The 68,272-nt window shown below is 30.6% G+C and overlaps 2 protein-coding genes across 2 annotated transcripts; both read left to right on the top strand.

Moving 5' to 3' along the window:
- The first annotated feature begins 23,193 nt into the window (after positions 1-23,193).
- Positions 23,194-47,956, top strand: LOC148180083 (LIM/homeobox protein Lhx9-like). Its single transcript, XM_088029938.1, has 4 exons — positions 23,194-24,056; positions 34,327-34,614; positions 38,331-38,710; positions 47,264-47,956. The coding sequence occupies exons 2-4, from the start codon at positions 34,361-34,363 to the stop codon at positions 47,713-47,715; spliced, it is 1,086 nt and encodes a 361-aa protein (XP_087886064.1). The 5' UTR covers positions 23,194-24,056; positions 34,327-34,360; the 3' UTR covers positions 47,716-47,956.
- Positions 47,957-51,104: 3,148 nt separating this feature from the next.
- On the top strand, positions 51,105-68,009 carry LOC148180082 (uncharacterized). Its single transcript, XM_088030429.1, has 8 exons — positions 51,105-51,302; positions 53,872-54,024; positions 54,079-54,214; positions 57,542-57,669; positions 57,723-57,848; positions 57,897-58,061; positions 62,518-62,742; positions 67,760-68,009. The coding sequence occupies exons 1-8, from the start codon at positions 51,146-51,148 to the stop codon at positions 67,879-67,881; spliced, it is 1,212 nt and encodes a 403-aa protein (XP_087886555.1). The 5' UTR covers positions 51,105-51,145; the 3' UTR covers positions 67,882-68,009.
- The last annotated feature ends 263 nt before the right edge of the window (positions 68,010-68,272 follow it).

Below are 68,272 nucleotides of genomic sequence, written 5' to 3'. Positions count from 1 at the left end.
CTAACTTCCCCAAATTTCATAATTGTAGCACTAAAATTACCAAAATTACGATTTTTTTTGAAGAACGTAGAAACTTTTTGTTGGTCTCAAAAATAAAAATTTCTAAAATCTGTGCCCTTTGATTTAAAAATTTGCAATTTGGTACAGTTAATACGCGACTCACAAGTAGTAACTTCCCCTAATTTCATAGTTGTAGCTCTAAAATTACCAAAATTACGATTTTTTTTGAAGAATGTGGGAACTTTTCGAATTAAATTTATTGTTTTTAATAACTTTTTTCTATATTTCTGTGAATAACAAAACTCTGATTCTTTCTCCTTCAGTACACAAATTTTTAATAAAATTCGTAACTTTGAAAATTGTAATGCTATGACCATCAAATTTAGAGAGTTTACTAATTTTAAGCAGTTTAATAATTGTGCCAAATTGCAAAGTAATAAAACAAAAGACAAAAATTTTAGAAATTATCTTTTAAGGGGAAACTAAAATAAATCCGAAACTTAAAAAAAAATCGTAATTCTGACAATTTAAGTGCTATTAAAGTGAAATTTGGAGAGTTTACTACTTTTAAGCTGTTTATAAATTGTGCCAAATTGCAAAGATGCAGAACAAAAAACAAAAATTTTAGAAATTTATTTTCTCAAATCATAGCAAAAAAAAATTAAAATTGTTAATAAAATTGGTAACTTTGAAAGTTTTAATGCTATAACGATGAAATTTGGAGAATTTACTAATTTTACGCTGATTACACATTGTGCCAAATTGCAATGTTCCAGAGAAGACGATTCAAATTTTTTAAATAATTTATTTCTTAGTCGAACCAAAAAAAATCCAAAATATAAAAAAAAAATTGTAACTTTAAAATTTTTTATGCTAAAGCGATGAAATTTGAAGCGTTTACTACTTTTAAGCAGATTATTAATTGTGCCAAATGGCAAAGTTTTAGTGCAAGAGACAAAAATTTTAGAAATTTAAAACTCACCAAAATGACGAATTTTTTGAAAGACGTAGGAACTTTTTGCTTGGTCTCAAAAATAAAATTTTTTAAAATGTGTGTCTTTTGGTTTAAAAATTTGCAATTTGGTACAGTTAATACACGACTCACAAGTAGTAACTTCCCCTAATTTCATAATTGTAGCAGTAAAATTACCAAAATTACGAATTTTTTTGCGCGATGTGGAAACTTTTTGCTTGACCTCAAAAATAAAAATTTCCAAAATTTGTGTCTTTCACTTTAAAAATTTGCAATTTGGTAGAGATACTACACTACGTAAAAATAGTAATTTCCTCAAAATTCATAGTTGTAGCACTAAAATTACTAAAATTACGAATTTTTTTAAAAAATGTGGATACTTTTGGCTTGGTTTCAAAAATAAAAATTTCTAAAATCTGTGTTTTCTGCTCTAAATAATTGCAATTAAGTAGAGTTAATACACAACTCTACAATAATAATTTTCCAAAATTTTCTATCTATAGCATTAAAATTATCAAAATTACGAATTTTATTGAAAGATGTGAAAACTTTTTGCTCGGTCTCAGAATTTCAAATTTCCAAAATCTGTGTTTTAGCTCTAAAAATTTGCAATTTGGAAGAGTTAATACACGACTCAAGAATAGTAACTTCCTAAAATTTCATACCTGTAGTACTAAAATTACCAAAATAACGAATTTTAGTGAGGGATGTGGAACATTTTGCTTAGTCTCAAAACTTAAAATTCCTAAAATCAGTGTCCTTTGTTTTACAATTTTGCAATTTGGTTGAGTTAATACACGACTTGAAAGTAGTAGCTTTCCCAAATTTCATAGTTGTAGCACTAAAATTACCAAAATTGCAAATTTTTTTGAAGGATGTGGGAATTTTTTGCTTGGACTCAAAATTTAAAATTTCTAAAATCTGTTTCTTTTGCTCTACAATTTTGCAATTTGGTAGAATTAATAAACGGTTTAAAAATACCAACTTCCCTAAGTTTCATAGTTGTAGCACTAAAATTACCAAAATTACGAATTTTTTTGAGAGCATGGTAACTTTTGGCTTGGTCTAAAAACCAAATCTCGCCTCAAAAAAATTCACCTATTTCGCCCTTTGTCGCGGATTTCCGGTCGCTCCACCCGGAGTTCGACCACCTCACCGATCGGCGGGTCATCGGCGCTCGCTGCGCCGCCAAGGGGGCCGACGATGACATTTGAAATCTTTGATGTCGGGCGCTCGGCGTCGTGGGGCGCGGCAACCTGCAGGCAAGCTTCGTGCAGAGATCTCGCCAACTTCCGGAGTCATGGTAAACGTTTGGAGCAAGCATGGGCAGTAAAACTTTATGGACGTTTGGCAATAATCTAAATGCGGCTTTACGACGCGGTTTTAATCGTGTTTTGAAAACGAGGCACTTTACCACTGGGAAACAAGTCCTCTAATAGCTCGTACGTTTTTTACTTCCTAAATCTGCCTCTCACGCCTCGGAGAATTTGGAATTTCTCCGATTGACTCGTCATGCGGTATTGTGCAAGTGTTGGAAGGTGTTACCCAAGGGTCCTATTCTCTATCCGTCATCGGCTACCTTGCTGGCGCCTGATTGATACAACCTCCATGACAAGGCAATCTTTATTATGTCCATCCACGATTTCCATGCCCGCTCACACTTGCGCATTCCGCGATGTTTACACAGAATTAACCGACACCCATTAATCATCACAAGTCATCAGCTAATCATGATCGGCGGTTTTTTAATACGAAGGGTCACACAGACTGCCTCAACAGCGCTGGCAACTTTTCAGATTCTAGATACAATTGTGCGACGGAAAAGCCACTGAGATATTGAGCAAAAATGCTTGGGAACGGATTTACCATTTCCCCACCACCATGACTCCGCCGAATTCCCGAAGACAGTTAATTTGGGGGGTTGCGGTTCCAACAGTTGACGCGACTTAGACACAGGTAGAGCCCAGTTCTCACGAAATGTCGGTCGAGCTTTCCTCCCACAAGGTCGCCTAATCGCCCCCTTTTTTTACCTCCTTGCTCCGGCCCTGTGATTAAATCTGCACCGACTTTCGGAAGCCACGAACCTTTGATTACCTCAAGGACGCTCGTCATTTTATTTGTTCTAAAACGAAAATTACCAGGGCCGGATTGGGGAGTTTCGGGGTAATTAATTGCGGTCCCACCCCTGACATTAATAAGGGTGGATTTATGTAAGTTTCCTTGGTGTGATCCCACATCACCCATTAAAATTCCAAGGCGCCAAATGTAATGTTTTCGATAATATATTAATAGTGGAAGTGGGAGGATCGGACCCCCATAAATCCCATCACGTGACACCAACCATCACAGCCGACTAAATTATGAAAATAATTTACATTTAAAACAAACACACGCTTCACGTGTCCATGGTGGATGTTATTTATGGGAGGTTTTTTTATTAATATATTGAATTATTATTTAAATGTTTGGCCGAGTGTGGATGAGAATTCACATTTTTAATTAGAATTTGGGCCCGATTATGTTCGGATTACACTTGTCAAGAAATTTGGAAAAATTCTCCTGGAAAAGTGGAAAGTCCAGATTCGCAAATATTCTTGAAAAATTATTTTTTTTTACGTTCTGCTGTCCAAAAAATTATTTTCTTCAATTTTTCTTAGTATTTTTATAGAGCAAACGGAATTGTTTACTCATTTTTACAAATAGGCATTTATACTAAATTACAGAATGTAAAAATTGTTCATTCCTAGAAAAATGTAGCAACTTTTTGCTTGGTCTAAAAATATCAATTTCTTTAATATGTGTCTTTCACTCTACAATTTTTCAATTTGGTAGAGATATTATACGACTTAAAAGTAGTAATTTCCCGAAATTTGATATCTGTAGCACTAAAATTATCAAAATTACAAATTTTATTGAAGGGTGTGGGAACTTTTTAGTTGGTCTCAAAACTAAAAATTTCTAAAATCTGTGTCTTTTGCTCAACAATTTTGCAATTTGGTAGAATTAATAAACGGCTCAAAAATAGTAACTTCCCAAAATTTCATAGCTGTAGCACTAAAATTACAAAAATTATGAATTCTTTGAAGGATGTGAGAACTTTTTGTTTGGTCTCAAAAATAAAAATTTCCAAAATTTGTGTATTTTGCTTTACAATTTTGCAAATTGTTAAAGTTAATACACGACTTAAAAGTAGTAACTTCTCTATATTTCATATCTGTAGCACTAAAATTACCAAAATTACGAATATTTTTGAAGAACGTGTGAACTTTTTGGTTGGTCTCAAAAATAAAAATTTCTAAAACGTGTGTTTTTTACTGAAAAAATTTGCAATTTGGTAGAGTTAATACACGACTTAAAAATAGTAACTTCCCCAAATTTCATAATTGTAGCACTAAAATTATCAAAGTTACGAATTTTATTGAAGGACGTATTCATTTTTGGCTTGGTTTCAAAAACAAAAAATTTTTAAATTTGTTTTTTTTACTTTACAAATTTGCAATTTGGTAGAGTTAACACACGACATAAAAGTAGTAACTTCCCTAAAATTCATAGCTGTAGCACTAAAATTGCAAAAATTACGAATTTTAATGGAGAATCTGGGAACTTTTTGCTTGTCTGAAAATCAAAAATTTCTAAAATTTGTGTCTTTGAGTCTAAAAATTTGCAATTTGGTAGAGTTAACACACGACTTAAAAGTAGTAATTTCCCGAAACTTGATATCTGTAGCACTAAAATTATCAAAATTACAAATTTTATTGAAGGGTGTGGGAACTTTTTAGTTGGTCTCAAAACTAAAAATTTCTAAAATCTGTGTCTTTTGTTCAACAATTTTCCAATTTGGTAGAATTAATAAACGGCTCAAAAATAGTAACTTCCCAAAATTTCATAGCTGTAGCACTAAAATTACAAAAATTATGAATTCTTTGAAGGATGTGAGAACTTTTTGTTTGGTCTCAAAAATAAAAATTTCCAAAATTTGTGTATTTTGCTTTACAATTTTGCAAATTGTTAAAGTTAATACACGACTTAAAAGTAGTAACTTCTCTATATTTCATAGTTGTAGCACTAAAATTCCCAAAATTACGATTTTTTTTGCACAATGTGGGAACTTTTTGCTTGGTCTCAAAAATAAAAGTTTTTAAAATCTGTATCTTTTGGTCAAAAAAATTGCAATTTGGTAGAGTTAACACACGACTCAAAAATAATGATTTCCCCAAATTTCATGTCTGTAGCACTAAAATTACCAAAATTACGAATATTTTTTAAGAACGTGTGAACTTTTTGGTTGGTCTCAAAAATAAAAATTTCTAAAATCTGTGTCTTTTGCTTAACAATTTTGCAATTTGGTAGAATTAATAAACGGCTCAAAAATAGTAACTTCCCAAAATTTCATAGCTGTAGCACTAAAATTACAAAAATTATGAATTCTTTGAAGGATGTGAGATTTCAATGTGAAAATATAAGAAAATTGTAGCTTAATATCTCCGGAATTAGAATAGTCCTTTGCCAGGTGTTACTTATGCGAACTTCGATCAATATCTTGTTTATTTGTGAAGCAAATTCAAGTTATTTGTATCTATTTTACGCAGAATTTCACGCGGAATTTAAAACCGGGCGAATTTTTAACGTACGTCAACAAATAATTGAGTTATGACCAATCAAAGTTATAGATGATTTTCATTTTTATAATTTTTTACGTTACCTAAATATTTCCGATGTTAAGAAACCCTTTGCGCCAGTGTTTTTCTCAGCCCATTCTCCTCTAGAATTCGCTCAAAAATACCCAAAATTCGATAGTCAGTTTTTTTGCCAAAAAATCGATTAAAATTTTATAAAAAAATTGTATCTTTGGTTGTGTTGGTACCACCGCGATGAAATTTGGGGACGTTGCTACTCATAACTCATTTATTAACTGTACCAAATTGTAAAATTGTGGATCAACATAGTCGGATTTTAGAAATTTTTATTTTTAGAACGAACCCAGCAGTTTCAAAATACAAAATAAAAATTTGTATCTTTAGTTGTGTTAGAGCCACAGCGACAAAATGTGGAGGGATTGAAATTCTTAACTCATTTAATAACTCCACAAAATTTCAAAATTTTTAGACTACAGATTCAGATTTTAGAAATTTTTATTTTTCGTTTAATTCCAAAAAATTCAAAATTCTATATAAAAAATAGTATTTTTGGTTGTGTTCGTACCACCGCGATGAAATTTGGAGACGTTGCTACTCATAACTCATTTATTAACTGCACCAAATTGTAAAATTGTGGATCAACATAGTCGGATTTTAGAAATTTTTATTTTTAGAACGAACCCAGCAGTTTCAAAATACAAAATAAAAATTTGTATCTTTAGTTGTGTTAGAGCCACAGCGACAAAATGTGGAGGGATTGAAATTCTTAACTCATTTAATAACTCCACAAAATTTCAAAATTTTTAGACTACAGATTCAGATTTTAGAAATTTTTATTTTTCGTTTAATTCCAAAAAATTCAAAATTCTATATAAAAAATAGTATTTTTGGTTGTGTTCGTACCACCGCGATGAAATTTGGAGACGTTGCTACTCATAACTCATTTATTAACTGCACCAAATTGTAAAATTGTGGATCAACATAGTCGGATTTTAGAAATTTTTATTTTTAGAACGAACCCAGCAGTTTCAAAATACAAAATAAAAATTTGTATCTTTAGTTGTGTTAGAGCCACAGCGACAAAATGTGGAGGGATTGAAATTCTTAACTCATTTAATAACTCCACAAAATTTCAAAATTTTTAAACAGCAGATTCAGATTTTAGAAATTTTTATTTTTCGGTTAATTCAAAAAAAATCAAAATTCTATAAAAAAAAATAGTATTTTTGGTTGTGTTGGTACCACCGCGATGAAATTTGGGGACGTTGCTACTCATAACTCATTTATTAACTGCACCAAATTTTAAAATTGTAGATTAACAGAGTCGGATTTTAAAATTTTTTATTTTTAGAACAAACCAGCAGTTTCAAAATTCAAAATAAAAATTTGTATCTTCAGTTGTGTTAGAGCCACAGCGACAAAATTTGGAGAAATTGAAACTCTTAACTTATTTAATAACTCCACAAAATTTCAAAATTTTTAGACTACAGATTCAGATTTTAGAAATGTTTGCTCCGTCTCCAAAAAGAAAATTCCTAAAGTTTGTGTCTTTTACTCTACAACTTTACAATTTGGTAGAGATATTATACGACTTAAAAGTAGTAATTTTCCGAAATTTGATATCTGTAGCACTAAAATTATCAAAATTACAAATTTTATTGAAGGGTGTGGGAACTTTTTAGTTGGTCTCAAAAATAAAAGTTTCTAAAACGTGTGTTTTTTACTGTAAAAATTTGCAATTTAGTAGAGTTAATACACGACTTAAAAATAGTAACTTCCCCAAATTTCATAATTGTAGCACTAAAATTATCAAAGTTACGAATTTTATTGAAGGACGTATTCATTTTTGGCTTGGTTTCAAAAACAAAAAATTTTTAAATTTGTTTTTTTTACTTTACAAATTTGCAATTAGGTAGAGTTAACACACGACATAAAAGTAGTAACTTCCCTAAAATTCATAGCTGTAGCACTAAAATTACAAAAATTACGAATTTTAATGAAGAATCTGGGAACTTTTTGCTTGTCTCAAAATCAAAAATTTCTAAAATTTGTGTCTTTGAGTCTAAAAATTTGCAATTTGGTAGAGTTAACACATGACGTAAAAATAGTAATTTCCCCAAATTTCATAACAGTAGCACTAAAATTACCAAAATTACGAACTTCAATGAACTTGAATCAGGATGAAAACAAAAAAAAACTAATTTTACAAATATCTCCGAGTCCTGACCTGATGGAGGAAAACGAGCTTCGGACTTAATATCAGAAGGCAATTCTACTCTAGCTCCAATACAAATTTCGTCCAAAATTTGATGACCAATGTAAATGAATCGTACTGATCACATCGAAATTGCGTCGAAAAAATACAAATACAAAAATTAGTGAGTCCTGACCTGATGGAGCAAAACGGACTGTTATCATCCACATTCGGAAGAAGAAAAATAAAAGGCACATCTATACTAGTTCAAGATTAGAGGAAAATTGGGAAAATTCGCATAAAATTGGCTCCTGCTGCAGTAGTAGCCGTCCCCATTGTCCCCTAACAGGATAATCGTGTACGTGTGCATTAAATATCAATTCATTTTCCACGCTAAACGCTTGTCTATCAACCGGATCGCCGGAGATGATATCTATAATGGAAGCATAACAGAATATTGTTAATGGTATCAAAGAGGCCAGACGCTCCCCACTGGCACCGCTCCAGATCTAATTGCCCGATATTGGTATCGACCGGCGATGCTCCAATTGTTTCCAACTGTTGGAATTTTTCATGTCGTGAAATTGCCGGAGATCACGTGAACTTGGAGATGTCGTGCACTGATTTCAGGGGAAGCAATTTCCGAGTGGCTGTCATACGAGCAGAAGGTTCGGTGTCGCAGCGGCTTCTCAGGACACGCACAACAACTAATTGCACGTAATTGACAAGATAGATGCACGACGGTTTCGGTTTTTTGTCTGAGGTTTCTAGAGGCAATTACTACCGGACTTGTTGCCCAGGAAGACGGGAAAAGAGGGAACTAATGTCCGGCGATTTCTGCTAAAAAGCCCCTTTGTCGGAGGACCGCATTCCTGCGATTTCGCCCTCATTCGCATGCACAATCAAGGATCAATAAGGAATACTCAATCTGTGTCAACTCATTAGGTCCATCGTACACACGGGTGACTAATTGGCCGCTAATTCCCGACTAGTTGGATGCAAAGGACCTGACGAGGACACTCACTGACGATCTCTTTTTTGTCGGCGGCGGCAACACCGCAGATTACACAAAAACACGCCCGACCGCATAATTATCCGCTAATGTCGAAAACGAGCAATTAACGACAAAACACACTACTCCACTTTGATGTCATTAGAATAATATGGAAGATTGCAATTAAATTTGTGACGTATTGCAGGATAATGTCGTGTAACGAAAAAAAAACCACCGAGCTGAACTTCCAAGAATCTGCGTGCTTTGTGTGTGGCAGACGAAGTCTATTTATTCGATTTTTTCCTACTTATTCTCCAGAATGACGTGTAATTACAGGACGTTAAAAGTGTGGAAAAGATCACTCTTTACGTTAAAAAAGTCGGACAATTCCAGTCGCTTCTAGCACGACTCAAATTCATTCATAAAATTCCGATTATCACTTCCTTTGCTCGTCGACGGGGTGATGGGGCATAAACGCGGCAGATGGAAAAAATTTAGCGCAAGGGGTCCGGTGAAACATGTTCCTTCTATTGAACAAACGAGTGCATAAATTGTTACCTTCAGTTCTTAGAAGTGCTCATTGTAATTAATTGTTTCGTTGCGTGTAAAGAACAAAACATGCACTCCTTTTTCCTGGTGGTCATCTAATGCAGACTGTGTTTCTGGAAAATTTAATTTGTTTTTTCGCTTGCAATGTTTGTTGATTCCTGTTTAATTAGTTTAATTCAATTTGTGTGTTTTTTGTCGGTTTTCTTTAGTGTTAAATCGATGAGGTTTACATAGGACGCTCGCTCTTCTAAAGTTCTTCCTCTGGAAAATTTGGCGTAACATCAATCAAATTTAAAGGAGTTACACATTTGGAGTTGTTTATTAACTGTCCAAAATTGCAAAACTGTAGGCAAACGAGACAAATTTTACAAATTTTTAGTCTGAATACAGACAAAAAATTACCAATAAAAATCTTCTAACTCTGGTAATATTTACGCCACGTCAACGAAGTTTGGGGAGGTAACTAACTCAAACTTCTTTATTAATTGTGCAAAATTGCAAAATTATAGACTAAAAGATACAAATTTTGGAATTTTTTATTTTGGGGATAAACCAAAAACTTTTGAAAAAAATGTTAAAAGCTGTAACATCGGTTATTTTAGCATCACAGCATTCAAATTTACGAAGATTACTAATTTGGTATCAGTTACTAATTGTGACAAATCTCAATATTTAAAGCAAAGCGACTGATATTTAAAATTTTTATATTTTTGGTAAACTAAAAACAGCGACTAATTTTTATTAAGAGATGCAACTCGAGTAATTTTAACGCCACAAGAATCAAGTTTGGAGAATTTACTAAATAGATCTTAGTCTTTTTAATAATGCATTTCAATCAAAAATCGATGTAGAAATTCTTGACTTATATGCAAAATTTCATATAAAAATTACAAAAAAACTAGAATACCTCTGACTGCGGACCTGCTGGAGCCAAACAGCTTTCAAATCCAGACTACTGTGACTACCACCTCCCGCAATTATGCCCATTTACGGCCCTTAAATAATTACCCACTTAATTAAAACCACAATTTTCTATGAACCCGCAATTAACAATAATCACCGACAATCAGACCCAGCATGTTTAAAACAAATCCTCCATTTCCAAAACGTTATCTGACGGCCATCATTTCCCAACGCGTCTCCAATTTATCATAAAATAAAACCCAGAAATGTTAAAAGCTGTCCGGATATCAGATGGTAGCCCACAACCAAAATCTCACCGCACGCTCACACACAAAAAACTTTTTATGACCCAACTGTCAGTCAGTCATACTCAGTGTTACCAACACCCCGCTGCGACATAACCTCCAAGTGTAAATTATATTCCCCACATATTTTCTCCAAGTTTATGTTTCAATTTTTCGTTTATGATGTCCACGGACTTCTAAATTAATTTCGTATTAACGTGGAGATTTGTGACTAGGAAGCTCGCTCTCACGGACTTGACGGTTTTTAATTGACCCGAGGTTGGTACTGGATGGTGGGTGTTTTCTTTGAAGATTACAATAGTGAGTTTTATGGGTTTGTAACGAGATTTTCTTCGACTCACTCGTGTGATTTAAAGGAGATTTGCATATATTAGAGGTCCACCTGTTCCAGCTGGTTTTACTTTTCAATCATGTTTAACGGCTCTCATAACCACTCAAATCGTATTTACATTTTTAATTGGCTTATCCGGCTGATTTCCTTGATTTTCTCGTATTTTTGACCAACAGGTGTGTGACACTTGCATTATCTCGAGTCTTCAATTTCCGTTCGTTAAAACACCCATAAAACTCAACTCTTCTCAATGACTCCTCTGCCATTCTTATATTTTTATCAATTCGCAACATCTGCAATAAATTACGACCACCGTAAACAATCAGCCAAGCTCTTTAACAGCGTTTAAATTATCTTAATTGCTTGTTAATTTTATACCAACATTTGAGAACATTGACTCAGCTCCTACCATTGAAAAACGTGAAAAAAAACTTTTATCGATAGTTTCGAAGACATTAAGTTGAACTTTATCTAGCTGCCGGGCAATTTTCATAAATTTCGACGTTTTTTCCTGCCATCCACGAATCTCAAGATTTAGCCACGATGTCTGAGGAGAGAAAGGTGCAGTGAGTGGCTAGGTTGACAGCGTGAGCACGACTTTTGACCTCTTATCAGATCCAGAGGACACACGTAATGGCATTCCCTCTGTCAGAAGCTTCATCGAGGGCCATTCCTCTCTTTTGGGAAAGACTAAAAAAAGCATTGGAAAGGAAGACTAACCGACTTTCCTCAGTGTGTAATTTATCTCTCGTTAAAAGTCCGAGTTGGGAGCGAATTTCGGAGGAAAAGAACAGTTAATTGCACTTATTTAATAATAAACCGCGATGTTTACGAGGCGCGCAATAAAATAAACAAACATTGGATGGGCCAATAAAAGGTGCAGACGCAAGATAATATGTTACAAGCACGGCTATGGCAAGCTTTTTATGGCAGCGCCAACAAATGAGTTCACAAATTGAATCTACGTTAGTTAAATAACAATTTATGAGTTCGTTTGGGCCTTGCAGCTATTCCACTCGCGAGATGTATCGTCTGGAAAGAGCTGATTTTAATCTTTGTTTTCTTCAATTTTTACTCCGATGGGACAGTAGGGGATTTTATTGGTCGGGCGGCGATGGCGAATAAAATTAATGAGTTATCGACCAATTAATCGGCGAGGTTTTGCGGAATTTGGAAAGTTTGAGGGGTCCAGGACGACATTTGAGAGGTTCGACTTCTGGATGGACACCTGAGAGATGATATCGATCGATATCGGCGAGTTCAAGGAGCTGATTTGGCGAGGAGAAGAGACAGTTTCTGCAAATTGGCGAATTTATTTCTTGGCGGCTTAGTTTGATTACTTATTAAGAGAAAAAGTAAACAAAAGTAACCTTCTAAAATTTGATTGTTGTAGCATCAAAATTACCAGAGCTAGAAATTTTAATATATTTTTTGGTAATTTTCTGTCCATCTTTAGATTAAAAATTTACAAAATTTGTTTAGTTTGACCTACAATGTTGCAATTTAGGACAATTAATAAGCAACCCCAAATGAGTAAGTTCCCCAAATTTGATTGCAGTGGCGCTAAAATTAGTAGAGTTACAGCCCCTAATATTTTTTTTCAAAGTTTTTGGTTCATCCTCAAAATAAAAAATTTCAAAATTTGTGTATTTTGGTTTATAATTTTGCTATTAGGCACAAGTAAAAGTAGTAAAACACTAAAAGTTTCATCGCCATAGCATTAGTTTTCAAAGTTACAAATTTTATTAAAAAAATTGATTTTTTTTAGTTTGATTAAATAAATAAATCTCTAAAAATTCTGTCTTTTGCACTATAACTTTGCTATTTGGCACAATTAATAAACAGTTTAAAAATAGTAAACGCTTTAAATTTCATTGCCATAGCATAAAAATTTTCAAAGTTACGAATTTTGTTTTTTTTTTGGTCGACTTGAAAAGATAAATTTCTAAAGTTTTTGTCTTCTGCTTAATAACTTTGCAATTTAACACAATTAATAAGAAAGTATGAATTAGTAATTTCCCCAACTTAAGCTGACGTGGCATAAAAATTACCAGAGTTAGAAGTTTTAATATTTTTTTGGTAATTTTCTGTTCATCTTCAGATTAAAAATTTCCAAAATTTGTCTTGTTTGACCTACAATGTTGCAATTTAGGACATTTAATAAGCAACCCCAACTAAGTAACCTCCCCAAATTTGATTGCAGTGGCGCTAAAATTAGTAGAGTTACAGCCCCTAACATTTTTTTTCAAAGTTTTTGGTTCATCCTCAAAATAAAAAATTTCAAAATTTGTGTATTTCGGTTTATAATTTTGCAATTAGGCAAAATTAATAAACAGCTTAAAAGTAGTAAACACTCCAAATTTCATCGCCATAGCATTACAGTTTTCAAAGTTACAAATTTTATTAAAAAAATTGTATTTTTTTTTTGGTTTGATTAAATAAATAAATCTCTAAAAATTCTGTCTTTTGCACTATAACTTTGCCATTTGGCACAATTAATAAACAGTTCAAAAATAGTAAACGCTTCAAATTTCATTGCCATAGCATAAAAATTTTCAAAGTTACGAATTTTGTTTTTTTTTGGTTCGATTTGAAAAGATAAATTTCTAAAGTTTTTGTCTTCTGCTTTATAACTTTACAATTTAGCACAATTAATAAGAAAGTATGAATTAGTAATTTCCCAAAATTAAGTTGACGTGGCATAAAAATTACCAGAGTTAGAAGTTTTAATATTTTTTTGGTAATTTTCTGTTCATCTTCAGATTAAAAATTTCCAAAATTTGTCTTGTTTGACCTAAAATGTTGCAATTTAGGACAATTAATAAGCAACCCCAAATGAGTAACTTCCCCAAATTTGATTGCAGTGGCGCTAAAATTAGTAGAGTTACAGCCCCTAACATTTTTTTTCAATGTTTTTGGTTCATCCTCAAAATAAAAAATTTCAAAATTTGTGTATTTCGGTTTATAATTTTGCTATTAGGCACAATTAATAAACAGCTTAAAAGTAGTAAACACTCCAAATTTCATCGCCATAGCATTACAGTTTTCAAAATTACAAATTTTATTAAAAAATTTGATTTTTTTTTTGTTTGATTAAATAAATCTCTAAAAATTCTATCTTTTGCACTATAGCTTTGCCATTTGGTACAATTAATAAACAGTTTAAAAATAGTAAACGCTTTAAATTTCATTGCCATAGCATAAAAATTTTCAAAGTTACGAATTTTGTTTTTTTTTTGGTTCGATTTGAAAAGATAAATTTCTAAAGTTTTTGTCTTCTGCTTTATAACTTTGCAATTTATCACAATTAATAAGAAAGTATGAATTAGTAATTTCTCCAAATTAAGTTGACGTGGCGTAAAAATTACCAGAGTTAGAAGTTTTGATATTTTTTTGGTAATTTTCTGTTCATCTTCAGATTAAAAATTTCCAAAATTTGTCTTGTTTGACCTAAAATGTTGCAATTTAGGACAATTAATAAGCAACCCCAAATGAGTAACTTCCCCAAATTTGATTGCAGTGGCGCTAAAATTAGTAGAGTTACAGCCCCTAACATTTTTTTTCAAAGTTTTTGGTTCATCCTCAAAATAAAAAATTTCAAAATTTGTGTATTTCGGTTTATAATTTTGCAATTAGGCAAAATTAATAAACAGCTTAAAAGTAGTAAACACTCCAAATTTCATCGCCATAGCATTACAGTTTTCAAAATTACAAATTTTATTAAAAAATTTGATTTTTTTTTTGTTTGATTAAATAAATCTCTAAAAATACTATCTTTTGCACTATAGCTTTGCCATTTGGTACAATTAATAAACAGTTTAAAAATAGTAAACGCTTTAAATTTCATTGCCATAGCATAAAAATTTTCAAAGTTACGAATTTTGTTTTTTTTTTGGTTCGATTTGAAAAGATAAATTTCTAAAGTTTTTGTCTTCTGCTTTATAACTTTGCAATTTATCACAATTAATAAGAAAGTATGAATTAGTAATTTCCCAAAATTAAGTTGACGTGGCATAAAAATTACCAGAGTTAGAAGTTTTAATATTTTTTTGGTAATTTTCTGTTCATCTTCAGATTAAAAATTTCCAAAATTTGTCTTGTTTGACCTACAATGTTGCAATTTAGGACATTTAATAAGCAACCCCAACTAAGTAACCTCCCCAAATTTGATTGCAGTGGCGCTAAAATTAGTAGAGTTACAGCCCCTAACATTTTTTTTCAAAGTTTTTGGTTCATCCTCAAAATAAAAAATTTCAAAATTTGTGTATTTCGGTTTATAATTTTGCAATTAGGCAAAATTAATAAACAGCTTAAAAGTAGTAAACACTCCAAATTTCATCGCCATAGCATTACAGTTTTCAAAGTTACAAATTTTATTAAAAAAATTGTATTTTTTTTTTGGTTTGATTAAATAAATAAATCTCTAAAAATTCTGTCTTTTGCACTATAACTTTGCCATTTGGCACAATTAATAAACAGTTCAAAAATAGTAAACGCTTCAAATTTCATTGCCATAGCATAAAAATTTTCAAAGTTACGAATTTTGTTTTTTTTTGGTTCGATTTGAAAAGATAAATTTCTAAAGTTTTTGTCTTCTGCTTTATAACTTTACAATTTAGCACAATTAATAAGAAAGTATGAATTAGTAATTTCCCAAAATTAAGTTGACGTGGCATAAAAATTACCAGAGTTAGAAGTTTTAATATTTTTTTGGTAATTTTCTGTTCATCTTCAGATTAAAAATTTCCAAAATTTGTCTTGTTTGACCTATAATGTTGCAATTTAGGACAATTAATAAGCAACCCCAACTGAGTAACCTCCGCAAATTTGATTGCAGTGTCGATAAAATTAGTAGAGTTACAGCCCCTAACATTTTTTTTCAAAGTTTTTGGTTCATCCTCAAAATAAAAATTTTTTAAAATTTGTGTATTTCGGTTTATTATTTTGCTATTGGGCACAATTAATAAACAGCTTAAAAGTAGTAAACACTCCAAATTTTATGGTCATAGCATTACAGTTTTCAAAGTTACGAATTTTATAAAAAAAAATTGGATTTTTTTTGGTTTGATTTGAAAAAATAAATTTCTAAAAATGCTGTCTTTTGCACTATAACTTTGCCATTTGACATAATTAATAAACAGCTTAAAAGTAGTAAACGCTCCAAATTTCATCGCCATAAAATTAAAATTTTCAAAGTTACGAATTTTATTAAAAATTTATTTTTTTTGGTTTGATTTGAAAAAATAAATTTCTAAAATGTCTGTCATTTGCACTATAGCTTTGCCATTAGCCACAAATAATAAACAGTTCAAACGTAGTAAACGCTACGAATTTTATTGCCATAGCATTAAAATTTTCAAAGTTACGAATTTTGTTAAAAAATTTGAATTTTTTTGGTTCGATTTGAAAAGATAAATTTTTAAAATTTTTGTCTTCTGCTTTATAACTTTGCAATTTAGCACAATTAATAAGAAAGTATGAATTAGTAAATTAGTAATTTCCCCAAATTTAGTTGACGTGGCATAAAAATTACCAGAGTTAAAAGTTTTATATTTTTGTTTTTTTTTTCCGTTCATCTTCAAATTAAGAATTTCCAAAATGTGTTTCTTTTTTTTAATTTAAAAGGTCGTCTAGTGTAATAATAATATGAAAATTTTCGAACTTTATTTATAAATTTGGAGTAAAAGGAGATTTGTAAAGTGTGCCACCGCTCGGCGCGCAATTAAGCCGAGTTCAAGCCGCAACAATTACCAACAGGAAAAGGAGGTGTCAAAACGTCGAAATGATTAACGAGCGAAATGCCCAAAATCTGTTCCAAGATCCAACATGACCACTTCATCCTCACCAATCTGTAATTAGTAACTCTTTGAAAATTAACCCTCTAAACGCCTCACAAACTTCCTCTCGCTTGCTGTTTATAATCCCCGCCAAACCCGCAATTATATCACTTTCAAAACATGCTTATCGAAACAAAACAAACACAGCCACCGACACTTGATACCCAAAAGTTTCGTGTTATTCAAGACATGCGGAACTGGGATTTTTTGCGGTGTTGTTGCAGACGAGCAAAGAGATCCATTTCACAAAAAGGCCGAAAAGGCATTGGCGTTGTCACTACAGGAAACAAGGAGGGGTGGCGGCGGTTCTAATAAATCCCCTCGATCGGAATCGTTATTTAAGTGACAACTTTGCTGGCTCGTAAATAAGCGGCCAACATTAAACCTGTCATATTTCAATTTCATTTTGAGATATTGCCTGTCGAAATACACCCACCCACAATGGGACGAGGTTTGAGCGCTGTGAAACCATGAGAGGAAAATAAAAAGAGATTTTGTTTTCATAACGATTCCAATATCCTAAATTGCTGCGTAGATTTTTATTTTTACGAGTTTTCGACTAAATTTCGGTAGTGGTTTCAATGTGATCAATGCGATTCAATTGCTCTAGTCTACAAATTTTGCTGGAGACAAAGTACAATTGCCTTCTAATTCTAAATCCAAAGACAGTTTTGCTCCATCTATAAAGACTTTTGATTATCTAGCGTTCACTTTTTTCGAAAAAAATTAAAAAAAATTCTAACCCTTGTAATTTCTACGCCACGTCAACTAAATTAGGGGAGGTTACTAATTTAAACTTTCTTATTAATTCCGCCAAATTGCAAATTTATAGAGCAGACGATTTAAATTTTGGAAATTTATCTTTTCAAATGGAACGAAAAAAAATCTTAAATTTTTAATAAAATTCGTAGCTCTGAAAATTTTAATGCTATAGCGATAAAATTTGCCGTGTTTACTACTTTTCAGCTGTTTATTAATTGTGCCAAATGACAAAATTATAGACCAAAAGAGACAAATATTGAAATTTTTATTTTGAGAATAAACCAAAAACTTTTGAAAAATTCAGTTAAGGGCTGTAACTCTAGTAATTTTAGGGGCACAGCGATGAAAGTTGGAGAAGTTACTCATTTAGAGTTGATTATTAACTGTCTTAAATTGCAAAATTGTGGGTCAATCGAGACAAATTTTAGAAATTTTTAACCTGAAGATGGTCAGAAAATTATCAAAGAAAAAATAAAAATTTCTAACTCTAATAATTTTTACCCTACGTCAACTAAATTTGGGGAGGTTACTAATTTATACTTTCTTATTAATTGTGCCAAATTGCAAAATTATAGACTAAAAGAGACAAATTTTGAAAATTTTTATTTTGGGAATAAACCAAAAACTTTTGAAAAAATAAGTTAAGAGCTGTAACTCTAGTAATTTTAGGCACACAGCGATCAAAGTTTGGGAAGTTACTCATTTAGAGTTGCTTATTAACTGTCTTAAATTGCAAAATTATAGGTCAATCGAGACAAATTTTAGAAATTTTTAATATGAAGATGGTCAGAAAATTATCAAAAAAAAACAAAATTTCTAACTCTAGTAATTTTTAACCTACGTCAACTAAATTTGAAGAGGTTACTAATTTATACTTTCCTATTAATTGTGCCAAATTGCAAAATTATAGACTAAAAGAGACAAATTTTGAAAATTTTTATTTTAGGAATAAACCAAAAACTTTTGAAAAAATAACTTAAGAGCTGTAACTCTAGTAATTTTAGGGGCACAGCGATCAAAATTGAGGAAGTTACTCGTTTAGAGTTGTTTATTAACTGTCTCAAATTTCAAAACTGTAGGTCAATCGAGACAAATTTTAGAAATTTTTAATCTGAAGATGGATAAAAAATTGTCAAAAAAAAAATAAAAATTTCTAACTCTAGTAATTTTTACCCTACGTCAACAAAATTTGGGGAGGTTACTAATTTATACTTTCTTATTAATTGTGCCAAATTGCAAAATTATAAACTAGAAGAGACAAATTTTAAAATTTTGTATTTTGGAAATGAACCAAAAACTTTTGAAAAAATATGTTAAGGGCTGTAACTTTAATAATTTTAGTGCCACAGCAATGAAACTTGGGGAGATTAGTAATTTGGCGTTGCCTATTAACTCTGTAAAATTCCAAAATTGTAAGTAAAACATGACACATTTTGGGATTTTTATATTAAAACCGAAAAGTAAAAAAAATAATTGTTTGTATAGTACGACTTAAAAAATTTTTTTTATCAATATATCCAAATCCGGACCTGATTTTCACATTAAAAAAGACCTTCCACTTTCCCAAAAATTCATTAACTAGTGTTGAAAATGTCTAATTCAAAGTAGCAGAAACTGTTAATAAGTTAATATCGTTGTGCACCCAACTGCGGTCAGTAAAACCTAACAAGATTAAGCCCACTTCCCCTATAAATTACAAAACCAAATAAAAATAATTTTATGTCTTTATTAAATAAACCTAGTGAAAAATTTCCTGTGCTTCTAAATCCCCGCAACATCCGCAAGTTCGCCTTGAACCAAACTTTTACGAGTAATTAAATTAATGTATATTTCGGTCAATTCCGACATAAATTCTCCCTCATTCAAACTCCCGTCAGTTGAATTTTCAGACGTCTCTTCAGACAATACCAAGGGCATTATAAATCCACTTAATTAAGAGGAAACATCGATGAATATGCATGGAACCGAAAACTTCCTTGAAATAGACAAACAAACGCACTATCTATAGTACGTTGAAGCTCAGATAAGAACACTGAGCGGAAAAGTAGATTTCTTCGGACGATACCAGTGCTATTGTTATTGCATTTAAGGTGATTATACAATCGGTTTATCAACGTAAATCACCTGAAGACGGGTCCCTCTTCTGGAAGAAGATTTATGAATGGAAACTGGTGCACGGTTCGGAAGAAATGCGGAATTTTATTCACAACGATAGCGTTGTTTTAATTAATAAATAATGTGGACGGGTCTAGACGAAATCACAGAGCTGCTCATTTTCACATTTGCATTTGTAATTTTGTTTGTTGTAACGGAAATTAAGACACAGATTTTATGCTAAGCGCAAAATGCTGAGATTCCTGATAATTATTAATTTTAATTATAAGCGCAAGACGAATCTAATTTTCATAAGTTGGTAGACGAAACTCTTTATCTAAACGATCTGATTGGGCCAAAGTGCAAAGTAATAGAGCTGAAATCAAAAATTTTGGAAATTATTTTTTAAGGGTGAACCAAAAAAAATCAAAACTTTTTTTAAAAAATCGCAATTCTGACAATTTAAGTGCTATTAAAGTGAAATTTCGAGAGTTTACTATTTTTAAGCTGATTAATAATTGTGCCAAATTGCAAAGTTATAAAGCAGACGATTCAAATTTTGGAAATTTATCTTTTTGCATCGAACCAAAAAAAATCCAAAATTTGTAATAAAATTCGTAATTTTGAATGTTTTAATGCTATAGCAATAAAATTTGGAGCGTTTACTACTTTTAATCTGTTTATTAATGATGTCAAATAGCACAGTTATAGTGCAAAAGACCAAGATTTTAGAAATTTATCTTTTTAAATCAAACCAAAAAAAATCCAAATTTTTAATGAAATTCGTAACTTTGAAAATTGTTATGCTATGGCGATGAAATTTGAAGAGTTTACTATTTTTAAGCTGTTTAATAATTGTGCCAAATTGCAAAGTTATAAAGCAGACGATTCAAATTTTGGAAATTTATCTTTTTGCATCGAACCAAAAAAAATCCAAAATTTGTAATAAAATTCGTAATTTTGAATGTTTTAATGCTATAGCAATAAAATTTGGAGCGTTTACTACTTTTAATCTGTTTATTAATGATGTCAAATAGCACAGTTATAGTGCAAAAGACCAAGATTTTAGAAATTTATCTTTTTAAATCAAACCAAAAAAAATCCAAATTTTTAATGAAATTCGTAACTTTGAAAATTGTTATGCTATGGCGATGAAATTTGAAGAGTTTACTATTTTTAAGCTGTTTAATAATTGTGCCAAATTGCAAAGTTATAAAGCAAACGATTCAAATTTTGGAAATTTATCTTTTTGCATCGAACCAAAAAAAATCCAAAATTTGTAATAAAATTCGTAATTTTGAATGTTTTAATGCTATAGCAATAAAATTTGGAGCGTTTACTACTTTTAATCTGTTTATTAATGATGTCAAATAGCACAGTTATAGTGCAAAAGACCAAGATTTTAGAAATTTATCTTTTTAAATCAAACCAAAAAAAATCCAAATTTTTAATGAAATTCGTAACTTTGAAAATTGTTATGCTATGGCGATGAAATTTGAAGAGTTTACTATTTTTAAGCTGTTTAATAATTGTGCCAAATTGCAAAGTTATAAAGCAGACGATTCAAATTTTGGAAATTTATCTTTTTGCATCGAACCAAAAAAAATCCAAAATTTGTAATAAAATTCGTAATTTTGAATGTTTTAATGCTATAGCAATAAAATTTGGAGCGTTTACTACTTTTAATCTGTTTATTAATGATGTCAAATAGCACAGTTATAGTGCAAAAGACCAAGATTTTAGAAATTTATCTTTTTAAATCAAACCAAAAAAAATCCAAATTTTTAATGAAATTCGTAACTTTGAAAATTGTTATGCTATGGCGATGAAATTTGAAGAGTTTACTATTTTTAAGCTGTTTAATAATTGTGCCAAATTGCAAAGTTATAAAGCAGACGATTCAAATTTTGGAAATTTATCTTTTTGCATCGAACCAAAAAAAATCCAAAATTTGTAATAAAATTCGTAATTTTGAATGTTTTAATGCTATAGCAATAAAATTTGGAGCGTTTACTACTTTTAATCTGTTTATTAATGATGTCAAATAGCACAGTTATAGTGCAAAAGACCAAGATTTTAGAAATTTATCTTTTTAAATCAAACCAAAAAAAATCCAAATTTTTAATGAAATTCGTAACTTTGAAAATTGTTATGCTATGGCGATGAAATTTGAAGAGTTTACTATTTTTAAGCTGTTTAATAATTGTGCCAAATTGCAAAGTTATAAAGCAAACGATTCAAATTTTGGAAATTTATCTTTTCGAATCAAACCAAAAAAAATCCAAAATTTGTAATAAAATTCGTAATTTTGAATGGTTTAATGTTATAGCAATGAAATTTGGAGCGTTTGCTACTTTTAAACTGTCTATTAATTGTGCCAAATGTCAAAGTTATAGTGCAAAACCCAAAAATTTTAGAAAATTATCTTTTCAAATCGAACCAAAAAAATCCAAAATTTATAATAAAATTCGTAACTTTAATTATTTTAATGCTATAGCGATGAAATTTGGAGCGTTTACTAATTTTAATCTGTTTATTTATGATGCCAAATAGCACAGTTATAGTGCAAAAGACCAAGATTTTAAAAATTTATTTTTTCAAATCAAACCAAAAAAAATCCAAATTTTTAATGAAATTCGTAACTTTGAAAATTGTTATGCTATGGCGATGAAATTTCAAGAGTTTACTATTTTTAAGCTGTTTAATAATTGTGCCAAATTGCAAAGTTATAAAGCAGACGATTCAAATTTTGGAAATTTATCTTTTTGCATCGAACCAAAAAAAATTCAAAATTTGTAATAAAATTCGTAATTTTGAATGGTTTAATGCTATAGCAATGAAATTTGGAGCGTTTACTACTTTTAAACTGTTTATTAATTGTACCAAATGGTAAAGTTATAGTGCAACTAACAAAAATTTTAGAAAATTATCTTTTCAAATCGAACCAAAAAAATCCAAAATTTATAATAAAATTCGTAACTTTAATTATTTTAATGCTATAGCGATGAAATTTGGAGCGTTTACTAATTTTAATCTGTTTATTTATGATGCCAAATAACACAGTTATAGTGCAAAAGACCAAGATTTTAGAAATTTATCTTTTCAAATCAAACCAAAAAAAATCCAAATTTTTAATGAAATTCGTAACTTTGAAAATTGTTATGCTATGGCGATGAAATTTGAAGAGTTTACTATTTTTAAGCTGTTTAATAATTGTGGCAAATTGCAAAAAAAGTTATAAAGCAAACGATTCAAATTTTGGAAATTTATCTTTTTGAATCGAACCAAAAAAAATCCAAAATTTGTAATAAAATTCGTAACTTTGAAAATTTAAATGCTATAGCGATGAAATTTGGAGCGTTTACTACTGTTACGCTGTTTATTAATTGTGCCAAATAGCAAAATTATAGACCAAAAGACACAAATTTTATTTTTTTTTATTTTGAGGATGAACCAAAACTTTTGAGAAAAAATGTTAAGGGCTGTAACTCTAGTAATTTTAACGCCACATCAATAAAATTTGGGGAAGTAACTCATTTGGAGTTGCTTGTTAACTGTCTTAAATTGCACAATTGTACGTCAAACAAGACAATTTTTAGAAATTTTTAATCGCAGATGAACAAAAAATTACGGAAAAAAAAAATTAATTTCTAACTTTAGTAATTTTTACGCCACGTCAGCTAAATTTGGGGAGGTTACTAATTCATCTTTTCTTATTAATTGTCTCAAATTGCAAAATTATAGAGCGAAAGAGACAAGTTTTGGAATTTTTTATTTTGAAGATGAAACTCTTAATCTAAACGATCTGATTGCAATTTTGAACAAAAACTCGTTCGAGTGCGCGTATCTCCCCATCAATCAATTTTTCGAAAAAAATGTCAAAACCCTGTCAATCAAACCCATTTCACCGCATTTTTTCCCCATGATCGGACATCGTTAATTAAACCAACCGTAAAAATCACGTGGACAAGTTCCGCTGCCATTGATAATAACACCTGCAAACGCTTCGTTAAGATTCCTCCACATTAAACGTCACTTATTATTTCCCAGCGACAAACTCCCTCCGATCAAGCAGCCTAGGCAAAACCACCTGACTATCGCCATAGTAGGGGAGTCCGGCCGCGAAGGTCACCCCAACGCACCAATTTGCCGGATTACCGTCCCTTCGCCCTTCGTAAATCAATTGCGAAGTCAGCGTTGCCGACAAATGACAATCCAGTAGTGGGCGGCCGTTGGCAAAGCGGAGGGGAAATCCGTCGCGGCTGATTGGACACGCAGTGACATCGGCGCATCGAAATGGGCGGATCGCGCGTTTTGGGGCGGAGCCAACGCAGCATCCCTGAGAGAGACGCACTGGGCCTTAGATGCATCATTGTACCGACGGTAAAGTGCACAGTGACGGTCCGAAACGTCGCGATTGTGGTGTGTTTGTGTCGATTGTTTCAACGGGCCTCTGGATTATGGGCGGCGTTGACAGGTAGGGAAATGGCAATTAAAGGCGCTAATTAATATAATTACGGGAATTTTCGGGCGGCATTAAAATCGAGCGAGCTCTGTTTTGACTAATGGCAATTGTCAGGCAACGAGGGGAGAGGGGGGGAAGTGTCGCTGTCAATTACACCAATCATTTGTCTCATTTTACATAATTTAAGGCGCCACCCCGTAGATTTATGCACACGAATTATTTACAGTGACGTGTGACAGCTGTCATTGCCCAACTTTTTCTATAATCGGAGGAGGCTGTGCAATCAAACGTCAAAATTCAGCGGGAAATTTCAAACCCACAACTAAACTAATTATTATTAATAAATGTAATCAATAAAATTATGAATACTAATTGAATCAAATTAGTTAACACGAACTACAATAACCGCACTTACCCTTCGTGTAACTACACACTAATAATAATAATAATAATTATCATAAAAACAGTATTATAAATTAAAATTGCAGACAATCTCGAGCTGATAAACATATGCAAAGTAAAATAATTATAATAGCTGTACACACACTTTTTTGCGGATAGTTTTCATTCAGTTTAATTTGCATTTACCTCATAATTTATATCCGCAGACATTCTTCTCTATTGTTTATTCCAGTTTAATTATTCCGCAAAATTATCTCACTGTGCCACTTTAATTAGAATAAATCAGTGCGTGCGTCTTTTTTTTTCGCAAATTTTTAATGTACGTGGGCACATTTCCTTTGTTTTTGGGCCCCGCTTGTGCAGAGCTTTGTTGAGTTTCCACGCACACGCATACTCACTTTACATCAATTACAAAGCCATGTAACTGCTCTAAGAAATTTATATCACGTTTGCGACATTATCGCTACACATAATTTAAGTCTCGGGAATAAATAAACGACATGACGTAAATGTCATTTGCCTTATTTATCTCGTTCGCATGCTTTCAATCTGGACGGAGATACATATTTTAAAAATTGGAATTTTTTGACTCGTGTGGAATTTTATGATTGATTGAATTCGAGAAAATTGGTGAAATTGTTGCGTGCAGAGAGAAGTAAATAGACACTGAAAAAAACATGAGTGTGGCAAATGGGATTGATAATGGAGAGATAAATCTACGAATATATTTTTTATAATCTTACCTGGCGTGTTCTGTACTTTGTGTAAATGTAAATTTATAATAATATGCCGATAAGACGTGCTTAGGCTATACATAAATGTATTAATCTTTTATGTTGTTAATGTGCAAACAAACAGGAGCTATAAATAATGGCAATGGCAATAAACATTTAATTAATTTCTTCAGGTATGAAAAATTAGAAATTTAAATGGTTAAATAGAAGTGTCGATTTTGCTTATGAGATTTCAATGTGAAAATATAAGAAAATTTTAGCTTAATATCTCCGGAACTAGAATAGTCCTTTGCCAGGTGTTACTTATGCGAACTTCGATCAATATCTTGTTTATTTGTGAAGCAAATTCAAGTTATTTGTACCTATTTTACGCAGAATTTCACGCGGAATTTAAAACCGGGCGAATTTTTAACGTACGTCAACAAATAATTGAGTTATGACCAATCAAAGTTATAGATGATTTTCATTTTTATAATTTTTTACGTTACCTAAATATTTCCGATATTAAGAAACCCTTTGCGCCAGTGACTTTCTCAGCCCATTCTCCTCTAGAATTCGCCCAAAAATACCCAAAGTTCGTTAGTCAGTTTTTTTGACAAAAAATCGATTAAAATTCTATAAAAAAAATTGTATTTTTGGTTGTGTTGGTACGACCGCGATGAAATTTGGAGACGTTGCTACTCATCTCATTTATTAACTGTACTAAATTTTAAAATTGTGGATCAACAGAGTCGGATTTTAGAAATTTTTATTTTTAGAACGAACCCAGGAGTTTCAAAATTCAAAATAAAAATTTGTATCTTCAGTTGTGTTACAGCCACAGCGACAAAATTTGGAGGGATTGAAACTCTTAACTCATTTAATAACTCCACAAAATTTCAAAATTTTTAGACTACAGATTCAGATTTTAGAAATTTTTATTTTTTGTTTAATTCAAAAAAATTCAAAATTCTATATAAAAAATAGTATTTTTGGTTGTGTTGGTACCACCGCGATGAAATTTGGAGACGTTGCTACTCATAACTCATTTATTAACTGCACCAAATTTTAAAATTGTAGATTAACAGAGTCGGATTTTAAAAATTTTTATTTTTAGAGCGAACCAGCAGTTTCAAAATTCAAAATAAAAATTTGTATCTTCAGTTGTGTTAGAGCCACAGCGACAAAATTTGGAGAAATTGAAACTCTTAACTCATTTAATAACTCCACAAAATTTCAAAATTTTTAGACTACAGATTCAGATTTTAGAAATTTTTATTTTTCGGTTAATTAAAAAAAATTCAAAATTCTATAAAAAAAATAGTATTTTTGGTTGTGTTGGTACCACCGCGATGAAATTTGGAGACGTTGCTACTCATAACTCATTTATTAACTGCACCAAATTTTAAAATTGTAGATTAACAGAGTCGGATTTTAAAAATTTTTATTTTTAGAACGAACCAGCAGTTTCAAAATTCAAAATAAAAATTTGTATCGTCAGTTGTGTTAGAGCCACAGCGACAAAATTTGGAGGGATTGAAACTTTTAACTCATTTATTAACTCCACAAAATTTCAAAATTTTTAGACAACAAATTCAGATTTTAGAAATTTTTATTTTTCGGTTAATTAAAAAAAATTCAAAATTCTATAAAAAAATAGTATTTTTGTTTGTGTTGGTACCACCGCGATGAAATTTGGAGACGTTGCTACTCATAACTCATTTATTAACTGCACCAAATTTTAAAATTGTAGATTAACAGAGTCGGATTTTAAAAATTTTTATTTTTAGAGCGAACCAGCAGTTTCAAAATTCAAAATAAAAATTTGTATCTTCAGTTGTGTTAGAGCCACAGCGACAAAATTTGGAGAAATTGAAACTCTTAACTCATTTAATAACTCCACAAAATTTCAAAATTTTTAGACTACAGATTCAGATTTTAGAAATTTTTATTTTTCGGTTAATTAAAAAAAATTCAAAATTCTATAAAAAAAATAGTATTTTTGGTTGTGTTGGTACCACCGCGATGAAATTTGGAGACGTTGCTACTTACTCATAACTCATTTATTAACTGCACCAAATTTTAAAATTGTGGATCAACAGAGTCGGATTTTAGAAATTTTTATTTTTAGAACGAACCCAGCAGTTTCAAAATTCAAAATAAAAATTTGTATCTTCAGTTGTGTTAGAGCCACAGCGACAAAATTTGGACGGATTGAAACTCTTAACTCATTTAATAACTCCACAAAATTTCAAAATGTTTAGACAACAGATTCAGATTTTAGAAATTTTTATTTTTCGGTTAATTCAAAAAAATTCAAAATTCTATAAAAAAAATTGTATTTTTGGTTGTGTTGGTACCACCGCGATGAAATTTTGGACGTTGCTATTTGTAACTCATTTATTAACTGCAGCAAATTTCAAAATTGTGGGACACTAGATTCAGATTTTAAATTTTTTTATTTTTAGGGTAATTTAAAAAAAATCAAAATTCTATTAAAAAATTGTATTTTTTGTTGTATTGGTACCACCGCGATGAAATTTGGAGACGTTGCGTCTCATAGCTCATTTATTAACTGCACCCAATTTCAAAATTCTAAAACAACAGATTCAGATTTTAGAAATTTTTATTTTTAAGACGAACCCAGAAGTTTCAATATATTCAAAATAAAAATTTGTATCTTTAATTGCGTTAGAGCCACAGCGATAAAATATGGAGGGGTTGAAACCCTTAACTAATTTATTAACTCCATTAAATTTCAAAATTTTTAAACAGATTCAGATTTAAAAAATTTTTATTTTCAAGACGATCCAAAAAGTTCTAAAATTCTATAAAAAAATTCGCACTTTTGGTTATGTTAGAGCCACAGCGATGAAATTTGGTGAGGTTGATGCCCTTAATCCATTTATTGACTGTATCAAATTTTAATATTCTCAGGCAACAAACTAAATTTTTAAAAATTTTTATTCATTGCAATTTTGAGAACGAGCTTAAAAGTTCGAAAATTATTGGTGGTCCGAATGTCGAAAATTTAATTTTGTCGAAAAAATTTCACGACTAAAAGTGTGTTAAACTGCGAGGTCGATATCCCAATTGGTTTTGGAGCAAAATTGAAGTTAGTTTTTCTCGCAATCTCATATTTTCCAAAAGTCTATGTGATTTTTTTGGAAAAAATTCATGACTAAAATTATGTCAATTTTTAATGCTCAGTAGCTAGTAATCTCTTCGTCGTAAAGTCTCAATTTTTCCACTCAATTTTCCTTGGCCATTAACCGCGAACACCCCCTTTTCCCCTGAATCAATCTGTCCCCGTTCACACAACAAGCCTTCAGCTAACCAGTGCTGTAATTAATTCTCCACCACCCCTGAAGCAAACTCAACTTTATAACGTCATAAAACCTTCACCGGAACAGCATCTTTCCCTTAATTACTCAACAATTAAAAGTATATTACACATTTCAACAAACCGGCGCAATTTGTTAATATACTGTTTGCGGACATGCACTGTAATAAACAAAAGCCGCCAATTTATTAGTCGCAGTTGGTCGATCTGATGCAATTATCGAAAGTAGTTTTTGTTGATTTTAACTCTTTGAATTAATTGAATCTCGCTCGGTTAGTATTTTACTTCTTTATGGAGAATTCCGTCCTTGTCATCGTAATGAGTTGACTTTTCAATACGTCTTTGTCTATCTGCAAGAACAACGCGCTCTTAATTGAGAGAAGCGATGGTTTATTTACTTTGCGTAAGCTGCGAACGACTGTTAATTTGTTAATTGCTAATTGTAATTGCGCTACGGTGGAAAAGGGTGAAGAGTTGCCGACGCGACGCGACGGCAAGAATTCTTCTGTGTCGATAGAAGATTTATTTAGATTTATTTATTTCTTTATTATTATTCAGCCTTGTCACACTTTTCTATTGTTTAGTTGTACGCAAACAAATTTATTTTCTCTCGTTTCAAGTGAATTTTTTAATGAGCGATGGTGCAGAAATGCAACATTTTGCACCTGCTGAGCTTTGCAAAACAAAGAAAATTTTACATGGGAATAATAATAAGTGAGCAGATTATCTCAACACGCAATTTTTTTTCGGTTTTAATAAAGCCCTAGAAAAACTATTCTACAATGTTAGTCTCGGGGAAATGTAATAATAATATTAAAGAATAATTTTTATATTCAATTATATTCATCACAACAAACTAACGAGTGCATGTCCGTTTAATAAAGACATTATCAATTAAATACATGACACGAAGCATTACATCTTAATTAAAAATAGTCATTACCATTAAAAACAAACGAGGCTGACTCCTATAATGTTATTTATGACATTCTAATAAGTAATGAATATTAGAATTAATCGTATTATAAATATTTTAGATGTGGGTTTGGGTAAAATTTTGAAAGAATTTCTAAAATTAGGAGACCAAATAAGTAATCTCACCAAATTTGATTGCTAAGGCGTTAAAATTACCAAAGTTACAACCCTTAATAAAAATTATTCGCAGTTTTCGGTTCATTCAAAAAAATTAAAATTTCTATATCTAGTAGTTTCTGCTCTATAATTTTGAAATTTGTCACAGTTAGTAATCAAGGCTTACTTAGTAATCGCTCCAAATTTCATTACTGGGGCACTGGAACTACCTGCAATACAGCCTTTAACACATTTTTTTTATTTTATTGGTTCTATCTCAAAATAAAAAAATTCCAAAATTTGTCTTTTTTGGCCTATAATTTTGAAATTTCACAAAGTTAGTAACCACTTCTTAATTAGTAAACTTTCCAAATTTCATTGCCGTGGCGTTAAAATTACCAGTTATAAGCGCTAATACAATTTTTTCGCAGTTTTTGGTTCATTCTCTAAATAAAAAATTTCAAAATTTGTTTCTTTTAGTCTACAAATTTGCAATTTAGCACAATTAATAAGAAAATTTGAATTAATAACGTCCCTAAATTTAGTTGACGTGGCGTAAAAATTACCAGAGTTATAGGCGTTCGTACATTTTTTTTGCAGATTTTTGGTTCATTCTCTAAATGAAAAATTCTAAAATTTGTCTCTTTTGGTCTATAATTTTGCAATTTTACACAATTAATAAGGAAGCCTAAAATAGTAATCTCCCCAAATTTAGTTGACGTGGCGCAAAAATTACCAGAGTTAGAAGATTTAATATTTTTTTGGTCATTTTCTGTTCTTCTTCAGATTAAAAATTTCCAACATTTGTGTTCTTTGATGTACAATTTTGCAATTTAAGACAGTTAATAACTAACTCCAAATAAGTAACCCCCCCTAAATTTGATTGCTGTAGCACTAAAATTACTAGAGTTACAACCTTTAACATTTTTTTTTGTTTGTCCTCAAAATAAAAAATTCCAAAATTTGTCTCTTTTGGTGTATAATTTTGAAATTTAGCAGAAGTAATAAAAGAGTTTGAGTTAGTAATCTCCCTAAATTTAGTTGACGTGCCGTAAAAATTACCAGAGTTAGAAGATTTAATATTTTTTTGGTAATTTTCTGTTCATCTTCAGATTAAAAATTTCCAACATTTGTGTTCTTTGATGTACAATTGTGCAATTTAAGACAGTTAATAAGTAACTCCAAATAAGTAACCCCCCTAAATTTGATTGCTATAGCACTAAAATTACTGGAGTTACAACCCTTAACATTTTTTTTCAATTTTTTTTGGTTTGTCCCCAAAATAAAAAATTCCAAAATTTGTCTCTTTTGGTGTATAATTTTGAAATTTAGCAGAAGTAATAAGAGAGTTTGAGTTAGTAATCTCCCCAAATTTAGTTGACGTGCCGTAAAAATTACCAGAGTTAGAAGATTTAATATTTTTTTGGTAATTTTCTGTTCATCTTCAGATTAAAAATTTCCAACATTTGTGTTCTTTGATGTACAATTGTGCAATTCAAGACAGTTAATAAGTAACTCCAAATAAGTAACCCCCCTAAATTTGATTGCTATAGCACTAAAATTACTGGAGTTACAACCCTTAACATTTTTTTTCAATTTTTTTTGGTTTGTCCCCAAAATAAAAAATTCCAAAATTTGTCTCTTTTGGTGTATAATTTTGAAATTTAGCAGAAGTAATAAGAGAGTTTGAGTTAGTAATCTCCCTAAATTTAGTTAACGTGCCGGAAAAATTACCAGAGTTAGAAGATTTAATATTTTTTTGGTAATTTTCTGTTCTTCCTCAGATTAAAAATTTCCAACATTTGTTTTGTTTGACCTACAATGTTGCAATTTAGGACATTTAATAAGCAACCCCAGCTAAGTAACCTCCCTAAATTTAAATGCTGTAGCACTAAAATTACTAGAGTTACAACCCTTAACATTTTTTTTCAATTTTTTTTGGTTTGTCCTCAAAATAAAAAATTCCAAAATTTGTCTCTTTTGGTGTATAATTTTGAAATTTCGCAGAAGTAATAAGAGAGTTTGAGTTAGTAATCTCCCCAAATTTAGTTGACGTGGCGTAAAAATTACCAGAGTTAGAAGATTCAATATTTTTTTGGTAATTTTCTGTTCATCTTCAGATTAAAAATTTCCAACATTTGTGTTCTTTGACGTACAATTGTGCAATTTAAGACAGTTAATAAGTAACTCCAAATAAGTAACCCCCCTAAATTTAATTGCTGTAGAACTAAAATTACTAGTGTTACAACCCTTAACATTTTTTTCATTTTTTTTTGGTTTTCCCCAAAATAAAAAATTCCAAAATTTGTCTCTTTTGGTGAATAATTTTGAAATTTAGCAGAAGTAATAAAAGAGTTTGAGTTAGTAATCTCCCTAAATTTAGTTGACGTGCCGTAAAAATTACCAGAGTTAGAAGATTTAATATTTTTTTGGTAATTTTCTGTTCATCTTCAGATTAAAAATTTCCAACATTTGTGTTCTTTGATGTACAATTGTGCAATTTAAGACAGTTAATAAGTAACTCCAAATAAGTAACCCCCCTAAATTTGATTGCTATAGCACTAAAATTACTGGAGTTACAACCCTTAACATTTTTTTTCAATTTTTTTTGGTTTGTCCCCAAAATAAAAAATTCCAAAATTTGTCTCTTTTGGTGTATAATTTTGAAATTTAGCAGAAGTAATAAGAGAGTTTGAGTTAGTAATCTCCCCAAATTTAGTTGACGTGCCGTAAAAATTACCAGAGTTAGAAGATTTAATATTTTTTTGGTAATTTTCTGTTCATCTTCAGATTAAAAATTTCCAACATTTGTGTTCTTTGATGTACAATTGTGCAATTTAAGACAGTTAATAAGTAACTCCAAATAAGTAACCCCCCCTAAATTTGATTGCTGTAGCACTAAAATTACTAGAGTTACAACCCTTAACATTTTTTTTCATTTTTTTTTGTTTGTACTCAAAATAAAAAATTCCAAAATTTGTCTCTTTTGGTGTATAATTTTGAAATTTAGCAGAAGTAATAAGAGAGTTTGAGTTAGTAATCTCCCCAAATTTAGTTGACGTGCCGTAAAAATTACCAGAGTTAGAAGATTTAATATTTTTTTGGTAATTTTCTGTTCATCTTCAGATTAAAAATTTCCAACATTTGTGTTCTTTGATGTACAATTGTGCAATTTAAGACAGTTAATAAGTAACTCCAAATAAGTAACCCCCCCTAAATTTGATTGCTGTAGCACTAAAATTACTAGAGTTACAACCCTTAACATTTTTTTTCATTTTTTTTTGTTTGTACTCAAAATAAAAAATTCCAAAATTTGTCTCTTTTGGTGTATAATTTTGAAATTTAGCAGAAGTAATAAGAGAGTTTGAGTTAGTAATTTCCCCAAATTTAGTTGACGTGGCGTAAAAATTACCAGAGTTAGAAGATTTAATATTTTTTTGGTAATTTTCTGTTCATCTTCAGATTAAAAATTTACAACATTTGTGTTCTTTGATGTACAATTGTGCAATTTAAGGCAGTTAATAAGTAACTCCAAATAAGTAACCCCCCTAAATTTAATTGCTGTAGAACTAAAATTACTAGAGTTACAACCCTTAACATTTTTTTCATTTTTTTTTGGTTTGTCCCCAAAATAAAAAATTCCAAAATTTGTCTCTTTTGGTAAATAATTTTGAAATTTAGCAGAAGTAATAAAAGAGTTTGAGTTAGTAATCTCCCTAAATTTAGTTGACGTGCCGTAAAAATTACCAGAGTTAGAAGATTTAATATTTTTTTGGTAATTTTCTGTTCATCTTCAGATTAAAAATTTCCAACATTTGTGTTCTTTGCCGTACAATTGTGCAATTTAAGACAGTTAATAAGTAACTCCAAATAAGTAACCGCCCTAAATTTGATTGCTATAGCACTAAAATTACTAGAGTTACAACCCTTAACATTTTTTTTTTCAATTTTTTTTTGGTTTGTCCTTAAATAAAAAATTCCAAAATTTGTTTCTTTTGGTGTATAATTTTGAAATTTAGCAGAAGTAATAAGAGAGTTTAAATTAGTAACCTCTCCAAATTTAGTCGACGTGGCGTAAAAATTACCACAGTTTAAACTTTTTAAATTTTTTTTTAATAATTTTTTTTGTTCACCATCAGATTAAAAATTTCTAAAATCTGTTCTGTTTAACGTACAATTTTGCAACTTAAGACAGTTAATAAGCAACTCCAAATTGAGTAACCTTCCCAAATTCGATTGCTGTGGCGCCAAAATTACCAGAGTTACAACCCTCAATACATTTTTCAAAAGTTTTTGGTTTATTCTCAATACAAAAAATTCCAAAATTTGTCTCTTTTGTTCTATAATTTTGCAATTCTGCACAATTAATAGAAAAGCTGAAATTAGTAACCTCTCCAAATTTAGTTGACGTGGCGTTAAAATTATCAAAGTTAGAATCTTCTTTAGAATGCAGAGTACTCAAAAAAAATATTTTAACAATATCTCCAAGTCCTGGCCTGTTAGAACAAAACAAACCTTACATTAAGAATCATTATTGTTTCTAATAAAACAATTGTAACTAAACTAACTCGGTTTCTTTAATCAAACACCCTGTATATCCGCTAACCCATATACCAGCCTCGCCCGATCGTCTGGGCGCCAATTGCGGAAAAAGCCGGCAGACGGCAATTAAACCGTTACCGCCATAACTAATTAAATTTCTCTCCCCGTTTTCTGCATTTTTTCACCAAAACGACATTTCTTCCCGTCTTAGGTAGCCTCGTCCTCAGTCGCATCTTCGTCCTACCATGTTGAAGGAACGCGAATCAATCGAACGCACCATCTCTTCGCCGTGCTCCAGCTTAGGCGGTGTCTCCTCCATCGACGGCACCACGTGCGCCGGCTGCGGAGGAAGAATACAAGACCGCTACTACCTCCTAGCCGTCGACAGACAATGGCATGCTTCTTGTCTGAAATGCTGCGAATGCAAGTTGCCTCTGGATACGGAGCTGACTTGTTTCGCCAGAGATGGAAATATCTACTGCAAGGAAGATTACTATCGGTGAGTTTTTGAAAAGTGGAAAAATCAATACTACCAACCCTCTGGTTGTTTGTAAATATCCCTGGCGTTATCATTTCTGTAATCGCTCCGACACCCACCCTTAACAAAGCCAACAACAACAAACCCGCAGTTACCAAAACAGCGCCGTCAAATCCACGTGTTGGGTTCTCAAGAATGTCTCAGCAGCCCCATCGATAAATTAATATAACCAATTAGTTTTAATTTAGGCATTTCTAACATCGACATAATTTTTCCCCCGTCGTCAACGATAAGAATTTTAATGAACCGATAAAAAAGAATGTTTACTCGTTATTTCCGTTACGTAACGCATCACGTAGGTACAAAAAATCGGGTGAAATCTGCATCAATTGTGAATGAGTTGACAGATGAATGAGTCCGGAGGAATTCCAGAAGGACAAAGAACATCAATAACGCACTAATTGGGTTCGGAGCCACCCTTACTTTGGGTTTATGCAAAGGATTCGGCAGATGATGGGTGCGGGGATGCGAAATACGAGGTTGGAATTTTGGAGAAAAAACAGGGCTGGTAATTAATGGGGGAAATTCGGGGCGGTTATCGGATTACTTATCTGTGGGATTTTTGAACAAACAGCACGAGAAGTTAGCTGGAAAAATTGAGAGATTCTCGGAATTCATGCCAAATCGGAGAAAAACACCCCTTTTGTTGATAAAATTTTGCAAATTTTAGTTGACAGAGCTCTAGAATTTAACGCAAACATTTGTTTTATTTTCCATAGTTTTGCCGTCGCGACGCTTTGAACATGTAATTTTAAGCGATTTGTGAGTTTGTGGAAGAAAAAATATTTCCTTTGTCATTTGAGTCAGCGAGTTTGCATTAAAACTCAAAAGTCGCTAAACATTACACTTATCAGGCGTCGCGGCGCCAAAATACCGGCGATAAAAAACAAATTTTTGTGTCGGATTCTAGAGCTTGAGCAACTATAAGCGTGTGCAAATTTTTCAATTTTTTTTCTTTGAAAATAAACGCGATTTTGAGAGTGTACATAATTCGGTTAAAAATCTAGGAAAAAAAAAGAAAATGTAAACCAAAATTAACTTATTTAGAGGAAATTGTTGTTTATATTAAAGAGTTCGATCTCGCTAGGTATTTTTTGACGCAATTTTGGAACATTCTGTATAAAGATATCGAGATTTTGAGACAGGGCATTAAAATTATTCCGACTTAAAAGAACCCTGTAGCTCTGGTAATTTTGACGCCACCGCAGTCAAATTGAGCGAAGTTACTACTTTAGGCTTGCCTATTAAGTGTGCTAAATTTCAAACTTATAGCTCAAAAGAAACAAATTTTGGAATTTTTTATTATGAAAATGAACCAAAAATTTTGTATTTTTTTATTAAAGCTTGTTACTCTAGTAATTCTAATGCTACAGCGATAAAATTTTGAGAGATTATTAATTTAGACTTTCTTATTAACTGTGCTTAATTTCAAAATTATAGCCCAAAAAAAAACAATTTTTCAAATTTTTTGTTCTGAAAATGAACCGAAAATTTTCAAAAATTTTTCATTAAAGCTTGTAACTAATAATTTTAATGCTACAGCTATGAAATTTCGAAAGAATACTAATTTGGACTTCCTTATTAACTGTGTTAAATTTCAAAATTATAGCCCAAAAGAGACAAATTTTGGATTTTTTTATTCTGAAGATCAACCGAAGAATTTCAATTTTTTTGATTAAAGCTTGAAACTCTAGTAATTCTAATGCTGCAGCGATAAAGTTTTGAGAGGTTACTAATTTAAATCTACTTATTAACTGTGCTAAATTTCAAAATTATTGCCCAACAAAGACAAACTTTGGAATTTTTTATTCCGAAAATGAACGAAAAATCTTCATTTTTTTTATTAAAGCTTGTAACTCTAGTAATTCTAATGCTACGGCAATGAAATTTTGAAGGATTACTAATTTAGACTTGCTTATTAATTGTGCTAAATTTCAAATTTATTGCCCAAAAAAAACAAATTTTGAATTGTTTTATCCTGAAGATGAACCAAAAATTTTCAATTTTTTGTATTAAAGCTTGTATCTCTAGTAATTCTAATGCTACGGCGATGAAATTTTGAAACAATACTAATTTAAACTTGTTTATTACCTGTGCTAAATTTCAAAACTATGGCCTAAGCGAGACAAATTTTGAAATTTTTTATTCTGAAAATGAACCAAAAATTTTCAAATTTTTTTATTAATGGTTGTAACTCTACTAATTTTAGTGCTAAAGCGATCAAATTTTAAGAGACTAGTAATTTGGACCTGCTTAATTACTGTGCTAAATTTAAAAATTATAGCCCAAGAGAGACAATTTTTGGAATTTTTTATTCTGAAAATAAACCAAAAATATTTTTTTTTTTTATTAATGCTTGTAACTCTAGTAATTCTAATGCTACGGCAATAAAATTTTGAGGGATTACTAATTTAGACTTGCTTAATAATTGTGCTAAATTTCAAAATTATAGCCCCAAAGAGACAAATTTTGAAATTTTTTATTCTAAAGATGAAAATGTTAAAAAATTTCAATTTTTTTAGTAAAGCTTGTAACTCTGGTAATTTTAGTGTCACAGCAATCAAATTTCGGGAGGTTACTAACTGTGCCTCACTCACTAACTGTGTCAAATTTCAAAATTATAAACCAATAGTGACCGATTTTATAAATTTTATTTTCTGAACGAACTGAAATCTGCGAATTGTGCTTATTAATAATATGATTCCTTTAATATTAATCGAAGCTAGCTAACTGCGAGTGCTTAAAATACGAGTGTCTAAAGTAATTTATAAACATGTTACATACTATACTTTATCTACGTCCTTAAATCCGAAACCCCCGAAACCCCAAATTTTCAATTTCAATTTCAGCGGCGGCCAACTTCAGCTCGTGACTAAAATGACGGCACCAAGTGCCGCAAAATGTCACTATTAGACGGCAATTTAAATACGGGAGTAGAAAAATGACTTATCAAAGATTTTTTGAGATAATCGAGTCGAATACGGATGAAACAAAAAGAAATAAATTTGCTCGCTTGTTTATTCATTATTTAGCTATAGAATTTTATGCCTCATAAAATAACATATCTTAATTAATAGAGGCATTATTAACATTCTTCCTCTAGTCAAATACAGACTTGTGATTACACTAAGAAGTAGGCAATCCTATTAAGAAAAGTGTCACGCTAGCGTTGTTTTATACGTTTTAAATTATTCTCACTTAACTTGATTCTCAAAATGCAGAGAATCTAAATTTATACAATTAAGTGAATTTTTACGACAAAGGTACGGTACATGATGCACATTTATGTTTAATAAGAAATTTATGGATTTTCTAGTCTGATTTTCAAGAGAGAACAAATTTCGCTCCCTTTTAACAAGAGCCATGATAATTGGACAATTGTATCTAAGCCTGACTAGAGTGGATGGAGTTGTCACTAATTATAGTATTTCACCTGTTATGACACATGCAGATAAGGTATTTTAATAGTGACAAACATTATCGGCGAATCAATCACAGACTTGCTGTCAGGTGTGGGTTTGGAGATTTGTCGGCGCGATATTGTTATAAACTCAACTCGCTGCTAGTTATTCGATGGGTGCATTTGATGGGTTAAATAATTGGGGGAAAAAACCCATCACAAAACACCTGTGCCCTTTATAATTTTTCTAATTAAAAAAATGTCTTTTGAATTTCAGGATGTTCGCCGTGACGAGATGCGGCCGCTGCCAGGCGGGCATCTCCGCCAACGAGTTGGTGATGCGAGCAAGGGACTCAGTCTACCACCTCCACTGTTTCTCCTGCACGTCCTGCGGGATCCCTTTGTCTAAAGGCGACCATTTTGGAATGAGGGACGGACTGATTTACTGCCGACCGCACTATGAACTCCTGGATTATTGCGATACGAGCGATCCTGTCGAGCTGATGTTCAGAGGGGGCGATTCGCCTACGGGATACTACGGGAACGCGCCGCCTCAACACCACAAGGGAAGACCAAGGAAGAGGAAGCTGCCGGTGGACGATCGACCGCCGTGCGGGGAACTTCCGGTTACCATGAGGATGGCAGCTGCCACGCTGGGTAAATTTTCTGTTTCCAATTTCGGCTTCACTCCGACCCTGCGTTGACATTGCCAGTGACCGTTCGGAGGAAAAAAAGGAAAAAATCCGACCGAATCGGTAGTTTTATTTGATTCCCGAAAACGAGTTGGAACCGTGGTCGGCGGCTAGTATCGAATCGTTGGTATCGGAAGGTAATTTATAGTTTCTGTTTGACGGTGGGTGGCCGAGTTGGACTCGTTGACAGATGAAAAGTATCCTCAGATCGGGGATTGGATAACTAGAATCCGGTAGCCAATTGGGCCGACGCTATGGCCGCTTGCTGCATGCCAGGACCTCTAGCATTTTAACAATAAAATTACGATTTATGGCAGGACGACACCTGCGACCGTGGATGTCAACCACGGACGCAATTAGAGACACGGTATTGATTCGGACCGACGTTTATCGATTTACGGTATCTACAAAGAACGGCCGAGATTTTCGGGTTTTACTAAACTCGCCTGTTCAGAGACGAAAATGTCCTTAAAAGTGCTAATTCCTTAGCTCCATTGCATGTTTTTCGAGCTTTAAACCCAATTATTGTAACATTTCTGTTTTTATCATTTTGCTTCCTTTCTTTTAATCTTTCCACGGAATAAATCCACACAACTCCACCTCGTCCGTTGTTTCATAACGTCCACCTGCCAAGTTGATGAGGCGGCTGCAAACACAAAACGCAAAATAATCTCTCCATCAATCGCCCGACATAAAATATGTTTACATACTCCACATAAATAAGTGAATTGCATAAAAAATTCGCTCCGGATGCCAACAATTAAAAATTACTCTTGACACGCCACCAACCTCAAAACAAAGAAGCGAATTTTGCTTTTATACAATCCGATTTTGAGAGATTACTAATTTGGACTTACTTATCGACTGTGATAAATTTCAAAATTATAGCGCAAGAGAAACAAATTTTGGAATTTTTTATTCTGAAAATAGACAAAAAAATTTCACTTGTTTTGTTATAGCTTGTAACTCTAGTAATTCTAGGGCAACAGGAATAAAATTTTGGGCGATTACTAATTTGGAATTACTTATTAACTGTGCTAAATTTCAAAATTATACCTCAAGAGAAACAAATTTTTGAATTTTTTATTCTGAAGAGGCAGCGAAAATTTTTATTTTTTTTTATTAAAACTTGTAACTTTAGTAATTATAATGCTACGGCAACGAAATTTTGAGAAATTACTCATTTGGACCTGCTCATTAACTGTGCTAAATTTCAAAAGTATAGCACAAAAAAGACAAATTTTGGATTTTTTTTATTCTGAAGATGAACCAAAAATTTTATTTTTTTTGTATTAATGCTTGTGTAACTCAAATAATTCTAATGCTACAGCGATGAAATTTTGGGAGATCCCTAATTTGGACTTGGTTATCAACTGTTCTAAACTTCAAAATTATAGCCCAAAGGAGACAAATTTTGGAATTTTTTATTCTGAAAATAAACCAAAAATTTTTATTTTCTTTATTAAATTTTGTAACTTTAGTAATTCTAATGCAAGGCCGATGAAATTTTGAGAAATTACTAGTTTAAACCAGTTCATTTACTGTGCTAAATTTCAAAATTATAGCCCAAAAGAGACAAATTTTGAATATTTGTATTCTAAAAATAGACCAAAAATTTTCAGTTTTTTTGTTATAGCTTGTAGCTTTAGTAATTCTAGTGCTACAGCAATAACATTTTGGAAAAGCACTAAGTTAGATTTGCTTATTAACTGTGCTGAATTTTAAAATTATTGCCCAGGAAAGACAAATTTTGGAATTTTTTATTCTGAAGAAAAACCAAAAATTTCCAGTTTTTTTTATTAGAACTTGTAGCTCTAGTAATTAATGCTACAGCGATGAAATTACGTGAGTTTACTACTTTCGACTTGTTTATTAACTGTGCTAAATTTTAAAATTAAAACCCAAGAGAGACAAATTTTGGAAATTTTTATTCTGAAAATAAACCGAAAATTTTCAATTTTTTTATTAAAGCTTGTAACTCTAGTAATCTTAGATCTTCTGCGATAAAATTTTGGAAGATTACTAATTTGGACTTGCTTATTAATTGAGCTAAATTTCAAAATCATAGCCTAAAAGAAACAAATTTTGGAATTTTTTATTCTAAAAATAGACCAAAAATTTTCAATTTCTTTGTTATAGCTAGTAACTCAAGTAATTCGATTGTTACAGGAATAAAATTTTGGGAGATTACTGACTTGAATTTGTTTATTAACTGTGCTAAATTTCAAAATTATCGCTCAAAAGAAAAATTTTGGAATTTTTTATTCTGAAGACGAACCAAAAATTTTCAATTTTTTTTATTAAAACTTGTAACTCTAATAATCTTAGAGCTACTGCGAGAAAATTTTGGAGATTACTAATTTGGACTTGCTTATTAATTAAGCTAAATTTCAAAATTATAGCCCAAAAGAGACAAATTTTGAAATTTTGTGTTCTAAAAATAGACCAAAAATTTTCAATATTTTTGTTATAGCTTGCAACTCTAGTAATTCTAGTGCTACTGCAATAAAATTTTGAGAGATAACTAATTTAGACTTGCTGATTAACTGGGCTAAATTTCAAAATTAAAACCCAAGAAAGACAAATTTTGCAATTTTTTATTCTGAAAATAAACCACAAATTTTCAGTTTTTTTTAAAGCTTGTAACTTAAGTAATTTTAATGCTATGGCAATAAAATTTTAAAAAACACTAATTTGGACCTGGTTACTAACTGTGCTGAATATCAAAACTATAACCCAAAAGAGACAAATTTTGGAATTTTTTATTCTGATGGGGAACCGAACATTTTGATTTTTTTTTATCAAGTTTGTAACTTTAGCATTTTTAGTACTACAGCGATGAAATTTTGAGAGATTATTAATTTAGATTTACTTATTAACTGTGTTAAAACTTAAAATTATAGCTCAAAAGAAACAAATTTTAGAATTTTTTATTCTGAAGATAATCCAAAAAGTTTTAATTCATTTTATTAAAGCTTGTAATTCTAGTATATCTTATGCTACAACTATAAAATTTTAGCAGATTTGACTTGCTTATTAAAACTGTGGTAAATTTTAAAATTATAGCCCAAGAGAGACAAATTCTAGAATTTTTTATTCTGAAGATAAACCAAAAATTTTCACTTTTTTTGTTATAGCTTGTAACTCTAGTAATTCTAGTAATTTTAGTGCTACAGGAATAAAATTTTGGGAGATTACTAACTTGGACCAGCCTATTAACTGTGCTAAATTTGAAAATTATACCCCAAGAGAAACAAATTTTTGAATTTTATATTCTGAAGATAAACCGAAGATTTTCAATTTTTTTATTTAAGCTTGTAATTCTAGTAATTCTACGGTTACAGGGATGAAATTTTGAGAAATTACTAATTTGAACCTGTTCATTAGCTGTGTTACATTTCAAAATTATAACCTAAGAGAGACGAATTTTAGAATTTTTTATTTTAAAAATGAACCGAAAATTTTCATTTTGTTTATTAAAGCTTGTAACTTAAGTAATTTAATTGCTATGGCAATAAAATTTTGAGAAATTATTAATTTGGACCTGGTCACTAACTGTTCTAAATTTCAAAATTATAACCTAAGAGAGACAAATTTTGGAATTTTTTATTCTGAAAAGGAATCAAAAATTTTCATTTTTTCTTAATAAAGCTTGTAACTCTAGTAATTCTAGTGCTACAGCGATGAAATTTTGGGAGATTAGTAATTTAAATTTACTTATTAACTGGGTTAAAATGCAAAATTCTAACTCAAAAGAGACAAATTTTGGAATTTTTTATTCTGAAGATAAGCCAAAAAGTTTCAATTCTTTTATTAAAGCTTGTAATTCTAGTAATTCTAATGCTACGGCGATGAAATTTTAGTAGATTACTAATTTAGACTTGCTTATTAACTGTGCTAAATTTTAAAATTATAGTCCAAAAGAGACAAATTTTGGAATTTTTTATTCCAAATATCAATCGAAAATTTTTAATTTTTTACATTAAAGCTTGTAACTCTAGTAATCTTAGAGCTACTGTCATAAAATTTTGGAGCATTACTAATTTGGACTTTCTTATTAATTGAGCTAAATTTTAAAATTATAGCCCAAAAAAAAAATTTGGAATTTTTTATTCTAAAAATAGACAAAAAAAATTAAATTTCTTTGTAATAGCTTGTAACTCTAGTAATTCTAATGCTACAACAACAAAATTTTAAAAGATTACTAACTTGAATCTGTTTATTAACTGTGCTAAATTGTAAAATTATCGCCCAAAAGAGACAAATTTTGGAATTTTTTATTCCAAAGACAAACCAAAAATTTTCAATTTTTTTATTAAAGCTTGTAACTCTAGCAATTCTAATGATGCAGCAATGAAATTTCGTGAGATTCCTAACTTAAACTTGTTTATTGACTGGCCTAAATTTCAAAATTATAACCTAAGCGAGACAAATTTTGGAATATTTTTATTCTGAAGAAGAACCGAAAATTTAAATTTTTGTTTATTAAAACTTGTAACTCATTATAGCCCAAGAGAGACAAAATAATCTCTCCATCAATCGTCCGACATAAAATATGTTAACATACTCCACATAAATAAGTGAATTGCATAAAAAAATTAATTCCGGATACCAACAATTAAAAATTACTCTTGACACGCCACCAACTCTCAAAACAAAGAAGCGAATTTTGCTTTTACAATCCAATTCCATTCTTGGAACTGCCGAACCTTAAAAGGCCGTAAAACAGAAGATCAACACCCAATTAACGGCACAACGGAATCGAACGCGGTTTCAGGTAGTGCACAGAGCCGGACTCTCCCCGGATCATTACAGTGCCACCCGGAATTAGAGAGGGCGAATTCGAGAGTAAACAATGCTTGAAATTCATACTAACTTTATTGTATTTGTTCACTCTAGAAAATACAAGCGGACACAATGAAAGCAACCCTTTCGCTTTGTCGAAACGTAAATGAATGGATTTGGGGTGGATTCAGATATTGTCTGCAAATCGATAAAAAGACGCAACTTGGGTTGAAAATTGCGAGGTTTGGTGATCTTCCACTTGTTCGTCTCTTCCAGAAACGCAGTTTTTTATTTTTGGAAGCGTCTACTAATTATATTTGTTCAGAATGTTGGAGTGCGATATGGAGAATGCTTGAATCGTGTATATAGGGGGTGGATGGAGTTGTCGGTGCAACGTTCGCTATAACAACCCTCAGAGACGTGCTCGAGTGCTTTGTGGGAGCACAAACATTTCCAAAGAGGGAGGAATGGAGTTGGAGCGTCGCGACCCTCGAATCGGTTGAGATTTTGTCAATAAGAGCCATTTTTAAATGCGTACGAGTTGCGTACTCCATCTACTTAATTTTCAAATTTAGCAATGATTTTTGGTTACCTTGCTAGTGCCTACCACTTGACGAGTGCACTTTTCATTTTGATAGTTCAAAAATATGGAGAATTGCCAGCATTTACGGGTCAGAGGCGCATTTAACTCTTGTAAATGATAGCTTATTAACTGTGCTAAATTTCAAAACCATAGTTCAAAAGAGACAGATTTTGGAATTTCTTATTCTAAGATGAACCAAAAATTTTCAATTTTTTCTTATATTAAAGCTTGTAACTCTAGTAATTTTAGTGCTACAGCAATGAAATTTTAAAAGATCACTAATTTAAACTTGTTTATTAACTGTGCTAAATTTCAAAGTTATTGCCCAAGAGAGACAAATTTTGGAATTTTTTGTTCTAAAGATAAACCGAAAATATTCATTTTTGTTTATTAAAGCTTGTAACTCTTGTAATTTTAGCGCTTCTGCAATCAAATTTTAAAAAATCATTATTTTGACTTGCTTATTAACCTGTGCTAAATTTTAAAATTATAGCTCATAAGAAACAAATTTTGAAATTTTTTATTTTAAAGATAAACCAAAAATTTTTAGTTTTTTTTATTATAGCTTGTAACTCTAGTAGTTCTAATGCTACAACGATAAAATTTTGGGAAAATATTAATTTAGATTTGCTTATTAATTGTGCTAAATTTTAAAATTATAACCCAAAAGAGACAAATTTTGGATTTTTTTTTCTAAAGATGAACCGAAAATATTCATTTTTTTTATTAAATCTTGTAACTCTTGTAATTTTAGCGTTACTGCAACGAATTTTTGAAAGATTACTAGTTTAGACTTGCTTATTAACTGTGCTAAATTTCAAAATTATAGCCCATGAGAAACAAATTTTGAAATTTTTTATTTTAAAGATAAACCATTTTTAATTTTTTTTATTATAGCTTGTAACTCTAGCAGTTCTAATGCTACAACGATAAAATTTAGGGAGATTATTAATTTAGACTTCCTTATTAATTGTGCTAAATTTCAAAATTATAACCCAAAAGAGACAAATTTTGGATTTTTTTTCTAAAAATGAACCGAAAATATTCATTTTTTTTATTAAATCTTGTAACTCTTGTAATTTTAGCGCTACTGCAATGAAATTTTGAAAGATTACTAAGTTAGACTTGCTTATTAACTATGCTAAATTTCAAAATTATAGCCCATGAGAAACAAATTTTGAAATTTTTTATTTTAAAGATAAACCAAAAATTTTTAATTTTTTTTATTATAGCTTGTAACTCTAGTAGTTCTAATGCTACAACAATAAAATTTTGGGAGATTATTAATTTAGACTTGCTTATTAATTGTGCTAAATTTCAAAATTATAACCCAAAAGAGACAAATTTTGGATTTTTTTTTTCTAAAGATAAACCGAAAATATTCATTTTTTTTATTAAATCTTGTAACTCTTGTAATTTTAGCACTACTGCAATGAAATTTTAAAAGATTACTAAGTTAGACTTGCTTATTAACTGTGCTAAATTTCAAAATTATAGCCCATGAGAAACAAATTTTGAAATTTTTTATTTTAAAGATAAACCAAAAATTTTTAATTTTTTTTATTATAGCTTGTAGCTCTAGTAGTTCTAATGCTACAACGATAAAATTTTGGGAGATTATTAATTTAGACTTGCTTATTAATTGTGCTAAATTTCAAAATTATAACCCAAAAGAGACAAATTTTGGATTTTTTTTTTCTAAAGATGAACCGAAAATATTCATTTTTTTTATTAAATCTTGTAACTATTGTAATTTTAGCACTACTGCAATGAAATTTTAAAAGATTACTAAGTTAGACTTGCTTATTAACTGTGCTAAATTTCAAAATTATAGCCCATGAGAAACAAATTTTGAAATTTTTTATTTTAAAGATAAACCAAAAATTTTTAATTTTTTTTATTATAGCTTGTAGCTCTAGTAGTTCTAATGCTACAACGATAAAATTTTGGGAGATTATTAATTTAGACTTGCTTATTAATTGTGCTAAATTTTAAAATTATAACCCAAAAGAGACAAATTTTGGATTTTTTTTTCTAAAGATGAACCGAAAATATTCATTTTTTTTATTAAATCTTGTAACTCTTGTAATTTTAGCACTACTGCAATGAAATTTTAAAAGATTACTAAGTTAGACTTGCTTATTAACTGTGCTAAATTTCAAAATTATAGCCCGTGAGAAACAAATTTTGAAATTTTTTATTTTAAAGATAAACCAAAAATTTTTAATTTTTTTATTATACCTTGTAACTCTAGTAATGCTCATGCTACGCGATAAAATTTTGAAGGATTACTAATTTGGACTTGCTTTATCAACTGGGCTAAATTTCAAAATTATAGCTTTAGAGAGAAAAATTTTGAAATTTTTTATTCTGTAGATAAACCAACAATTTTCAAAATTTTATATTAAAGCTTGCAACTCTTGTAATTTTACTGCTACAGCAATAAAATTTCGGGAGATTACTAATAATTTAAACTCACTCACTAACTGTGCCAAATTTAAAAATTGTAGACCTGTAGCGACCAATTTTATAATTTTTAATTTTTTTGATCGAACCGAAATCTGCGTATTGTGCTTATTAAAAATGTACAGAGTGATTCTTTTAATATTAATTACCGCTAGCTCGCTGCGAGTGTTTAAAATACGAGCATCTAGAGTAATTTATAAACGTGTTACATATAATATTTTTTCTACGACCTTAAATTCGAAACCACTTTAGTCACGAGTGCCGCGATGTGTTTTCTTTTGTTTCATGAATGTCGTTGTAAAGCCTACAAAATTATGATTATGCCTACTTTGAAAGTCAGTTTTACACAGCTCAATTCTAGAAACTTTATTTTGACCGCGACTGTACCAGAAAGACGAATATTTTATTATCCCCGTGGCAGCTTCGGCATGTGAACCGATTTTTCCGCCGACAACTCCGTTTCCTGGTAAATAATTTATAATTTCTTGTTGCATCCTGCCCTTGAAAAAACCCAACTTCTTGTCATTACGTGTACAGATTTTTTTATCGGCATTCAACCGTGCATTCAGCGTCAATCTCCAGAACTGAATTTTTCTCAACTCCCAGTTCTGCTTATTACATAAAACCAGCCTCGACAAAAACTCGCCTTCGTCAGCCATCCATCAACTCTTGCTCTTATTGCAGAAATGCTCCAGCAAGGCGACTTGTCCTCGTCCATGGAATCTTTGTCTTACGACTCGTCGGTGACGTCCCCAGCGTCCAGCAACGGCCACCAAACCCAGCGCACCAAACGCATGCGGACCTCCTTCAAGCACCACCAACTCCGCACCATGAAGACGTACTTCGCGATAAACCAGAACCCCGACGCCAAAGACCTCAAGCAGCTCGCGCAGAAGACGGGCCTGTCGAAGAGGGTCCTGCAGGTGTGGTTTCAGAACGCAAGGGCTAAATGGCGGCGGAACATCATGAGGCAGGAGGGAGGTCAGCAGGGGGGGCAGAACGGGGGGCAGGGGCCGCCGTCGGTGGGGTCGGGGGTGTTGGGGGAGAATAGCATGTCGCATCAGTCGTTAGATGAGTTGCATCATCACTTGCATTCGCAGAATTCGCAGACTTTGACTTTCAGTGATATTTATTAGGGTGACACTGTGTAGGGTAGTTAGTACACGCAATGTTCCTTATGATTAGTGATAATTGGATGATTTTATGATGTTTTTTGTTGAGGAGAGGAGCTAGATGTAGGTCGCACGCTGTTTTAATGATGTAGATATTCGTTGTTTGTACATAAAATTATACGTCGATATTCCAGGAATATTTTTAATTTTGTATGGTTGTGCAAATGTCATACATGTACCTACTTGTATGTCGACGATGAATAAATGTAAATAATTTATAAACAAACCTATTTTTAGTATCCCTGCATCGTGTTTCTCCAAGCTTGAAATTTCTTTCATTGACATAGACGAATCACAATTTATAGTCATTTACAGTCGCGTGTGGTAACTTACATTTTACATGTAAGTAAATGTATGTTGTAAAATGGTTAACGCACAAGAGTTGTATTAAACTTTTTGGCCGAAAAATTTAATTTAAATAATTGGGTTTTTCGAAATTCATGAGAACTGTCACATCTGACATTTGTAAATTTCATCATCTGTCAATTCTGTCAATTTTGTAGTTGGTGCACAAAAAGTACACAAGATGGCGCTGTATAAAAAACGTTTTAATCTTACTTTAAAAATAGAAATATTGTCTTAATTGAGATAAGAATTTAGGTAGATTCCACTTTGGTGATCAATCTTCATTATGGTCAAGTGATTTTAATTTATAAACGCATCTGAAGAGCAGACGATTTGGGCAATTTTTACCGCACGGCGTGTGTAAAAGATGTCAATTGAATGTTAATTTGACGTTTACAATTCATGAGGCCAAAAAGAATTTTGTTTGTTTCCGTAGTTTACGTATTTATGAATGACAGACATTAAAAATTCAACCTTTAATTATTATAATTCTGCTTAAATTCTCTCATTCAGTAAAATACGTCGGAAAAAAGCAAATTTCACGGTCATTCTTCTGTAACCGCGACAGCAAGGTAACGAACTTAATAAAGTTATTTAAATATTAATAAACCCATTTTTTAATATTTCACAATCATTTTATGCTCATCATCATATTCACATGGTACGGATTACCATAACAACGAAATTCACAAGTTATTGTTGGGTTTACACTTCAGAAGAATTGCGTCCGCCGAAATTAAAAGATAAAACAATAAAAACCAACAAATAAAACAAAAAAACGAAATAAAGATTAAGCTTCTGTTTGTTACATTTGCATTGAATGTTAAGCAGTTTTGGAGGAAAAAATAAAAGGATGAGAGACTTAAAAAACCTGAATCAGCGGTTGGCGTAGCCGCAACACTCCGTTTTTTATGACATTCTTACGTGATTTCGGATTGTAGTTGTAAGTTTACAGATCCACCCTAAAACTAGCTTTATTAGTCGGATTACAGGATGGGGTTGGGGTGGCAAGAGCGCGAAGTAATTAGTTCAGGCTTTTTCCATCAGAGGGCCAAAAGCGTCATCTGGCGGAATTATCCTCAAAGCCAAAGAAGTCTGCTGTTTTTCTCCGACTTTATGTTGCCCTATTTAAAGGTTTTTGATGGTTTCTTTAACGCCATTTTGTGTCGTTGCGTACATATTTTTTTATAAAAACTGGGCTACAGTTTTCTACTTTGTTGAGTCGACGTTTAGTTTGAACTTGCAGTCCTAGATGGCGCCACCAACCACCAAGCCAAATAATGGACTTTTTTCAGAACTGCCCATTTCAAGATCGTTGCTCTCAATATAACGATTGATTAATTTATTAAAACACCTCAAATTTTCAAGTCTGCTGAATAACAGTTGATTTAAGTTGCAACTGTCCACCCAAGGTTACAAATTTTACAATTTTCATCGTGTAATTCGTTCGGTTGCGATTGTTGCAATGGCAATGTCATGCGAATTGGGTTTTAGGGTACAAAAGACGATCGTCCAAACTCTGTCACTTAAATATGTCAAAATTTAACTTTTTCCTTACCGTTTTTAGACAACGATTGAATCTGGAGGAAAATTTTACTTTACTTGGGACAATTTAAGGACTGGCATGGCAATTTTCCTGCCAAAATTGACAAATGTCAAATTCTGGGGCATAAAAATGCCAACCTTCTCATCTTAAAATCTCTAAAACTCATCAAAAATAACTGTCTAAAAGCTGTTTTTCCAAACTCAATATGCGGCTCTGCCATTGGTCGTCCAGTAGCGAGCGATTTACTCAGTGCCAATTTTTTAAACTTTTGCGGAATGTTAAACAAAAATTGCCACATTTTTTAAGTTGTCATCACTGGTTGATTACGTAATTTTGAGGCGCAGCGTCAAATTCTGGTGGACAATAATACCAACCTAGTCATCTTAAAGTCTCCAAAGCTAATTCATCAAGATTCCAACTTTTAATAAAAAATAACTGTCAAAATGGACATTTGCAACGTAAAATAAAGTTAATTGACATCAGCCTACTGTGCAAAGTTTTGAAAATACTTTGGAAGCCAGTTTTACACAGCTCAATTTTGTTTTTATTAGAACTTGTAACTTTAGTAATTCTAGTACTAACTTTAATGCTACTGTGATGAAATTTTGAAAGATTACTAATTTACAGTTGTTTATTATAATTTCGGATTTTTTTAAACTCAGCGTCAGCCTGCTATGCACATTTTTTAAAATTCTTGGGTGTGAATCAGACTTTCAATTCTTTAGGAAAGAAAATTTTGAAATTGTCAATTTATTAGCAAAACTGTTCGATTAATCAAAGACATTCCCCCCAATTTCACAGCCCACCGCGTCCGCGTTTTATTTCCTCGCATGTCATTTACCGACTTGATAATTCAACAAATTCGCCACGTTCATCCACCATCAAACTGTCCATTGTTTCACGGTACGCGACCCATTTAATCGCGATTTTCGGTCGGTGCATCAAAATTCCCTCGTTAATTTTACCAGAAACCATAAACGCATGCAAAGTTACAACAAAAGGAAAATCCCTGTTCTGCGCCTCAGAAAAGAACAAATTATTGTTATATTATCACAATTCTTACGTGATGAGCGCCCCATTGTTACAATTAAACATTTCACTTTCACTGCGAAACAAAGCTCTTTTAGCTCGCTCATCCGAGTAATATTTCTCAAAGAACACGTTTCTTGGGCGGCCATGTATGCCGAAAACGCGCAGTGGCGGTGCACTTTTCCACAAATCTGAAAAACTAGTCTCGTAGTCTTGGAGTGGAGAAAATCGCCGTGTGGAAACTGGGAAATAAACATCGAGTTGTACATAAAACGAGTTGGTGCAATTTTCTTACTGTACTTACTTCTTTCATTTAGTGTAAACACACAATTATGTACGCCACTGCTCGGAGACACGATTAAAGCAAGCAACCGGAAAATGAGCAAGTTATAAAAGACGGACTTTTCTAAACATGTTCATTTCGGTTAAAAGAGCGCAGAGTTTCAATTTGTATTTGCGTGTTGATTTTGCGATATGTATTTGGTTAATGTTTTTGTTTGGCTAGTGGTGTTTGCGGTGGCTCGAGGCGAAATTTTGCAAAATTCGCCGAAAATTAAGCAGCGGAATTTGTTGGACGTGATGAGGAGCAACGTGGTGAAACCGTTTCTCTCCAACTCCAGGCAAGGGCGATGTAAGCAAACACTACAAAAATCATTCAGGTCTGCCAATTTCCACACGAAAAGACAATAATCGTGGAATTAAACCGTCTTTTTCGTTTTCCGCTTACCGAGTTACAGTTAATACTGACTTTTTAAACTTCTGCGGAATGTCAAAATTCAAAATCAAAATTTTCAGATTTGTCAAGTTTTCATCACTGATTGATTACGTAATTTTGAGGCGCAGCAAACTGTCATGTTTAATTCTGGAGGACAATGTTGCCTTAAAATCTCCAAAGCTAATTAATTCATCAAGATTCCAACTTTAAATAAATTGTAATTGTCAAAGTGACATTTGCAAAGTAAAATACAGCTAATTGATAGCCTACTTAAAATACTTTTTATATACAGTTTTACACAGCTTAATTTTGTTTATATTAAAGCTTGTAACTCTATTAATCTAATGCTACTGCGCTAAATTTTAGAAGATTACTAACTTAGTCTTGTTTATGAACTATGCTAAATTTCAAAATTATAGCAAGAAATCAAGAAATTCAGGTTTTGTAATTTTTTATTCTAAAGATGAACAAAAATTTTCAGATTTTTTTATTAAAACTTGTAATTTTAGTAAATCTAATGCTACCGCAATGTAATTTTAAGAAACTATTAATTTGGATTTGCTAATTAACTGTGCTAAATTTTAATTTTAATTTCAATATTATTGCCCAAGAGAAACAAATTTTGGAATTTTATTAATTAAAGAATTAAATTAAAGAAGAATTAAAGAATTAGCAATTCTAATGCTACTGCGATGAAATTTTGAAACATTTCTAACTTAATTTTGTTTATTAACTGTGATAAATTTCAAAATTATAGCCTACGAGAGACAAATTTTGAAATTGTTTATTCTGAAGATGAACCGAAAATTTTCAGTTTTTTTATTAAAGCTTGTAACTTTTTGTAATTCTAATGCTACAGCAATGAAATTTTGAGAGATTACTAATTAAAATTTGCTGATTAACTGTACAAAATTTTAATATTATAGCCCAAGAGAAACAAATTTTGGAATTTTTTAATCTGAAAATGAACCGAAAATTTTTATTTTCTATATTAAAGCTTTTAACTCTAGCAATTCTAATGCTACTGCGATGAAATTTTGAAACATTACTAACTTAATTTTGTTTGTTAACTGTGTTAAATTTTAAAATTATAGCCTAAAAAAGATAAATTTTAAAATTTTAAAATTTTGATGATTTCTTGCAAATTTCTGCTGTTTTCTTGCAATTCAGCTGTTGAATTTTGATAAAAAGTGATGGTTTTGTCGATTTCTAGCCTTTCTTTGCAAATTCAAGCCAGAAAACATCGACAATCAGCGAGAAATCGTCGTTTTTTATCGAAATATGCGAATTTCTCTAAGAATTTTGATGATTTCGTGCAGATTTCTGCAGTTTTATTGCAATTCAGCCGTTAAATCTTGATAAAAAGTGATGATTTTTTAGATTTCGAGCTTTTCTTTGCAAATTCAAGCTCGGAAACATCGAAAGTCAGCGAGAAATCGTCGTTTTTCATCAAAATAAGCGGATTTTTCTTAAAATTTTGATGATTTCTTGCAAATTTCTGCTGGTTTTTTAATTCAGCTGTTGAATCTTAATAAAAAGTGATGGTTTTGTAAATTTCGTGCCTTTCTTTGCAAATTCATGTCAGAAAACATCGAAAATCAGCAAGAAATCGTCGTTTTCCATCGAAATATGCGAATTTCTCTAAGAATTTTGATGATTTTGTGCTGATTTCTGCAGTTTTCTTGCAACTCAGTTGTTGAATCTTCATAAAAAGTGATGGTTTTGTAGATTTCGAGCTTGTTTATTCTGAAGATGAACCGAAAATTTTCGATTTTTTTATTACAGCTTGTAACTTTAGTAATTCTAATGCTACAGCAATGAAATTTTGAGAGATTACTAATTAAGACTTGCTGATTGACTGTACAAATTTTCCATATTAGAGCCCAAGAGAAACAAATTTTGGAATTTTTTAATCTGAAAATGAACCGAAAATTTTTATTTTGTATATTAAAGCTTTTAACTCTAGCAATTCTAATGCTACTGCATTAAAATTTTAAAACATTATTAACTTAATTTTGTTTATTAACTGTGTTAAATTTCAAAATTATCGCCTAAGAGAGACAAATTTTAGAATTGTTTATTCTGAAGATGAACCGAAAATTTTCAGATTTTTTTATTAAAGCTTGTAACTTTTGTAATTCTAATGCTACAGCAATAAAATTTCGAGAGATTACTAATTTAGACCTGCTGATCGACTGTACGAAATTTCAATATTATAGCCCAAGAGAAACAAATTTTGGAATTTTTTATTCTGAAAAAAAAAAACCGAAAATTTTCATTTTTTTTATTAAAGCTTGTTACTTTGGTATATGATTCTAATACGACAGCGATGCAAACAAACACTCCAAAAATCATTCAGTCTGCCAATTTCCACACGAAAAAGACAATAATCGTGGAATTAAACCGTCTTTTCCCTTTTCCGCTTGATTTTCCCTCACCTGAGACCAGCTAATTAAAATTCTCTCATATTTTCCCCAATTTCCAGTTTTGTCCCTCTTCACATTCGTGCAGTTCAGCAACCAAATTTGCATCGGAGCCACCGGAGACAACGGCACCTGCGTGACCGCCCCCGAATGCTCCCAAAGAGGCGGCACGCCGAACGGCCCCTGCGCTGGCGGCTTCGGAACCTGCTGCATGTGTGAGTAAACAAGTTTATTTGGTGCCCCCGCTGAAAATAGTCTTTCGATTTCAGTTATGGCGACTTGCGGGGCGACGATCCGCGAAAACGGGACTTACTTCGTCCAAGGGGGCTACCCGAACCAGTACGATGGCACGGGGTCTTGCCAGGTGACGCTGGTCAAGTCGCATCCTGACGTCTGCCAGTACAGGTAAAAAGCAGCGAATGAAACTGGTAATTGGTAAAGATCAACTTTGAAGTGAGGTGAGGCGGAAATGTCAATGTGATGGGCTAAAAGGAAAGAGGGGATTCGATGCAAATGCCCCAGGGGGTAAAGAGAAAGTTGGTTGGGAATGGACAGATGTTTAAACAGGGTTTATTGATTCCATCGGCTTAAACGAGGAATCGTTTTAGTTTTGCTTTGATGGGATTTGGGGATAATGACAAATTAAAGGCGAATTTCATCTTTATTAAAACGTTTTTACGTGTGTCGTTTCTTACACCGGACGAATTGGAGAAAGTTGTGTTTTTCGCACGGATTAAAGTCATCCAGATGTTTGTCGTGAACCACAATACAAGATCATTCCTGCAAATCCGGCTAAAACTTCTTCAGATAGCCACAATTCCGTCAAATTAAAAATAAAAATTAAATTTGACATTTGACAGATGACAGATTCATGACAGCTACCTTGGGGGCAGTGGCGCATCATGCAACAACTTTCCGCCACTAAACTTCCTTTCCATTGTGTAAAATGTGGCTTTAATTCACATTGCCTGCTGTCATTTAAGACGCAAAAGCAAACGAAACTCGCTCGCTGTTTTCTGTTTCCGACAGACAAATAATAAAATGATGCCCCCTGACACCACTTGATTCTACGCTCATGTGTCAACCCTTCAATCAGTGTGGGAGTGTGCTAAGACCTACGTGCTCAATGCAAAGCCGCCTTTGATTAATATTAAAAAGAATCGCTCTGTAATAACCGAACAGAAACAGACAAGTTATCGAAGGGAAACAAAAATATCACATGTCAGTTTAATGTAGGTAACATGTCAAACAAACTTGTTCAATATCACGGAAAATAAGACTTTTTTTATTATACAAGGAGGCTGGGAAGGTTAAATAACGTTATTATCCCAGCGCCTCCACCATTTTTGACAACTGAAATTAAATGTTCTAAATGTGACAGTTGGCGAAAGTGGTAACTAAATGGGTGGTTGACGTTTCTAATTTTTAAATTTAATTTAGTTAATGGCAAATTGTGTTCTAAAGACTTTTTAACCTGAGAGCCAAAGTACGATTTTTTTATAGAATTTTAAAACATTTTGGTTCGTCCTAAAAGTAAAAATTTCTAAAATCTGAGTCTGTTGCTTTAAAATTTTGAAATTTGGCGCAGTTAATAAATGAATCAAAAATAGCAATTCTCCCAAATTTCATCGCTGTAGCGCTACCACAATCAAAGATACAAATTTTTATTTTCAATTTTGAAACTGTTTGCTTTGTCCTAAAAGTAAAAATTTCTAAAATTTGAGTCTGTTGCTCTAGAATTTTAAAATTTAGGACAGTTAATAAATAACTTTAGAACAGCAACCTCCCTAAATTTCTTTGCCATAGCACTAACACAACCAAAAATACAAATTTTTATTTTCAATTTTGAAACTGTTTGCTTTGACCTAAAAGTAAAAATTTCTAAAATTTGAGTCTATTGCTCTAGTATTTTGAAATTTAGCACGGTTAATAAATAAGCTTAGAACAGCAATCTCCCTAAATTTCTTCGCTATAGCACTAACACAACCCAAGATACAAATTATTTTCAAGTTTGAAATTGTTTGCTTTGTCCTAAAAGTAAAAATTTCTAAAATTTGAGTTTGTTGTTCTGGAATTTTAAAATTTAGCACAGTCAATAAATGAGTTTAGGACAGCAATCTCCTTAAATTTCATCGCTATTGCACTAACACAACCAAAGATACAAATTTTTATTTTTAATTTTGAAACTGTTTGCTTCGTCCTAAAAGTAAAAATTTTTAAAATCTGACTCTATTGCTCTAGAATTTTGAAATCTAGCATTGTTAATTATTAGAGCAGCAACCTTCCTAAATTTCATCGCTGTAACACTAACACAACCAAAGATACAAATTTTTATTTTTAATTTTGAAACTGTGCTTTGTCCTAAAAGTAAAAATTTTTAAAATTTGAGTCTATTGCTCTAGAATTTTGAAATTCAGCACTGTTAATAAATAAGCTTAGAGCAGCAACATTCCTAAATTTCATCGCTTTAGCACTAACACAACCAAAGATACAAATTTTTATTTTTAATTTTGAAACTGTCTGCTTCGTCCTAAAAGTAAAAATTTTTAAAATCTGAGTGTATTGCTCTAAAATTTTGAAATTTAGCACTGTTAATAAATAAGCTTAGAGCAGCAACCTGCCTAAATTTCATCGCTATAGCACTAACACAACCAAAGATACAAATTTTTATTTTTAATTTTGAAACTGTTTGCTTCGTCCTAAAAGTAAAAATTTTTAAACTCTGAGTCTATTGCTCTAGAATTTTGAAATTTAGCACAGTTAATAAATTTGTTTAGAACAGCAACCTCCCTAAATTTTATTGCTATAGTACTAACACAACCAAAGATACAAATTTTTATTTTCAATTTTGAAACTGTTTGCTTCGTTCTAAAAGTAAAAATTTTTAAAATCTGAGTCTGTTGCTTTAGAATTTTGAAGTTTATCACAGTCAATAAATAAATCAAAAATAGCAACCTCCCTAAATTTTATCGCTATAGCACTAACACAACCCAAGATTCAAATTTTTATTTTCAATTTTCAAATTGTTTGCTTTGTCCTAAAAGTAAAAATTTCTAAAATTTGAGTCTGTTGCTCTAGAATTTTAAAATTTAGCACAATTAATAAATGAGTTTAGAACAGTAACCTCCCTAAATTTCATTGCTATAGCACTAACACAACCAAAGATAAAAATTTTTATTTACAATTCTGAAACTGTTTGCTTCGTCCTAAAAGTAAAAATTTCCAAAATTTGAATCTATTGCTCTAAAATTTTGAAATTTAACACAGTTAATAAATTCGTTTAGAACATCAACCTGCCTAAATTTCATCGCTATAGCACTAACACAACCAAAGATACAAATTTTTATTTTCAATTTTGAAACTGTTTGCTTCGTCCCAAAAGTAAAAATTTTTAAAATCTAAGTCTGTTGCTCTAAAATTCTGAAATTTAGCACAGTTAAAAAATGGTCAAGAATAGCAACTTCTCCAAATTTCATCGCTGTAGCACTAACACAACCAAAAGTTCGATTTTTTAATAGAATTTTAAAACTTGGTACAGTTAATAAATGAATTAAGAATATCAACCTTCCCAAATTTGAAATTTTACGTTTCATTTTCCTCAAAAACGGTTGTACATAAAAAAAAATGTCATTTAGTTTCAAATTTGATAGATTTTGACAAATTTTGCGGATTTTACGCCCATTTCAGCCGACTTCTCCAGATTAAATCTTTATTTAACCATTATTATTCTAGATTAGATTTCGACCAATTCGCCCTAATGGGCCCCGAAACCACCAACCACATCTGCAACAACGACCAATTCATAGTTTCCGGCGGTAACCCAGTCCCACCAATTTGCGGTTCTAACGTTGGTAATCACTGTACTGAACTCAACTCCACTCTTTTCCATCTTCTTATAATTTCTCTCTTCCAGTGTACGTAGATGCAGGAACCGGAGCGTCCAACCCCGTCACGCTCTCAGTGGTAACCAGTGGCCCCATGTTCTCCCGAAATTGGAAAATCCGCGTTACACAAATACCGTGCAGCTCGATGTACCGAGGTATGTTGGAATTTACCGCAGACAATTACTAACCAATTTGCCCTTTAGCTGAAGAGGGCTGTTTGCAGTACTTTACAGGGGTTGCCGGTCAAGTGCGATCGTTCAATTATGATCCAACAACGGGATTGCAGTTGTCAAATCAGGATTACAGTATATGTATAAGGAACGAGAGGAATTTCTGCGGGATCCAGTATACGCAATGCGACGATCCAGGTGAGATCCGGAAAAATTCCCCGGGAAATAGACGATAGAAAATGCAGTAATAATTAAAGTTCGTGTTTGTCTGTTGCGACGAAGTTTGTGGAAACTTCACCTTATTTTTTATATTAAAATTCGTATATTTATTAGTTTTTACGTTACGAAAATCACATTTTTGGAGGTTACTATTTCTAATGTGTTTGTTTTCCATGCCAAAATGCAACATTTTAGAACAACAAAAAATAATTTTAGAAAATTTTCTTTTGGAATGAACAAAATATTTCCAGTTTATTAAAATTCGTAACTTTGTTAGTTAGTTGTTAGTTACAACAATGAAATTTTGGAAGAAAATTATTTTTAATGTGTTTATTATTTTTGCCAAAGTGCAAAATTTTAGAGCACGAAACTGAAATTTTAGAAATTTTTCTTAAGAAATGAACAAAATATTTTCATTTTTTTTTCAGTAAAATTCGTTTCTTTGTTAGTTTTCAAGTTTCGACAATAAAACTTTAAGTAAATTATTATCCTTAATGTGCTTATTATTCGTGCCAAAGTGCAAAATTTTAGAACAAAAGACCGAAATTTTAGAAAATTTTCTTTTGAAATGAACAAAATATTTCCATTTTTCTTACCAAAATTCGTATTTTTGTTAGTTTTAAAGTTACAACAATAAAATTTTGGGAGGTTACTATCTTTAGTATGTTTATTATTTGTACCAAAATGCAAAATTTTACAACATGAAACAAAGATTTTAGAAAATTTTTTTTTGGAATGAACAAAATATTTCCATTTTTCTTACTAAAATTCGTATCTTTGTTATTATATAAGTTACGACAATGAAATCTTGGAAGAAAACTATCTTTAATGTGATTATTATTTGTGTTAAAGTGCAAAATTTTAGAGCACGAAACTAAAATTTTAGAAATTTTTCTTTAAAAATGAACAAAATATTTCCAATTTTTTTTATTAAAATTCGTATCTTTGTTAGTTTTTAAGTTACAACAATGAAATTTTAGAAGGAAATTATCTTTAATGTGTTTATTATTTGTGCTAAAATAAAAATGTTTAAATCAAAAAACAAAGATTTTAGAAAAATTTCTTTTGGAATGAACAAAATATTTTCATTTATATTAGTAAAATTCGTTTCTTTGTTAGTTTTCAAGTTACGACAATAAAACTTTAGGGAAATTACTATCCTTAATGTATTTATTATTTGTGCTAAAATGCAAAATTTTAGAGCACGAAACTAAAATTTTAGAAATTTTTCTTTTGGAATGAACAAAATATTTCCATTTTTCTTACTAAAATTCGTATCTTTGTTAGTATATAAGTTACGACAATGAAATCTTGGAAAAAAACTATCTTTAATGTGTTTATTATTTGTGCCAAAGTGCAAAATTTTAGAACACGAAACTGAAATTTTAGAAAATTTTCTTTTAGAATGAACAAAATATTTCCATTTTTTTTTACTAAAATTCGTATCTTTGTTAGTTTTAAAGTTACAACAATGAAATTTTGGGAAGCTACTATCTTTAATGTGCTTATTTTTTGTACCAAAATGCAAAATTTTACAACATGAAACAAAGATTTTAGAAAATTTTCTTTTGGAATGAACGAAATATTTCCATTTTTCTTACTAAAATTCGTATCTTTGTTAGTATATAAGTTACGACAATGAAATCTTGGAAAAAAACTATCTTTAATGTGTTTATTATTTGTGCCAAAGTGCAAAATTTTAGAGCACGAAACTAAAATTTTAGAAATTTTTCTTTAGAAATGAACAAGATATTTCCAATTTTTTTAGCAAAACTCGTATCATTGTTAGTTTTTAAGTTACAACAATGAAATTTTGGGAAGCTACTATCTTTAATGTGCTTATTATTTGTACCAAAATGCAAAATCTTACAACAAGAAACAAAGATTTTAGAAATTTTTTTTTTTGGAATGAACAAAATATTTCCATTTTTCTTACTAAAATTCGTATCTTTGTTATTATATAAGTTACGACAATGAAATCTTGGAAGAAAACTATCTTTAATGTGATTATTATTTGTGTTAAAGTGCAAAATTTTAGAGCACGAAACTAAAATTTTAGAAATTTTTCTTTAAAAATGAACAAAATATTTCCAATTTTTTTTATTAAAATTCGTATCTTTGTTAGTTTTTAAGTTACAACAATGAAATTTTAGAAGGAAATTATCTTTAATGTGTTTATTATTTGTGCTAAAATAAAAATGTTTAAATCAAAAAACAAAGATTTTAGAAAAATTTCTTTTGGAATGAACAAAATATTTTCATTTATATTAGTAAAATTCGTTTCTTTGTTAGTTTTCAAGTTACGACAATAAAACTTTAGGGAAATTACTATCCTTAATGTATTTATTATTTGTGCTAAAATGCAAAATTTTAGAGCACGAAACTAAAATTTTAGAAATTTTTCTTTTGGAATGAACAAAATATTTCCATTTTTCTTACTAAAATTCGTATCTTTGTTAGTATATAAGTTACGACAATGAAATCTTGGAAAAAAACTATCTTTAATGTGTTTATTATTTGTGCCAAAGTGCAAAATTTTAGAACACGAAACTGAAATTTTAGAAAATTTTCTTTTAGAATGAACAAAATATTTCCATTTTTTTTTACTAAAATTCGTATCTTTGTTAGTTTTAAAGTTACAACAATGAAATTTTGGGAAGCTACTATCTTTAATGTGCTTATTTTTTGTACCAAAATGCAAAATTTTACAACATGAAACAAAGATTTTAGAAAATTTTCTTTTGGAATGAACGAAATATTTCCATTTTTCTTACTAAAATTCGTATCTTTGTTAGTATATAAGTTACGACAATGAAATCTTGGAAGAAAACTATCTTTAATGTGATTATTATTTGTGTTAAAGTGCAAAATTTTAGAGCACGAAACTAAAATTTTAGAAATTTTTCTTTAAAAATGAACAAAATATTTCGAATTTTTTTAGTAAAATTCGTATCTTTGTTAGTTTTTAAGTTACAACAATGAAATTTTGGGAGGTTACTATCTTTAGTGTGTTCATTATTTGTGCTAAAACGAAAATGTTTTAAACAAAAAACAAAAATTTAAGAAAAATTTTTTTTTGAATGAACAAAATATTTTGATTTTGTTTAGTAAAATTCATTTCTTTGTTAGTTCTTAAGTTACGACAATAAAACTTTAAAAGAATTACTATCCGTAATGTGTTCATTATTTGTGCCAATGTGCAAAATTTAAGAACAAAAAACCGAAATTTTAGAAAATTTTCTTTTGGAATGAACAAAATATTTCCATTTTTCTTACTAAAATTCGTATCTTTGTTAGTATTTAAGTTACGACAATGAAATCTTGGAAGAAAACTATCTTTAATGTATTTATTATTTGTGCCAAAGTGCAAAATTTTAGAGCACGAACCTGAAATTTTAGAAATTTTTCTTTAGAAATGAACAAAATATTTCTGATTTTTTTAGCAAAATTCGTATCTTTGTTAGTTTTTAAGTTACAACAATGAAATTTTGAGAGGTTACTATCTTTAATGTGTTTATTATTTGTACTAAAATGCAAAATTTTAGAACAAGAAACAAAAATTTTAGAAAATTTTATTTTGGAATGAACAAAATATTTCCATTTTTTTTTACTAAAATTCGTATCTTTGTTAGTGTTTAAGTTACGACAATAAAATCTTAGAAAAAAAACTATCTTTAATGTGTTTATTATTTGTACTAAAATGCAAAATTTTAGAACAAGAAACAAAGATTTTAGAAAATTTTCTTTTTTAATGAACAAAATATTTCCATTTTTTTTACTAAAATTCGTATCTTTGTTAGTATTTAAGCTACGACAATGAAATCTTACAAAAAAACTATCTTTAATGTGTTTATTATTTGTGCCAAAGTGCAAAATTTTAGAGCACGAAACTGAAATTTTAGAAATTTTTCTTTAGAAATGAACAAAATATTTCCAATTTTTTTAGTAAAATTCGTATCTTTGTTAGTTTTTAAGTTACAACATTGAAATTTTTAGAGGGTACTACCTGTAGTGTGTTTATTATTTGTACCAAAATGCAAAATTTTAGAACAAAAAACAAAGATTTTAGAAAATTTTCTTTTGTAATGAATAAAATATTTCTAATTTTTTTAGTGAAATTCGTATCTTTGTTAATTTTCAAGTCATGTCAATAAAATTTTAGAAAGTTACTAGTTCTAAAGCACTCAATAACTCTGCCAAAATGCAGAATTTTAAAACAAGAAGTTATTGTTTAACGACGAAGTTTGTGGAACTACACCTAAAGCCCGAGGAAAAATTGAAAATACAGGAACATTACACACGCATTTATATGTAAATTTCGCCCGACGAGAAAACTCCTTTAAAATAACAAAACGAACGTCTTTTTATCCGGGACTACTTCCATTTCAAAGCTAATTTAGACGTCTGGATAAACGAAACCGATGACTTTTTCCAGCTCATAATCGAAGCCAGTCGTTCACCCTCTCTGGAAATTCAAATAACGCCGTGCAAGCGATGGTGGGCAGCACGGGATCCTCGAATTTCTGCCAAGCGGATTATATTATTATTCCGATGGCCACAAATGTCGGCAGGCCCATCACAGGACCATCTGCTAACGTCGACAGGATTTGTGGAGGAGTGCTCAGCGCGGATGTCACTTTGCAGCCCACGACAGTCAGAAGTAAGACTTGAAAGTAATTTAATAATCGCAAGTATCATTTAGGGACAAAGGGACAAATGTTGATTAAATGTTGGTCAGTTTCAGCTGAAATGAGCGCCAACATTTGTCGTGTATCTGAGCTGACCTTCGCTAATGTTCAAGCATGACTATAGAAGTTGTAAATTCTAATTGTGAGCTTAACAGGCTTCATTAAGTCTCATGCGAAGTTCTGGTTCCTCCTGTACTATTAACATTAACTAATAAAAAAGGAAGTACGGTTTTGTTTTATCAGGTCCGGGTTCAGAAAATTTCTTGAAAAATTATTTTTTCGAATTTGCCGCTTTAATAGGTTTATTAAAGTACTCAATTTGGAGTCGTTCTATAAATCGGTATCTATAAAAAAACTCAAAGTAGGAAATTTTGTTTTTTTAAAATTGGCAGAACTAATTAGTTTGGCTGTCACCTGTTTTCTGTCAAGTTCTTGATCAATTTGGTTTTTACGATTCGTGTTTAATAAATTGCTGCGTGAATAAAACAACAATAATTGTACCTAAATTTAATAGATATGAATACTGGCTGTGAAGTTAGGTTACGTTATGTCAAAATTTAGTGACAGTGAAACTCAACAAATGTCAAATTTTAAATTAAATTTGAAAATCAAATGGCAAGTCGTGGTTACAAAACCATTACCAATCGTGTAACACGAAAACTCTTAGAATTGGAAAATTTAAATTTTTTATTAAAAAAAAGGGCGCAAATTCGAAAAAATAGTATAAAGTTGTAGTACAAATTGGCCATTATAAAACACATTTTTTAATATACTATTTTTGCGTTCTATTGTGCAAAAATTTATTTTCCTTTTTTTTCTTAAAAAGGAAATTTAATAAGCTTTCCAACGATCTATAAAATTTGTCCCTAGGCTAAGTAATTTTCATGATATTTTTGAAAACTGATCTTATGTTCCAAATAAAAGTTATTTTAAATAAAATTTCTATCTTTGTTAGTTTTCAACTTACGACAATGAAATTTTCGAAGGTTACTATCTTTAATGTATGTATTATTTATGCCAAAATGCAAATTTTTATAACATGAAACAAAAATTTTAGAATTTTTTTTTAATTGATCGAAAACGTTTCCAATTTTTTTTAGTAAAATTCGTTTCTTTGTTAGTTTTCACATTATGACTATGAAATTTTGGGAGGTAATTATTTTTAAAGCATTCAATATCTGGGTTTATATGCAGAATTTTAGAACAAGAAACAGAAATTTAAGAAAATTTTCTTTTGGAATGAACAAGATATTTCCAATTTTTTTTTAGTAAAATTCGTAAATTTATTAGTTTTAAAGTTATAACAACGATATTCTTGGAGGTTACTACCTTTGATGTGTTCATTATCTGTGTCAAAATAAAAAACTTTAGAACAAAAAACCAAGATTTTAGAAATTTTGTTAAAAAAAAAAACAACATATTTCCAATTATTTCAGTAAAATTTGTATCTTTGTTAGTTTGCACATTATGACAATGAAATTTTGGAAGGTTACTATTTTTAAAGTGTTCATTATCTGTGCCAAAGTGCAAAATTTTAGAACAAAAAACAGAATTTAAAAAAAAAAATTTGAAATGAACAAAATATTTATTTCCAATTTTCTTAGAAACAACAATGCAATTGCAATGAGAGGTTACAATTTTCAAAAAGTTTATTATTTATACTAAAATGCAAAATTGCTAGAACAAACAGATTAAAAAAAAATCTTTTAAAATAAACAAAATATTTTCAATTTTTTTTTTTTAAATTTGCATCATTGTTGGTTTTTAAGTTACGACATCAAAATTTTGGGAAGTTTTTATTTTTAAAGTATTCTTTATTTGTGCCAAAGTGCAAAATTTTAAAACAAGAAACAAAAATTAAAAAAAAAATTTGAAATGAACAAAATATTTATTTCCAATTTTTTTAGTAAAATTTGTATCTTTGTTAGTTTGCACATTATGACAATGAAATTTTGGAAGGTTACTATTTTTAAAGTGTTCATTATCTGTGCCAAAGTGCAAAATTTTAGAACAAGAAGAAGAAGTTTAACAAGAAGAAATTTAAAAAAAAAAATTGAAATGAACAAAATATTTATTTCTAATTTTTTTAGTAAAATTCGTATCTTTGTTAGTTTTCAAGTTATAACAATCAAATTTTGAAAGGTTACTAGTTTTAATGTGTTTATTATTCCTGCCAAAATGTAAAAATATAGAAAAAGAAAGATTTTAGAAAATTTTCTTTTGGAATGATGAAAATATTTCCAATTTTTTGTAGTAAAATTCGTATCTTAGTTAGTTTTTACGACAATGCAATTAAGAGAGGTTACTATTTTCAAAAAGTTCTTTATTTATACTAAAATGCAAAATTGTTAGAACAAACAACAGAGATTAAAAAAAATCTTTTAAAATGAACAAAATATTTTCAATTTTTTTTTGAAAAATTTGCATCTTTATTGGTTTTTAAGTTAGAAGATCGAAATTTTAAGGAGTTTTTATCTTTAAAGTATTCTTTATTTGTGCCAAAGTGCAAAATTTTAAAACAAGAAACAAAGATTTTAGAAAAATTTCTTTAGAAATGAACAAAATATTTCTATTTTTTTAGTAAAATTCGTATCTTTGTTAGTTTTTAAGTTACGACAATAAAACTTTAGAGAAATTACTATTCTTAATGTGTTTATTATTTTTGCCAAACTGCAAAATTTTAGAACAAAAAGCCGAAATTTTAGAAAATGTTCTTTTGGAATGAACAAAATATTTTTATTTTTTTTACTAAAATTCGTATCTTTATTAGTATTTAAGTTACAACAATTAAATATTGGAAAAAAACTATCTATAATGTGTTTATTATTTGTACTAAAATGCAAAATTTTAGAACAAGAAACAAAGATTTTAGAAAATTTTCTTTTGGAATGAACAAAATATTTTCATTTTTTTTTGTAAAATTCGTATCTTTGTTAGTTTTCAAGTTACGACAATAAAACTTTAGAAAAATTACTATTCTTAATGTGTTTATTATTTTTGCCAAACTGCAAAATTTTAGAACAAAAAGCCGAAATTTTAGAAAATGTTCTTTTGGAATGAACAAAATATTTCTATTTTTTTTACTAAAATTCGTATCTTTATTAGTATTTAAGTTACGACAATTAAATATTGGAAGAAAACTATCTATAATGTGTTTATTATTTGTACTAAAATGCAAAATTTTAGAACAAGAAACAAAGACTTTAGAAAATTTTCTTTTGGAATGAACAAAATATTTTTATTGTTTTTAGTAAAATTCGTATCTTTGCTAGTTTTTAAGTTACAACAATGAAATATAGGAAGGTTACTATCTTTAGTGTGTTCATTATTCGTGCAAAAATAAAAATGTTTAAAACAAGAAACAAAGATTTTAGAAAATGTTCTTTTGGAATGAACAAAATATTTCTATTTTTTTTACTAAAATTCGTATCTTTATTAGTATTTAAGTTACGACAATTAAATATTGGAAGAAAACTATCTATAATGTGTTTATTATTTGTACTAAAATGCAAAATTTTAGAACAAGAAACAAAGACTTTAGAAAATTTTCTTTTGGAATGAACAAAATATTTTCATTGTTTTTAGTAAAATTCGTATCTTTGCTAGTTTTTAAGTTACAACAATGAAATATAGGAAGGTTACTATCTTTAGTGTGTTCATTATTCGTGCAAAAATAAAAATGTTTAAAACAAGAAACAAAGATTTTAGAAAATTTTCTTTTGGAATGAACAAAATATTTTCATTTTTTTAGTAAAATTCGTTTCTTTGTTAGTTTTTAAGTTACGACAATAAAACTTTAAGGGAATTACTATCCTTAATGTGTTTATTATTTGTACCAAAGTTCAAAATTTTAGAACAAAAAACCAAAATTTTAGAAAATTTTCTTTTGGAATGAACAAAATATTTCCATTTTTCTTACTAAAATTCGTATCTTTGTTAGTATTTAAGTTACGAGAATGAAATTTTGGAAGAAAACTATCTTTAATGTGTTTATTATTTATTCCAAAGTGCAAAATTTTAGAGCACGAAACTGAAATTTTAGAAATTTTTCTTTAGAAATGAACAAAATATTTCCAATTTTTTTAATAAAATTCGTATCTTTGTTAGCTTTTGAGTTATGTCAATAAAATTTTAAGAGGTTACTATTTCTAAACCATTTAATAACTGTGTTAAATAACTTTTCAAATAAAACGCCAATTTTCCATTTCCAATGATATAAAGTCCACACTGATTTATTTCCACGTACAATTAAGTAAATGTTTTCAGCTTTCTGTGCATTGACCGCAAACAAACAACTTGTTTATATTTTAACCTATTACAGTACAAACGGACTGCCATCAATATATTTACATACATAACTGTAGGCCTCCACCGAAACGAAACTAATCTAAATAGCATTTTATTAAAGTTCGTTTTAAAACTGCGGTTGCGGCAATAATCAGAATTTAAACACTCCGATGCTACATTTGCATTCACGTCACAACGTGATAAATTAATATTTCGTACAAATAATTGCAGCTGACGTTAACTGTATACTAATTCAAATTTTCGGTATTTAACAAATAACAAAATTTCTTTGATACTTTTGGTGGAGGCGCCGGTTCAATAGAACAAATTGAATCGAAACTTTTTCGGCTCGTAGTTCATAAATATCTGAATAGAGTTAATTACGAGTTGTGGTACCAACCGAAAAATGAAGTAATTACAGTATAGCCACAACAACGAAACAAAGCCCCAGATCGAGCGCAAATGTTTGTTGTTAATTGCCGCGTTATCGACATCAAAGCCGGATCGACTTTCATGACAGCGGCCTCATAACGTCCTTATTTTCACCGGCTGAAATCATTTGTAAAGGATTAAACTAAGCGTCTCATTATGAAACTGTTTGAAGCCCGTATGGCGATGAAATCACAAATTGCGATAATTCAACGGTTAACTGCCTAGAGAGATTGTAATTCGAGTGAGAATTCAAATATTTGTTCATTACAGGTACAGTGAAGCCTTTCAGACTGTGGTTTCATACTGACAGCACCGAGGCTCCCAATGATATCGCCAACAAAGGATTCTGTCTGAATTACGTACAGCAGCCATGCACAAACAATCTGGCCTGAAATGTGCACCGTTTTACTTCACAGTAGTTAATTCTACACTAATCCTGGTTTATCGTAAAAAATTTACTGCGGTTTGAAAATGGCGGGCTATAATAAAGGCTTTGTTTTTTACAGGTGCAATAAAGTTGACGAAATGGCTCGATTTACAGGTTTTACCTGACTTGTCTTTTAGTACAAATTTATCTTGTAATGTTAGCCGTACGAAAAATAAACTTTTACTTACCTTTAGTTGTCTGATAATCATTAAAACCCTCCAATCTTTATTAGTCTAATTTATACATCGATGAAATGATAAGTCCACGCCGACCTAGCCAGAATGTTGGTAGGAAAAGGGAAAACTAAGGTAGAGTATTTAGAACACAAAATAAAAATTTTAGAAATTTTTTATTTT

This window comes from Gnatocerus cornutus, chromosome 2 (assembly GCF_029298725.1).
Source record: "Gnatocerus cornutus isolate USDA-ARS CGAHR chromosome 2, icGnaCorn1.1, whole genome shotgun sequence".
Taxonomy (NCBI): Eukaryota; Metazoa; Arthropoda; class Insecta; order Coleoptera; family Tenebrionidae; genus Gnatocerus; species Gnatocerus cornutus.
This window is presented reverse-complemented; position numbering and strand designations above follow the sequence as displayed.

What these genes read in the sequence shown, in the direction of transcription:
- LOC148180083 (XM_088029938.1), top strand. Translation starts at nt 34,361, where the DNA reads ATGTTGAAGGAACGCGAATCAATCGAACGCACCATCTCTTCGCCGTGC. An exon ending in TGCAAGGAAGATTACTATCG is followed by an intron (nt 34,615 to 38,330) that starts GTGAGTTTTTGA and finishes TTTGAATTTCAG; the next exon opens with GATGTTCGCCGTGACGAGAT. An exon ending in GATGGCAGCTGCCACGCTGG is followed by an intron (nt 38,711 to 47,263) that starts GTAAATTTTCTG and finishes CTCTTATTGCAG; the next exon opens with AAATGCTCCAGCAAGGCGAC.
- LOC148180082 (XM_088030429.1), top strand. Translation starts at nt 51,146, where the DNA reads ATGTATTTGGTTAATGTTTTTGTTTGGCTAGTGGTGTTTGCGGTGGCT. An exon ending in TTCTAACGTTGGTAATCACT is followed by an intron (nt 57,670 to 57,722) that starts GTACTGAACTCA and finishes TCTCTCTTCCAG; the next exon opens with TGTACGTAGATGCAGGAACC. An exon ending in GTGCAGCTCGATGTACCGAG is followed by an intron (nt 57,849 to 57,896) that starts GTATGTTGGAAT and finishes TTTGCCCTTTAG; the next exon opens with CTGAAGAGGGCTGTTTGCAG.